The 60,948-nt window shown below is 36.6% G+C and overlaps 2 pseudogenes; both read left to right on the top strand.

Moving 5' to 3' along the window:
* Positions 1 to 20,678: 20,678 nt before the first annotated feature.
* LOC127081771 (squalene epoxidase 1-like) lies at positions 20,679 to 24,133 on the top strand (annotated as a pseudogene).
* Positions 24,134 to 26,009: 1,876 nt separating this feature from the next.
* On the top strand, positions 26,010 to 48,397 carry LOC127081772 (squalene epoxidase 1-like; annotated as a pseudogene).
* Positions 48,398 to 60,948: the final 12,551 nt, after the last annotated feature.

Below are 60,948 nucleotides of genomic sequence, written 5' to 3' on the forward strand. Positions count from 1 at the left end.
TCCCTGATGAGGACATCTCGAGGTGCTCAAATCGAAAGATTGTGAGGAACCGATCCCGGAGGAGGGGCCTGACCCTGAATCCGAACGGATTCTGATGTCTGATGGGGCCATTAACATGAATGAAAGAGGAGTTAGTGTCGCTTTGGTAATGCCGAAAGGATCCCATGTTCCTTTTGTTGCCCGGACAACGTTTGAATGCACCGACGGTGTGATTGAGCATGAAACTGGTATCCTGGGTATCGAACGTCGGTGCGTACATCTACTGGGGCAACGCCTTTCTCGTTGATATATGGAATGGAAGCCGTGTCACCGGTTGGGGTAGATTCCCTCTTTGAGAGTCCTAATGGACGTGAAGTTGCAAGAGGCGGAATGGGTAAGAACCCGGTACGAAGAGTTGAGCCTGATCGGGGAGAAGAGGCTGGCGGCCATTTGTCATGGGCAGTTATACCAGCAGAGGATGAAGCGTGCTTTTGACCGAAAGGTACGACCTCGGGTGTGTCACGTAGGTGATATGGTGCTGAAAAGGATCCTTCCTCCTCAACGATCATAGGGGCAAGTGGACACACAATTATGGATCCCATTCGTGGTCAAGAAGGTTTTCTCTGGTGGAGCCTTGTTGCTAACGACCATGGATGGCGAGGATTTTCCATCCCCTGTGAATGCTGACGCAGTTAAAAAATACTTCGTATAAAGAGACCCGCTGGACGAAAAGAATAAAATAGTCCAGGCAAAAATGGGCATCCCGGCGAACCAGAAGAACAGAAAAGAAAGGTTCGGGCAAAAATTAGGGATAAAATGAAAAAACTGTACACCCGGCAAGTCGAAAACCTGAAAGGGCGGTCCAGGCAAAAGAGGGATTGAAACGAACAACTGCGTCTAGCATGATCGTTTGCTTTGGTTAAAGCATCATGGATAATACCCGGTGGGGATCAATCAGAATCGTCTTGTTCAGAAGGCAGAAAGTACGGAGAGTCTGAAGACATATGGGGTGTAACCGAATTGAAACTCGATGAGATTACGGGTTTCACATTGCCATTAGGATAGATTTTTCCTTTTGTGCGCAATTACCTCTTTTCAGGAATTGTTTCCTTTGTATTGCTCGGTTTTAAGCCACACGCTTTTCAATCAATAAAATGCATATTCAGTCAAATAATTTTGTTTTTGTTTTTCATTACCGTTTTGATTGCAAAAACATCCGATTATTTTTGACAAAGAATCTTGCATTTTAAGACAAACAGGTCCCTTCCAATGCATGCTTATAAGATTGAAGCTTGAAATCTTATTCGGAAGGTTGAGTGACCCAAGTGTTGAAATCTTGACACGCCTGGGGCACGGTTTTATCTAACGGTCTTTTTTACAGGTCCTATTAGATATTTTCACTCACTTGCAGGTTGTGATGCGGAAGCTATTGACAAAACAAATCCCCATGGAGTCCGATCAGGGACGAATGAATAGGAGAGCGGTGAAATGACGGCGATGGACGTACGGCGACCCTTGAAATTAATCAAGAAGACTCTTCAAAGTCGGAAGATTGAAAAGTTTGTATAAATCCCAGGAGTTCGTTCTCCGTCGAGCGTGGAGAATTTGGGAATACAAGATGATGGAGCAGAAAAGGTCCAGACGAGTCTGGGAGTTCTCAAAATTGGAAAGCTGACAGTGGATTTGGATGATGAATACCAATGGGTCGACGAGGTGACGGATGTTCAGTACCAGAATTTCCTCATCTCTCCAGGCAGAGTCGGAAGGACTAATGCCCCAGCAGATTCAAGGTCTGTGGCTTCCCTAGCAGGGTCAGGATGGTTATCCCCAGCAGGTGTTCGATCGATGCTTCCCCAGTCGCCAGGCCTGGAGGTCGCTCTTCCCCAGCAGAGGTATCTGTGAGGGTTTCCCAAGCAGAGTCGGGATTGTTGCATCCCCAGCAAGTCAAAGATTGGTGTATCCCCACAGAGCGTTGGTGATTTCTTATCCCCAGCAATTCCCCAAGTGGATCGGGTGCAAAGGAGGTTTTTCCCAGCCAGGGTTGCCTTTTCCCAGCAGCAGCGCTGTTCCCTAGCAGGGTGGAATCAGAGTATTGGCGAGTTCCTCAGCAGAGTGCCTCGTGCTCCTCAGAAGAGTCCCTTGAGGGGGACACTTTTTATGCATGCATCATTTAGGAGATCATAGCATATTGCATAATAAACTACGTAGCATTTCCATAATTATGGAGCATTACGCTGAAAAATCAATCATGCATCATTATTGCAAGTATAAGCCAGTCTCGAACCGTGGTCATCGTTTGAGAGGTGGTTTTGCCCAAAGGTGAAGATGCTACTCCGAGGAGTTTGGCACTGTATCCACAATGTTCCCCATTAGTGCGATACTGGAGGAAACTTTTCTGTCGGACAGAGATGGAAATGTTACGCGATCAGCGCGATTCAAGCCGTGGTTACCGCTTGAGATTTGGATTCACCGGATGGAGACGATGTTGCTCTGAGGAGTTTAACATCATGATGTCAGATCAGCAATGTTCCCCAGTAGTGCGATACTGGAGGAAACTTTTCCGTCGGACGGAGATGGAAATGTTACGCGATCAGCGCGAGTCAAGCCGTGGTTATCGCTTGAGATTTGGTTTCACCAGATGGTGAAGATGTCACTCTGAGGAGTTTAACATCATGATGTCAGAATAACCATGTTCCCCGGTAGTGCGATACTGGAGGAAATTTTTCCGTCGGACAGAGATGGAAATGTTACGCGATCAGCGTGACTCAAGCCGTGGTTACCGCTTGAGAATTGGTTTCGACAGAAGTTGGAAGATGTTACTCTGAGGAGTTCAGCATCGGGATTTTGGAGCACCAGTATTTCCCAGTTAGTCCCTGGCAAGCGTCTGCCTGGTTTTGACATATGTGGATGTCGTCCCTGCATACAAGTAAGTGTCGTGTCGATCCCTGTCTGGTCGAGTTTTGTTCGATGTCCAGTAAACATCATTGTTCGATGTCCAGTAAACATCATTGTTCGATGTTCAGTAAACATCATTGTTTGATGTCAAGTAAACATCGCGTTCCCTCCCAGTCATCAGTAATGTCTGGTCGAGTTTTCTTTGGTGTCAAGTAAACATCATTGTTCGATGTCCAGTAAACGTCGAGTTTCCTCCCAGTCATCAGTTAATGTCTGGTCGAGCTTTCTTTGGTGTCCAGTAAACATCATTGTTCGATGTCCAGTAAACGTCGAGTTTCCTCCCGGTCATCAGTTAATGTCTGGTCGAGTTTTGTTCGATGTCAAGTAAACATCATTGTTCGATGTCAAGTAAACATCATTGTTCGATGTCAAGTAAACGTCGAGTTTCCTCCCGGTCATCAGTTAATGTCTGGTCGAGTTTTGTTCGATGTCAAGTAAACATCATTATTCGATGTCAAGTAAACATCATCGTTCGATGTTCGGTAAACGTCGAGTTTCCTCCCAGTCATCAGTTAATGTCTGGTCGAGCTTTCTTTGGTGTCAGTAAACATCATCGTTCGATGTCCAGTAAACGTCGAGTTTTTTTCCAGTCATCAGTAAATGTCTGGTCGAGCTTTCTTTGATGTCCTGTAAACATCATTGTTTGGTGTCCAGTAAACATCATTGTTCAATGTCCAGTAAACATCATTGTTCGATGTCCAGTAAACATCATTGTTCGATGTCCAGTAAACATCATTGTTCGATGTCCTGTAAACATCATTGTTCGATGTCCTGTAAACATCATTGTTCGATGTCCAGTAAACATCATTGTTCGATGTCCTGTAAACATCATTGTTTGATGTCCTGTAAACATCATTGTTCGATGTCCAGTAAACATCATTGTTCAATGTCCTGTAAACATCATTGTTCGATGTCCAGTAAACATCATTGTTCGATGTCCTGTAAACATCATTGTTCGGTGTCCAGTAAACATCATTGTTCGATGTCCTGTAAACGTCGAGTTTCCTCCCAGTCATTGGTTAATGTCTGGTCGAGCTTTATTTGGTGTTTGTAAACATCATCGTTCGATGTCCAGTAAACGTCGAGTTTCCTCCCAGTCATCAGTAAGTGTCTGGTCGAGTTTTCTTTGGTGTCTGTCAACATCATTGATTCGATGTCCAGTAAACGTCGAGTTTCTTCCCGGTCATTGGTTAATGTCTGGTCGAAGGTGTACCCTCTGACATGTCGCCATCGGAGTGTTGTTTTGGTGTTATTTCCGACGTTGCCAGCGGAATTATCACAAGAAAATGGAGAGTGGGGTTCAAATGGAGAAAGGGAAATGTTGAGGCATTTTCTGGAGAGCGGGGTTCAAATGGAGAAAAGGAGACACAAGGTGTTTTTTGGAGAACGGGGTTCACAATGGAGATCACAAGTTATCGTCAGGCGACTGGGGTTCAAATGGAGAATGGGGTTCATTATTTTGGCAAACAAGATGTCGGGGTTCAAATGCAGTGATCCAGGATCATTTGCGCGAAAGAAATTTTCGGGGTTCAAGAAAAGCAAAAAAAAAAGTAGTAATAATCCCCAGCGGATGCGGTGTTCAGGCCATGGTTATCCCTGCGTTACCATTCATTTTGGTATCCAAGTCGACGTTTCTGTTTCGGTATTCCGGCCGACTTTCTCCGTACCAGACGGATTTTTCTTCAGGATTGTTTCTTTGCCGATTCTGAAAGGCATTGTTATTTATTATTTCCCATCAGAGTGCAAATTGTTCGTCTATTCTTGGTATTCAATCACTCTTCATCCTGATCATCTGAAAGCCGAGGCTATTCATATCGACAGGTTCACAGTGGATTGAATAGGGGCAGCTGTAACACCTCAAAATTTGCCCTCCTCTCTTGGGACTAGCTTAACATATTGCATTGCATTTTTTAGGTCATTAGGCATTGCATATTTGCATATCATGTGGCTACTTTGTGCAAATCATCCTCCTAGGTCTTGGTCGGAAGATAAGAGGTTGAGATTCAAGCTGAGGTTTTCATTGGATTGATCACTGATCATCTGAGGGTTGGTGATTCAAATTAGGGTTTCTTGATTCCTCAAGGAGGTTGAGCTTGATCTTGGTTGCAATGATACATCATCATCGTCATGGTTTTGTCATCACCAAGAGATGGATCAGATTCCTTGAGATTAGGGTTTTGACCTCTGGTCAACCCTAATCAGTGGTATTGGGCCAATCAGGGCTTGTCAAGGAGATGAGGTATTCAATGGATATGGGGATCATTTTATGATTATAATGAGCTTATGGAAGCTAGGGTTTCATCATTGAGCCATTTCATCAGGAGTTTGAAGCTCAACTTGATCAGTGCATAGCCAGATTCATCTATCAGTCAAAAAAGTCAACTGTGGTCAACTGTGCCTAAAATGATGGATTTGGAGGTGGGAGAGGGTTAGATACGCTTCATTCATGTCTAAACAAGTTTCATTTGACATTTCAAACATCAAGAATGAAGAAAATAAAGTCAGGTGAAAACTTTCCAAAGTAGAAAGTGACTTGTAATTGAAAACTGCCAAAAATGGAAAGTTTTTCTCCTCAAAATTACGTGTCCAAAAATGCTTCAAATGAAATTTTGTCCAACATGAAAGTTGTAGATCTTGCTCTCACCTTTCCAAAAAGTCCAAGAACATAAATTTCTCATGTGTGGTTGGCAAGTTATGGATTGATCATGGTCCAAAAAAGTTGAATTTCAAAGTGGCATAACTTTTGATTCACAAGGCCAAATTGAGTGAGGTTTCTTTGAGCAAACTCCATTTGACCTGTAATATCATGATCCATCATCACATTTCATCAAAACTCATCACATAAAAAGTGCATTTTTCAAGTGGACTTAATTTAAAAAGTGGAGGGAAAAAGTGATTTTGCAAAATATTCATTGTTTTCACATGATTCCTTTTGCACTAGCTCACAAATATCATTTGTAACTTGCTGCAACAAAGAATTTTCACTGTTACATTGGTTTGGCATAAGTGAGGTGAAATTACCAATTGTCCATTTAGCATAAAAGTGCATTTTCACTAATCCATTTCATTAGCACTAATTAGGATTAGAATCATCATTAACATAACATATAAAAGCCTAATCATAACTGTTTTCATCATAACCATAACAGAATTCAACATTCTAGATCTAGATCTCCAAAACCTCTTCACTTTCTCTCTCACTTTTTTTCCAAAAATTTGCATAAACATTGCATTGTTCTTCATCAATTCATCATCCACATGCATTATTGAAGCTAATTGAAGCAAGATTTCATCATTTTCAAGCCAAATTTTGGACTGTTAAAGTGAGGTGCAACAATGGCAATTCAAGATTTCATCAAGATCGTGCGTAATTGAGCAACAAGACTTGTTCCATTCACTTCTACAAGCATCATAGAAGTTCTGTTTTCACATTTCAAGGCCTAAAACGCGCGATTTAGCAACTGTCCTCAAATTAAGGTGAGTTTTTGACTTCAATGATTCTTGAAATTGATTGATGCTTTGGATAGATCTTGTTTAGTAGAGAATTCTGCAATTTGAACCACTAAATTTGATTGAGAAACAAGGAAGTTATGATGATTTGAAGTTTTGTGCACAAACATGTTTGCATTCGAATTTTTTAAATCATGAGGAATTAGGTTTAAATAATTATGGATTCATGATGTACGTTGAAAGACCTTTCCGTTGATATAAAGTTTGTCCAATTTGGTGGAGATTTGTTCTTGGACCTATGAATGTGTGAAGAACACTTGAAAAATTTCAAAAAAAGCCTTGCTAGATCCAAATTTCGCGTTACTGTTCATACTGGAATGTGTTTGGGCGCCACTTTTTCAAATTCGGACCTCGCTTCAATTCTCCGCTAGAGCGCTTTCTCATTTGGCTTTTCCATTTATTTTTCATGTGCTTCATATAACTTCATGCCTTCATTTCACGTTTTTTTATTTTTTCATGACATTAGAAAATTCATATCTCATCCAATGTTTGTCCAAATAATGTGCGATTTTTTGTGGAATGATCCTTGTAGTCTCTACTATTTTTTGGTGATTTTTTTGGAAATTGTGCACGTGTAATTTTTGGAATGGCCTAGGGTTTGTTTGGATGTGTCATTTGTTGCACCTTGCTTGGTATTTTGCTCATGAAATGATGATGTCAAATTAGAAATTCTTGAAATTTTGCATTCTTATTATAGAGACCTTAATGGACATTTTTGTATATGGTTTGTGATTTTTGAGTTCCTGGATTGAGAGATATGACATGATCTTTATATGTGCGACAATTTGTGTCACACCATTTCTTGTCTGACTTCATGAATTTTGTTTCCATGCCATATGAACTTGAAATGAGCTGAAATTTTGCATGTTGAATCTTATAGATGTTAGGTTCACATATGAATTTTTCTGGAATTTGTGGATATGTTTCCAATTTGATTGAGAATTTCCTTTCTGTTTGACCAAATGTGGACCTTTTGTGAGTCATGTTCTTAAATGTTTTGTGAAATTCTGGATATGTATTGGATAGACTTGAAATTTTGTGGAGTGATTATAGACACATTGAAGTGTATCTTGGTTTTGGTTTGGTGCAATTATCATGTTCCTACATTGTTTTATGCTTACTTGAAGTTGATAAATGAAATTGTGCCTTGTTTGGACTTGTTTGAACTTGACTGGACTTGATGAATTTAATTAACTTGCTTCCCATTATCCAATTGACTTCAAATTTAGTGTGATTGATATGTTATGGATGCTGTTTATCCATGAATATTTTGGAGATTTATTGAATTGTTGTGGTTTGGATTTGACTTGATGCATTCTGTTTGGTCCAATGAGCTTCTAAATGACATGTTTTGCACTATTTCTTTCATGAAATGAAATTGATGAATGATATGAGCATGGGACCAATTGTATTTGTTTCTAAATTGATTGAACTTAATTTTTGATAAATTTCATGTTCTGTTTTGAATTTTTGATCCTATTGGACCCTAGGCTTTGTCCTAGGGTTTTGCTTCTCATGTTTGGATTGTGTTTCAGGACAAAAGGCAAATGGAATGGAGTAATTAATGCACTTGGCTTAAGTTGCTCATTTGATTGATGTTGTTTAACATTAATTTTGTTTTGTAGGTGGTTTCTAATTCATTTGTGTTGGGCATTGGCTTATGCTTTGCTTGATGCATTGCTTGTGTACAGTTAACTGTTTAACTTGTCTGACTGTTTAACTTTCTTTTAAGCTGTGTATTGACTGTGTTGGATTGATTTCAGGTACCTTAGTTGCTATAGTTCTTTGAACTTTGCTTGGCTGCTTAACCAAGTAGGTATGATTTCACTAACTCCATGTAGTCTGGAAGACCTGGCCTGTTACTTGGCCAGGCACCTGTCTGAAGTCCTCCTTAAGAGGCAATGATTGTGCTTATTTATCTTTGTCCCCAAGCAGGTAAAGACCTTTGTTAAGGCAATTGGCAGATACAAGAGATGTGCAATCCATCTCCTGCTATTCTTGTTGAGTCATCCCTTTGCTCACACAACTGGTGTTGATGCATTGGGATATTAACCCAAGATCCTTGTACAGGTGTACAGTTGAGTCAGAGTCATAAGTGTAGAAGGGTTCCCACTTTCTGGACCCACACTTCTTTGTCTGAAGCTCTCCCTGGCCTGGGATAAGAGCTGTGAAGTCTTATCTTCACTCACCTTTCATCAGCTTCACCCTGACTCTCAATGTCAGGGTTAAGAGCTAACATCACCTTGATACAGTGGCTTGCTTTTGCAGCCTAACCCTTGATTGAGCCACATCTGTCTGTATATAGTGTGTGCTAACTGTGAATGTTTGCTTTGTTTTGATTATGCTTGCGTGCTTGCTTTGCCTGGTTAGGATAGCTTGCAGCCTGTGCAAGTAGATAGAAAACTCAACCTAGGACAATTGCGGAATACATGATAACTATTAGGCTCGAGTCAGTCTCCCTTTTAGTTGGTCATTTCCCGGTCTCTGGTTAGGAGAGAGTATCTCCCTTGTTAAGGGGAACTACGTTGCCCTGATCCTCATACCAGATGAGGTACGTAAGTAGGAGGTCCTGCGAGATCTCTCCGGGCAAACCCTTTTTGTTTTCAAACCCTTTTTGTTTTCAAACCCTTTATTTTCTTTTTGTGTGTGTTTGCTTGACAGTTGCTAGGCTCGAGTTCCCGACTCCTTAGTAACTTGTTGGTTGTTTCTTCTTGTGTGTGTAGGAGATGGATGTAAGCCCAACCATTGGCATTCCGCATCCACTTGTTGTGTGCTTGGAGTCTGGTATAAGTCCATCAAGTGGCATCTGGTTTCCAGTGTGGGTTTGTTTGGTTCGGAAGCTGATGTAAGTCCAGCTATTGGCGTTCGGGTTCCATGTTTGCCTTTTTGTGCGTGTGTTTGTTTCGGCGTGCGTGAGCCGAACTACGGTCGCTCTGATTCTCGTTCCAGACGAGATACGTAGGCATAAGATGCGATGTCCTAGCGAGCCCTCTTCCCTCTTTTCCCACCTGTGTTGTCTTCAGTGTGTGTGTGATGTTTGTTTTAGCAACCTTTTTCTATCTTTTAGAGCGTGGATCCCGTCGAGTACGACGGACGTGAGGGGTGCTAATACCTTCCCCTTGCGTAACCGACTCCCAATCCCATTCTCTTTGGTCGCGAGACCATGCTTTTTCCAGGTTTACTTCGAGCGTTTCCTTTCCCTCTTTTGGGATAAATAACGCACGGTGGCGGCTCTGTGTTGTTTTGTTTTAGCCCGCCGGTTGTTTTTCGCGGATGCGACAGTGGGGATATGAATACAAAATACAAAACATATTGTCATACCCCAATTTTGTCCGGCCATATTTAAATTTTTGTAAAATCGATTTCATTTTTTATTTGCATCATACGCACAACGTGACATGCATTTCATCATTAATAATACCTAGAATATCAGTCAAGATAAATTTATTGAGAATACAGACAAATCGGTTAATTTGTTCCTCAAGAATTTGCAAAATCAGCGGGTAAAAAAGTTTCAAAAATTAAAATCACGGACGCCAGTATTATTATTCTACGGTTCGTGTAGTTTAAACTGGTGTGCTCGTTGTATTTTTCAAACGACATTTTCAATTGCATTTTGACCCGCCTGAGCCTTTTAACCGGTGCGAATTTATTTCAGAATTTGAAGAAACGCTGTATTTTTTAATAAGTTTGTTTTGTGCTGACAATTTTAGTGTGACCGATTTAATTTTCCGAACTAATTTATACTCAGTTTCTATTTCTAATTGGTCAATATTTTTTTTGGTTAATTATTTGGCTAAAGTGATTAGAATCAAATATTAGTTAGAATTTTCTTTTATGATTTTATTTTCTTAAATCCATAATAATTATTTGAAAAAATAAATATATATTGAATACATTGGATTCCATGGACAGCTGTCTTTCACATTACAAAATGAAAAAAAGAAATAATTTGAATTGGACACTCAACGTCTCTCTCTAACGGCACTCTCTCATGAGCTGGCCACACACCTCACACACCTCCTCACTCTCTCATTACACTCAGACCCACTCATTACTAAAAGAGGGGAATTCCTCACAATCAAAAAAAAGAAAAACACTCTCTCATCGCTCTCTCTCAGACTCGCTCTCCCACACATAGGTCCATCACCAAATCACTCTCAGAAAATTCACTCACACACACCTCACTCCATTTCTCTCATTCACTCATCCTCCTCACTCATTAACTTCCCAACCATCTTCATCTTCTCCTCCATCATTTTCCGACGAGAAATCCGCCGTCTTCCACCACATCACCACTACAATCCAACAAACACTCACCGTTCACCTTCAACCAACGACACCGCTCTCACCGACAAACCCATCACCAACCTCTTCAACTCCAAAACCCATAACCACCGTTAAACAACTACACCTCCGCGGATCTTCACCGTCAACCAACAAAAACAACCATATTTCTCCGTCAAACCCTCATCACCATCACAAAACCCTCGCTTTCCTTCACTACACAACTCCAACAGCCGCAACCTTGCTCCTCCTTCACACTTCGATTCCGATTCACCCTTCAGCTACTCTCACTCAAAACCACCAACTGATATTTGCTCTGCGTTGATCCAACATTTCTAAAATTCATCTGATTCTATTTGTAGATGTTGTTTCTGCAGGTGGTTATGTTTGTTATGGTGTTGGATCCAACATCCATCTTGGTCGTAGGTTTCTTAGTACCGCCGTCGACGTGTTCTTAAACCAACACCAACAACAATCTCCCGATCTCCATTTACTCCTCCTGCACCGGCGACGTCCCTCTCAGACTTCACAACTCATCTACACAGGTTGACCACGACCGTAACGGTTCCGCACTCGGTAGGAATATTGTTGCAATGTTAAACTTTTTTAAATATCTGGATTCTATGTTACATTGAACCATATTTTCTACTTTGATTTCCATTTTGATTTTTGTTTGATTATTTCGCATATTCGTCGCGGCGTATTGGTTATATTGGTTGTGCTGTTTTGATATTTTTGACTTGAATTCATTGTCGCTGAATGTTGATCACGTTGCGATTATTGTTTCGTCATTGTGGCTGAATGTTGATTACGTTGGATTATTGTTTCGTCATTTTGGCTGAATGTTGATTACGTTGCGATTATGACTTGAATTCATAAGCTAGTAAAACTCAATGTCGGACTACATATGTTAATTGAATTGTACAAGGTATGTACATGCTTAATCTTTTTTATCCTGAGTGTGAAAATCGTTTTGCTCTGTACCATTATACATCCTTGAATTTTAATTGAGTAACTTGTATCCTTCATAGATTTCAATTAATGAAATATCTAATGTTTAAATTATTAATGAAATTCTTGTTTGTTTAAATAAAGTTTCAAACGTTTTATCTCACTGTAATATGCATATGCTTGTAGTTTATTTTTTATACTGCCATAAATAAGCTTTTGGCTTATGCTGCTAAAAATGTGCCTTTGCTTATAGTTTATCTTTTATATTGCTATAAATGAGCTTTTGGTTTATACTGGTTATGCTTGTAGTTTATTTTTTAAACTGCTATAAATGTGCCTTTGGTTTATACTGCGGTAAATGTGCCTTTGGCTACATTAAGATGTTTTCGGTCTTTGCAAGCATCATTTATAAGTTACCGAAAAGCATTGTAGTTACTATAAATAAGTTGTCAATTAGTAAAAAATGTTTGAAGGGAACATTTCGCCGCGTTTGGATTTTCGCGAATAACATTAAACGTTGTTATCTCGCATAAACCGGTTTGAGCGCATTACCACCAATTCAATTCAACTTTTTTTAAACCGGCATTGTCACCTACTTCTTTCTCTTTTAATTATAATTAATTAATTAATTAAATTTTGTTTAATTAGTTAATTACGATTAATTAATTTTAATTAACTTGATTATTTGATTCAATTAAATAATTTTGATAATTAATCTTAGTTAACTTTAATTAATCATTTTAATCAAGTTTTAATCAATTAATTTTGTTAATTAAAAATTGACCGACTTATTTCATCATCATTCTCCACTATTGTTTCATAATCATTTCCAAAACCATTTCAATTTCATCAATTCCAAACCACTAAAAATCACACAGTTCTTGATTCCAAGTCGAGTCCATTTTCAAACACTCTTGTAAGCCGATCGCTTTTAAAGCATCGCCATCAACCTCACATAGCTTACTCTTGGGCTTTCTTACAATGAGACCTATTCGGTTATTAATTAATCGAGTAGATGATTGATACACTAAAATAATCCAATTTATTCATAAACACACATCCAAGCCTCGATTTAACATCAAGTATTTTCTATTCAAATCAAATTAAAATACTTAATCACATCTAAACAACACTTCATTTGAAAATGAAAAGGGGGATGGTTTTGAGTTTTCAACTCCTCTCCTCGATTATTTGAATACGAGTTTTCTTACTCGGTTAGTCAAATGGTCGTCATTTCTAATTCATTTAAGCACAAGCAAATCAAATCCTTTTACAACAAGAAACTAAAAGGGAGATAACTTTGAGTCTTCAATTTTTTTCTCCACGACTATTTGAATACAAGTTCTCTTACTTGGTTATTCAAATAATTGTCGTTCCTCTACAAACTTCTAAACCCGATTAAATCAAATTATTTTCATAATAAGTTAAATGAAAAAGGAGATGACTTTGAGTCTTCAACTTCTCTCCTCAATTGTTTGAATACGAGTTCTCTTACTCGGTCAGTCGAACAATTGTCATTTTTTACAAACATACAACTTAATCAAATCATTTTCATAACAAACTATACGAAAAGGGAGATGGTCTTGAGTTTTCAATTCCTCTTCTCAAATGCTTGGATATGAGTTGTCTTACTCAGTCATTCAAGTACTTGTCGTTCATTTTAAAAAATACATCAACCATACCCAAACCTATTTTCATAATCACTCAGATGAAAAAGAAAGTGGTCTAGAGTCTTCTATTCCCTTTCCCAATTATTGGGATACGAGTTGTCTTACTCGATTATCCGAGTATTCGTCATCCGTTTAAAACACCTTAATTATTATCAAATCCTTTCTATAATTAAGGATGAAAAAGAAAGTGGTCTAGAGTCTTCTATTCCCTTTCCCGACTGTTAGGATACGAGTTGTCTTACTCGACTATCCGAGTAATCGTCATCCAACCAAAATATCTCAACACAACCAATCTATCTTTTCTCGCCCTCGTGCGATCGAAACCAGTCAAAACATCTAACATATTAATCCAACTTGTCACCCCCGTGTGACCAAAACTCTGTTAAAAAAGAACACTATTTAATCATTTCTAATGCGCACAACAAACTAATGCTTAAGCCTCCGCCGAGAGTAGACAAGTCAACGTTTAGCCTTTAGGATGTGATCTAAATAGTTGTTCATTAAAAAACACCAACCAACCGTAGTCCCTGAACTACGAATGCTCTGACTTCCTTATTGCACCATAAGGATACGTAGGCAGGAGATTGCTGTATCTTCGCGAGCACACTAATAAAAAACCTCCCATTTCCTTTTCTAAGGTTCTCACCCATTTCTATTTTTAATAATTTTATAACCAAAAGATAACAAACAAACATAAATTAACACACGAAACGCACATTAGAACTAAAAGGTTCCCGTTGAGTACAACGGACGTAAGGGGTGCTAATACCTTCCCCTTACGTAATCCACTCCCGAACCCGAATATGGTTGCGACGACCATTATTCCATTTCCCTAAAGGTTTTATCGATATTTTCCTATCCCTTCGTTGGGATAAATAAAGTTCGGTGGCGACTCTGTTCGAACATTAAATTTTTTTCCGCGACCATCGCGAGGAATCGTATTTTTCGAGATGCGACACATGTATCTCAAAGTAAAATGCCACCAAGGGGCTCAAACATTGCCTCCTATCGAGGTCTTCCAGCTAAGAAAGCGATAAAGTACGAGAAAAGGAAAAAATTACCACACAGTTAAAGATCCGAAGTTACAGCAATTAAAGGATTAGCAACCCTGAGATCTCTCCAGCTAGACCATCAAAGAAAATCAGTCAATACGATTAATCAGGATAAACCTCCGGATGGTATCCCTGCAAGAGTACGTGAGCCCTCACGAAAACTCAACAGAAAGGTTAGACAAACAAGGTGAAATCCAGGGAAAACAATACCATGGCAACACAAAGACAGGTTAGAGAAACAAAATAGGGTAACCAAGAGTTGCCCCTAAATCAAAATGTAACCACATGAATAATTCCATCAAAATTCACAAAAAAGCTCACAAAAAGCAATCAAGGGTAGGAGGCCTAAACCTCTTGTCAAACACATGCATCAAAAGGGTATCAAATTCACCCATAATACCTCATACATTTAGAGCATTCAAATTAAAGGCATAAAGATGATGGATATATGGCAAACCTGATTGGAGAGATTGATTAAGATTGAATGGTACAGCCGGATTTGCAAAGTAATACTAGGGTTTGTGTGAGGCGGAGTGAACTTCTCAGGGCTGCCTGAAGGTCGCTGCAGAGTAGTTCCTAGGTTTCCTTCTCTCAAAATCTTTCTCCAGTGAATCTCCCAGTGTAACTCCCAGTGTAACTCCAAGTGTAACTCCAAGTGTGTTTTCCTCTACTGAAACTTCAGTATTTATAGACTGATTTTCGTGGGTAGTGGGCTCAAATGAGGGAGACCCAAGTCCAAAAAAATTTGTTATATTTTATTTATTTATTTAATTAATTTTATTTATTTATTTATTTTTAACTTTTTTTTTTTCGTTTTTTTTTTTCAGGAAAAATGAAGGGTAAATTTTGGGGTATTACACAATGGAACTTCAATCCATGGCAAAGCTTTGCAAGATCAGAGTGTCGCAAATGGAAGCACTGCCATGACCATGTCTTAACTGTCGCAGTCATGCTAAATGAAGAAAAACCAAGTCGTACTTATATGGCTTGGTACATATCGATTGGTTTTCAGTTCATCGTCGAGGATATGTACCTGTACGACCCACGCCAACAAACTTACACACCTGATACCTCAACATCAAACTCCCAATAACATTGTCAGACCGGATACACACAACCCCTTGTCTGTCAAACGTTCCGTTCAACCAACACACAAACATACAACCAAAACATGTCATACACCCAAACCCAATACCAAAAGCATACCCTATACCACCACCAACAAATTGACCATCAACCTGAGACCCAACATCCCTTCGCACCCACCACATCACCCTACCAAAGCCGCCTTAGCCAGAACACCCAACGATCATTCAACACCAACCGTCCCTCCCCTACCTTAGCTAAGAAGCCCAAACCTCACCAAACCAAAACCTCCAACAACCCTATATATACCAAACACCCCAACAACCTTTCCAACCTTTCCTCGACGCATCATTCACACTCATGTCTCCCTTCAATCGTCCCGGTTGCCCACCAATGAGTCAACTACAACCCAACTACTCTGGCATGAGTCATGAACTCAGCTACGGCGGTACACCTTCGATGCATACTGAAGACTATGCCAACTTATCTGACTACCTAAACAGGCCATCTCTTGTAGTTGATAGTGACGCTCCTGGCCCCTCAGATGCTCAAACACCAGTAGTGAATCATCAACGTGGGTTAGGGCCACGGGTTATGGTAGTTAGGGGATGTGGGACCGGAGGTCGGTTACATGATCCCGGACATCACCATTAGGCTTTTTTGTGTAAACGGAAAATTTTATTAATATCAATTGGTCTTATTTCAAAATTATGTATGACGTAGACCATTTAGCCAAAAAAATTGCATTTTACACTGAGGTGACAATCCAATCGGTGCCTCGTTTGTAAAATTACACATGGGCGTCAATTGGATTGGCTAGGGCATGTGCCCTAGCCAATCCAATTGGTGCCTCCATTCAATATTTAAGAGGTGTCGCCAATTGAATTGGTGCCTCCTCCTAAAAGTGGGGTAGTTTGGGATTTTTTTTGAAACCAGGGGTATCTTGAGAATTTCCTTTAAAAATTGTGTTATTTTTGTAAAAAATCCCTTAAAATTATTAGATATAATTATGATTCATTTAAGTTGAATTTGGAGTTAATTTGAATTTCATTTATTTCTAAATGTGTCTAAAAGTTAAAGCTGAGTTTTCAGTTTGTTAAGTTTTTTTTCGGTGTAATAGAATTTCAGTAACTAGTTAGTTACATTATCTCTTCTCCCTCTTTCATCTTCATCATCTTCATCTTCTTTCTCCTTGTGCACCAACAATTGGTATCTAAATCTCTGATTCAGATCCACAGAAAATACCAAGGGAAACACGAGCGAACGTGAGGCGTGTGTGATTGATTTTGTTTCTTGAATTCGTGTTGAATTTACAATCGAAATCATAACAAAATCATATTTCTTGATTATGAGAGATTTGGAAGCACAAGTGTTTGTTGAGATCTGAGTGAATTCTTGCACAAAATCGAAGATGAACGGTGGAAACGGTAGCTTGAACACAAGACTTCCAGACTTTGATAGAAAGAATTGGAATCGATGGATGATTTAGATGTGTGTGTTGTTTGACGCTCAAGATGTTCTTGATCTCGTAAATGAAGGTTATGCAGTGGTTGCAACAAAAGCAACTGAAGTACAAAGGAACACATATAGAGAGTTTAGGAAGAAAAAGCAGAAAGTTTTGTTCTACATCCATCAGTGTGTGGATGTGAATGTGTTTGAGAAGATCGCTGATTCGATGATGACGAAGGTTATGTGGAATAATACTGGTACATTGCTATGGATATGATGCATCAGTAAAGAAGATGAAGCTTCAGTCTCTGCATAAGCAGTACGAGAATATCAGCATGAAGAACAATGAGAAGATACCATATTACATCTCCAAAGTGATTCAAATCACAAATGAGATGAAGTCTTGTGGAGAGACTCTTTCTGAACAAGTCATCATTGAGAAGGTATTGAGATCACTTACTCCTTAGTTTTATTACATTATTATAGCAATTGAACATTCTAAGGATCTCAGCACCATGAGAATTGAAGAGATGCAAAGTAGTCTAGAGGCACAAGAGTTGCGTCTGACTGAGAGAACCTTTGAAAGAGAGGTAAAGCAAGATTTGAAAGCATATTTTGGTAAGAAGAATCAGAAGCAGTCTTGGTCATAGGCCAAGAAGAGACATGGTTGTGGTTATCACAAGTCAGAAACCTCCAATTTTGATAAGAAGAAACATCATAAGGAAAAGGAGGGGTTTGACATGAAGAAGGTTCAATTAAATGTTGTAAGAAGTTTGGCCACTTTATTGTTGACAATTAGTCAAATAAGGAAAGGAAATAAGAAGAAGAAAACATAACCAGAGAAGAATATGATGATGAACATGTGATATTGATGGCTTATGAATCTGATGGTGGATATTTGGTAGAATGGTGGTATATGGACATTGGTTGCTCAAATCACCTAAGTGAAAACAAACAATGGCTGGTTAATTTTGACTCTAGAAAGAAGACAAAAATTAGATGTGTTGATGATAAGTATTTGAATGCTGAAGGAATGGTAAATGTCAAGGTCAGAGTGAAGAATGGAAAAATTGTTCTAATCAAGGATGTTTCTTATGTTCCTGACATGAAAAGTAATTTGATAAGTGTAGGTCAACTAATTGAGGAAGATTTCTCAGTTACAATGAAGGACAATCCCTTGAAGTTGTATGATTTTGATCATAAGTTGATTATGTAGTTTGAATAGGGAAGTAACATAACATTCAAGGTGAATATGGAAACAACTGAAAGTAAATGCCTTAGTGTTAAAGGTGCTAAAGGTGATTGTGAGTAGTGACACGAGAGATTAGGGCATTTGAACTTCGAAAGCTTAAGGAATTTGAGTTCTAAGAAGCTGGTACATGGCATTCCTAAGATTGTGAAGCCTAAGAAGTCATATGATATATTCATCACAGGTAAGCAACCTAGATATTCATTTGCATCAGAAGTGGCTCCAAGAGCAAAACATGCTTTCGGAGTAGTGCATTCTGATGTATGTGGGCCGTTTGAAGTACCTTCACTTGGAGGAAATAAGTACTTTGTGTCATTTTTGGATTAGTTTACAAGAATGACATAGGAAACACTCTTCAAGTTTAAGCATAAGGTGTTTACTGAGTTTCAAAACTTCAAAGTGAAGGCTAAAAAACGGAGTGGTCAGAAGCTGAAAATTCTCAGAACTGATGGTGCGGGTTAGTACAACTCTATAGAGTTCAAAAGGTTTTGTGAGGAGAATGAAATTGAGCATGAGGTTACTGTTCCATACACTCCTCAACACAATGGTCTTGCTGAAAGAAGAAACCGAACTTTGCTTGATATCATAAGAAGCATGATGAAGGAGAAAAAACTCCCTCAAACCTTGTGGGGAGAAACTTTTTCCACTGCATCATATGTACTCAACAGGTGTCTAACTAAGAAACTGAAGGAAATTTTTCCTTTTGAGAAGTGGATTGGAGATAAGAAAAATGTGATTCATCTGAAGGTGTTTGGTTATGTTTGTTATAAACATGTTCCAGATGCTAAAAGAAGAAAATTGGATGACAAAAGAAGAGTCGTGTTGCTGGTAGGGTACCACAGTACATGTGCTTATAAGTTATATTGCCATGTCACCAACAAAGTTGAATTCAACAGAGATGTCATTGTGAAAGAATCAGAAGCATGGAACTGGAACAAGTCTCAATCCAACTCTGGTACAATGTTGACATCTGAGTTAACTTCTGAAGATATTTTTGACTCTGAAGGAGATTTTGAGTCTGAAGATGTGTCAGAGTCTGAAGGAGACTGTGATGTTGAAGAAGAGTCTGAAGGTGAATCTGATTCTGATCTAGATTCGGATAATCATCTAGACATTGGTGGTAATCATGCCTCTGAAGGTGGTCATGACTCTGAAGGTAGTCAAACATCTAATATTATTCCAGCATCTGAAGAAGATTTTGAATAAGTTTAGAGATCGCAAAGAATCAGATAAATTTCAAGAAGATTTGTAAAGTTTGACTGGTCTGAGATACTAAGATAGACTATGAAGGGGAAGTTATTTAGTTTGCCATGTTGGTAGACTATGAACCAGTAAGTGTTGAAGAAGCTCTCAAGAAGAAAGTGTGGCTAAAGGTCATGAAAGAAGAACTTAAGGCTATAGAAAGAAACAAGAGTTAGGAGTTGACTGAGCTTCCAAAGAACAAGAAATCCATCAGTGTCAAATGGGTGTACAAGATGAAACTAAAGCCAGATGGATCAATTACACAAAACAAGGTTAGTAGCTAGAGGATTTCTACAAAAATCTGGACTATATTACTTTGAAGTGTTTGCTCTTATAGCTAGACATGAAACAATCAGACTGGTGATTGTTATAGTTGCTAACAAGAATTGGCCTATGATGCATTTAGATCTATAATATGCATTTCTGAATGGTCCTTTACAAGAGGAAGTTTATGTGTTACAACCTCCTAGAATTGTGAAAAAGAATCAGGAAGGGATGGTATAAAAGTTGCATAAAACCTTGTATGGACTGAAACAAACTCTTAGATCCTGGAATCTAAAAATTGATTCATTTTTCAAGCTTCAAGGATTCAGAAAATGTGAGATGGAGTATGGTGTTTATGTTAAGCATACATCAGATAGAAATATGATTTGAGTGTGTCTCTGTGTTGATGGCATATTGCTAACAGAGAGTTGTTCAGATGAGATAGTTAAGTTCAAGAAGGTGTTGATGAATGAGTTTAATATGACTGGTCTAGGAAATATGACATCTTTTTTAAGGATGGAGATTATGTACTCTAAGAAGGTATAATCTTGCATCAAGTAAAGTATGAACGTGAGCTTCTAAAGAGACTTGAGATGATGAATTACAAGTCTACAATCACACCTGCTGAAATAAATCACAAGTTGGGTTATGATGTATATGCTATAACTTTTAAACAGTTTATAGGCTCATTGAAATATCTCTATAATACCAGACCTGATATTTGTTATGCAGTTGGAATGGTGAGTAGGTTTATGAACAAACCAAAGTGGACACATTACCAAGTTGTTGTCGAGATATTGAGGTTATTTAAGGGAACTATGAAGTATGGAGTTTTGTTTCCTTATGGTGTTGAAACTGAGTCAGAGTTAATGTGACATCCAGACTTCGATTGATGTGGAGACAGAGTTGACAAAAAGAAATACTTCTAGATATTTCTTCAAATATCTGGGAAATCCCATTTCTTGGTACTCCAAGAATAAACTAATGGTTGCATTGTCAATCTGTGAAGCTGAGTACATTTTAGATGTTTTGACTGCTTGTCAATCTGTATGGATTCTAAACTTGCTGCAAGATCTGAAGATCAATGTAAGCAAACATGTGAAGTTGATGATTGACAATAAATCGTCTATAAGGCTTGCAAAGAATCCAGTGCTGCATGAAAGGAGTAAGCACATTAACACTAATTTTCATTTTCTGGGAAATCAGATTCAGAATGGGGTGCTTGAAGTTGACAGATGTTTTGACTAAAGCAATCAAGACTGGACACTTTATCCAGTTGAGGGATGAAATTAATATTGTTGATTTTGATTAGCTGAATATGAATTAAGGGATTGTAGTAGATATAATTCAAATTCACTTAAGTGATTTCAGAATTAATTTGAATTTCATTTAATTATGGACATGTGTATAAGTAGAAGCTGAGTTTTCAGTTTATTAAAGTTTTTTTTCTTCATTGTAACAGAATTTCATTAACAAGTTAGTTACATTCTCTCTTCTCTCTCTTCTCTCTCTTCCATCTTCATCATCTTCATCTTCTTCCTCCTTGTACACCAACAAATATTCCTTCTTCTAAAATACGAGTTTCTACATTTTATCATGGAAATGTTTGTTAAAAAAATATAATCTCATGCCCTGAAATATGAACATGTGTATTATTTAGTAAAATTTTGGTTACAAATATTTTCTTAGTATATCATAAATTTGATTTTAGTAGAAAAAAAGTTGGAACATTTAAATTTTGTTTGAGATCTTCTGTTTCTCTGCTGGTTATTAATATCTGGGTTGAGAAATATGACTTACAATTCTGTTTTTGGTGGTAACGTCTGTGTTGTTGTTGCTTAGACGTTTAAATGTGGTTTCTGTTTTGATCTTGATAAGAATAATCTTTACTTGTTGTTTTGGAATTAATGTGCTATTATTTAATATTATTTTCTATAATAATTAAATCTTATATTATGCATTGATTCAGACTTTAATGTAATTTTATATTTATTTTATAAATATTTTTTTTGCATGTAAGTATGTTAACACCTTCATTTAAAAGAAGGAATATAGTTAAACTTTATATTTGAGTTTTAAAGATGAATCTTTCCAAAGAAAAAGTAGAAGGTTCAAATAGAAGTTATTTTCTTTAATTTGAAATTAAATTATGACATTTTAATTTCTTACACAAAATTCAAATTTCAAGATTAAATTGACTTGTGAATATAACAATTTTCTTTGAAATTAAATTGGTTAATGATCCTTTTTTTGTTGATCCTTATTAATATTATCACAATTTTCACTCTTCTTTATTAAAAAAATTAATATTAGTGAATGATTTTCAAATTTAATCTCCAATTACTCTAATAAGTTAATTGGATGATTTATTTCATAAAATAATATCTTATTTTAAGAATATGTTTTAAGAAAGATAGTTTAGGTTTAGGTCCAAAATCAATTTGTACCTTAATTTGGTGATTAAAATGTAAAAAAAAAAATCATTTTAAATTGATGCTGTATATATTTTATACAATGAGATGGTAATTAATTATAAAATTAGATATTTGTATAAAGTTTGAAATAAGAAACCATAATTTTACTAGTACTGTATAGATAGATAGAAACATATGAGTCTAGATTTGTAATACCATTTTGATGGTAATTTGATTTTAAATAGAGATTGTGGAACTAAGTAAGTGATGAATAGTGGTAGTAGTTTGGATTTGTTTAAGTAGATTAACGGAGGAACCTCTAGTAAAATATAGGTGATGTCTTATTTAAAGGAAATTGGTGTTAATATAAGTGAAGTTGGATTGGATTTTAAATAACTCTAGAAATTGTTATTGAATATGTAGGGAGGATGATAATCAGGCTCTTATCCTAGGGAAGATATTGTCACTTATTGTGAGTCTTTTAGAATGTAAATAAAGTGTTTCATTATTTATTTATTTATTTGGTACTACAAATTTGATAAAATATGGAGTCCTAAATTAGTATAAGAGAAAACACAATTTTAAAATTTCTCTAAAATGGATACTGTCACACCCCGATTTTGACCCTGATATTCATATCGTTTTTCTTATTTCATTATTTGCTCCTCATGAGTTCGTTCCTCTAATATGGCATCCCTTTTCCATGAGCATCAAATGGTCTCCTTTTCTGTTATTGTTGCACCCTTTTGTGTTTTGTGCATTCAATGCGACGTGCTACTGTCAACATATTTGGATACATAGGCGCATTCCGCGTCGGCGGTAATCAAAGAATCCAAAGATTATTTTGCTTGGATTAGAGTATGCGGTCAAAAAGAATTTTGTCACGAAAAAGCTTTGATGAACATTATTTGCTTCAAGGGGATTTTAGTGTCTTGCCATGCCTTAAGGAATAGTCATTATCATGTGGTTTGTTCAAGAGGGACCAAGCACGAAAACCGGTTTGCACTATATGTTTCACCAACTTTCAACAGAAGCCAATAAACTTGAAGATAAAATCAAATGGTTTCGCTGAAAAGAAGAAGGTGCTGGTGTTGCTGGTGCTGCTCTTGCTTATACACTTTGAAAGGATGGACGACGAGTGCATGTGATTGAAAGAGACTTGAGTAAACCTGATAGGATTGTGGGTGAATTGCTACAACCTGGTGGATATCTAAAGTTACTTAAGTTGGGTCTTGAAAATTGTGTGGATGAAATTGATGCACAAAGAATCTTTGGCTATGCTCTTTATAAGGATGGGAAAAACACCAAGTTGTCTTATCCCTTAGAAATTTTTTTGACTCTGATGTATCTGGAAGAAGCTTTCACAATGGTCGTTTCATACAACAAATGCGAGAAAAGGCTTCATCTCTTTCAAATGTAAAATCAGAACAAAGAACCGTCACGTCTTTACTCGAAGAAAATAAAACCATCAAAGGGGTAAACTATAAAAACAAGAGTGGACAAGAGTTTACAACAAAGGCTTCTCTCACCATAGTATGTGATGGTTGTTTTTCTAACTTGAGACATTCTCTTTGTAATCCTAAGGTTGAAGTTCCTTCTCATTTTGTTGGATTGATATTGGAGAATTGTAACCTTCCATATGAAAATCATGGACATGTTATCTTGGGTGATACTTCGCCAATTTTGTTTTATCCTATAAGTAGTACCGAGATTCGATGTTTGGTCGATGTGCCTGGCCAAAAACTACCTTTTGTTGGTAATGGTGAAATGGCTAATTATTTGAAAACTGTGGTAGCACCTCAGGTGCCAAAATAAGAAACATTCTACCACATTTGATGTCAAATTTGTGTCACGACTCGTTCATTTACGCTTATAAGCCTCTTCTACTAATTGAGAGAATTACATGTTCAGGTTCCTTCGGAGTTGTATACTTTTTTTTATATAGCAGCAGTTGATAAAGGAAACATCAGAAGCATGCTGTTAGCAGCCTTTATCAGGATGCTAGAATCAATGAAGCTACTGTGATCCTAGACAAGATGGTGGATTTCGATATTCTTATGGTTCATAATAAATGTACTGATAATTCGGTAAAAACAAAAACAATACAACTTTAGTAGCTCAGAAAATTGTTGATTCGCTTGATAAAAATGCTATACATAATTCTCTTCCAAATAATATTGTGTACAACATAGCTATAGATGGACTTTGCAAGTCAGGAAAAATTAATGAAGCAAGAAGCGTTCTGTCAGTTTTGATATCTAGAGGTTTTCTTCTAGATAATTTCACATATTGTGCATTAATTCATGCCTTTTCAGCTTCTGGCAATATGGACAAAGCTTTCAAGGAAACATTGATCGAGCACAGAGACTTTTCCATAAACTTCATCAAAAGGGGCTGGTTCCTAACGCTGCCACCTGCAATATTAATCAGTTGTTACTGTAGAATTGGTGATCTTGATAAAGCCTCTAAATTGAAAGAGAAGATATCTCAAGCAACTTTGGCATCGAAAATTGAGGTTCAACATCAAAGTTCACAACCATCATTTGATAGTCTCAAGGCACTTACAGGCTCCATCATAGAGCATGGCAAGAATTTAGAAAAAAGCTTCAAGAGAACAAACCTCCTGCACGATATTAACCACAACAATATCAGTAGCAAGGACAACAGATAAGACCCTTACGCGCCAGTACTACCTGCTACTGCATCTGGATGTGTTTCCATATCTCATCAAGTGGAACCATTGTAACCCTGTGAATATCAAACCAGAACCAGCCTTTACCTGAGTGAGGAGTTGATAATGAATAGCAGATGCCAGTTGCAGATTCAAGTGCAACAACCTTTTTCATTGACCGCCATCATATAAATGGAGTCACAGCAGCGGGTAACATAAGGACTTTATGCTATCGCCAACTCAATCTTTTGGGACAACATTTCATTCTTCATTTGATGCTAAATGCAGATAAGGAATTTCTTGCCCAAAAGAGTGCTCCTCATCGAGACTTCTACAGTGTTATGAAGGTTAATACTCATGTTCACCACCCTACAAAGCATAACCAGAAATTCAAAACCATGTTCAAGAATAAATTACATGTTGAATGAAATCATGCTTTAAGTAGTTATGCAAGACAAACCTGGAAGCTTCCATCACCAAAGCAAGCAATCACTCGCTTCTCGGGTACCGCTTGTGCATAGCCAAGAGTTGCACCAACAGACCATCCAATTGAGCCATATTGCATTTGGAACTCATACCTGTCACCAAAATTTTATCAGCACTACAAACATAATGAAGAAAAGTTTTGGAAAATACAACAAATTACACTCTTTCAACACTTACCCTAATCCCTTTTCCACCGTTGTTGTTGGGTTTGTGCCATGTAGAAACGCTACTTCATGTGCAAGATAGGTAAACATCCATGTTGCAAGCCATTATCCAACAATCTATCCCATGTGCGCATGACTTACAAAGGACTAGCCAGAGGCATTGCAGCCTATCATACAGTCAAACAAGGCATTAAACATCATTCATATGTTAACTAGGTCATACAAAAACAATGCATCAAACCTATGTAAAGAACCATACAAAGCCGATAGGAACATGGTCCAACCATAGGAATTTCAGGCCGTCGAGGCAAACCAAGTTCAGGCCAAATCCCAGCTGCTGCACTCAGAACACACAACCTGCAATAATAGCACAGTTCACGCATCAAATCTTCCATTGCCAAACCTATCAAATAAATCGAAGAAACAGAATGTAGGAATCATTTTCAAAAGCCTTGCTTTATCACATTCAGATCGACTAATTTGGAGAGTGTGTTAAAAATACACGAAGAGCCTAAGCTATTGCAGAGGAACTATGTGTTTAAACTGAGAAGAAAATGGAATGATCACCTGTTGCATTGAGATGGGATGGCTTGAGTCTGCTCATGACATTTTGAATGATGTAGAGACTGCAGGGTCGGAAATTGTATCATTTTATAGACGAATACAAGTTGCAGCAAGTGAGAATAACTTACCGTTGATAGAAGCAAGATAACAAAACTTCGGTACGGCTTGATCTCGAGCTTGTGCAGAAGTGGAGTTGATGCAATTGTGCAGAATACAACAACAATACAAAATCAGTATGAATTTCGAAAAAAAAAGAAGAAACAAGTCCTATTTTCGTCTAAGTGGGTTCACAGTGGTGAAACTTTTCTCACCGGCGGTAAAATTCCACAAGCAACCCAAAAAAAGAATCAAGATGAATTCAAAGTAAGAAAGTATATGGATCGTATTACCTGTTCCAGATCAAATACCAAATGAGACAAACAAACTGTGAGCACCCTAAAGGGATACCCTTTTGATCTCCATAGCCAAATCAGAAACCCTAACACGATGAGTATAAAAGGAGGGGGGCGGATACTATTGGGGAGGGAGAAAAAAGGTTAGATAGCGGAGAAGGAGAAAAACCCTAAGAAATTGGACGGCTACTGTAGCGAAAAAACCCTAGTAATTTTCCACCGAAAAAGCCGCCTCCTCCTCCACCAGCGATTGACGAAGCGTAAGAGTTCGTGGGAGCAGGAGATTTGTATCGAAGCGGAGACGTCTGAAGAGCAAGCGAGCAAGGTGAGCATTCTTGTTGATTTCTTTGAAGCCATGGGTTTGTTTGCATTTTGAGAGAGAGGTCGAGAGGATGGGCGAGGTCGAGAGATTGGGTTTGTCTTCGTGAGGAAGATGAACAAATCTTTTGTGATTTGTTACACTTTCCTTCAGTTCTTTTTATTTTATTTTATTTTAAAGCATTTAAAACCTATTTAAAACTTAATGACCGTTTGGCCTTTCCTTGCAACCTTTCATTAACATACTGTCTGCTGGCATTGATGATGATTAAATTTTGTTATCCCCACCCAACAGCCAGGCGGCTAGGGTTGCTCTTTGGGATTCTCTCACCATTTTTGTGGGCTTTAGTAGCCCATTAGCTTAAACAGCCCATCTCATTTTAGTTAGTTTTTATTTTAATTTATCTTGATCTATTTTTGTTTATATATTTAAGTTGTTGTTAAGGAAACAAATGACCATAAGTGGCTGAGTGGAGAGAGAGCAATTTCATCCTCTTTAGTGGGATGGGTTCGATACTTGGGAATAACATATCTTCATATTTTCATTTTTGTGCTTGCTATTTTATTTAATTCTTTTATAACTTCTTACTATTTACTTTACCATTTGTCTACCTTGCTATCTAGTCTTTTTTTTACGCTTGTTGATTTTATTCTTTCCGATTTAATTTTTTAATGTGTTGTAAATAATTTGTTTATTTATTTATTTATTTCGTCCGGCTTACTTTTGGACATATTCTCCACAAACTCATGCGCCATATCAATTTAATTGACCAACACCTCAAACACTCACATTAATCCTTCTATTCAAATGTATCTTTTTTTATTAAAATTTGAAGAAAAAGATTATCTTGGATGGAATATCCAGTCGTAATCCCGAATATTAGGCTCAAGCTGTAAGAGCTTGTAAGCCATAAATATTCTTCTCCTCTCCAAAACACCTGTAAATATCTCAAACCATCTTCTTAATAAAATTTGAAGAAAAAGATTATCCTGGACGGAATATCCAGTTATAGTCCCGAATATTAGGCTCAAGCTGTAAGAGCTTGCAAGCCATAAATATTCGTCTTCCCTCCAAAACATTCATAAATATTCGAACCATTTTCTTAGCAATATTGGAAAGAAACAGGCTGCCTGGGTGGAATGTCCAGACGTAGTCCCGAGTATTAGACTCAAGCTGTAAGAGCTTGCAAGTCACAAGTACTCGTCTTTCAAACTTCAAAACACTTAATTCCTATCTTAACCTCTTTCAATAAAGATGGAAATGGAACATGGTGTATATCGTGCACTCCTGAGATTAAGATTCGAGGTGGATGCCTCGCCTATCTTAGCTCTCGCCATCGTTTAAAATTGTCAATGCGGTTTCTTCAAATCCTTTCTCAATTAAACCTCAAAATACTTAATCTTTATTAAATACTTTTTCCAGTAAGATGGAAATGGAACGTGGTGGATACTACGCACTCCTGAGTCTAGGATTCGAGATGGATATCTCACTCATCCAAGTTCTCGCCATTACTCAAAATACATCCAACCTATCAAACTCGTTTCTTCGCCGCAATGCGGTCTTTAAAACCTTTTCATAAACGAAAGACATGTTGACTTAAGGTGACGCAAAACAATGTTTCGGCCACAATTGTTGAGTCAAGATAAGTGACGTTTTTCTGAATGTTGATTTGTAAATCCATTCGATGTGTGGTATACGTCCGCTCCTCATCTGTTTTGGGTAAAACAATGTTTCCGTCGATTAATACAATATAGCTTTCCCTAAAATCGACCAACACACAAACATTTTTCTACCCATAACTACGTAAGCCTTGATTTCTCTATTGAGATACGTAGGAGCAGGATTTGTAAATCTTGTCAGGCCCACTAATAAAAAATTTAGGTTTAGTCCTTCGTCAAAAATCCAAAAAAAACATTCTCCTCTCTTCTATTCTTTCTTTCCCATCTAATAACTTAAAGCCTAACATTTCAACTAACACTAACGCACACAACTAACCTAATGGTTCCCGTTGAGTACAACGGACGTGAGGGGTGCTAATACCTTCCCCTTGCGTAATCGACTCCCGAACCCTGATTTGGTTGCGACGACCATAATCATTGTCGTTCTTTTTTGGGTTTTATCGATATTTCCCCTTTCCTTTTTAGGAATAAATAAAGTTCGGTGGAGACTCTGTTCAGTCCATCATTGCGAGCGTGCGATTGCGCTTCGCTAAGTTGTGTTCTCATTTTTCGAGGTGCGACAGATGGTGACTCTGCTAGAGATACCAATTCCCTAAGTGAGTCAAGCCTAGTTAGGACGTTTGTGTGACTTTGTTTGTTTACCTATGTGGCTTTTTCTTTATTGTTTTGCTATATTTATTGTCCTATTGATATAAATCTGTTGTATTGAAAACCTGAAAGGGCGACTTAGGCAAAAAGGAGCGTCCCGGTGGATTGAAAACCCGAAAGGGCGATCCAGGCAAAAGTTAGGGGCACAAGGCATAAACTGTATCAGTTGTTACTGATTAACACCGAAGAATCTGAGGCGGAAGATCAATCCAGTTACTCCCCTTAGAAGCAAGGTTTTGGGGGATCATATCTATTGGGGATGTTAGTGGCCACTGAATTCAACGTAAACCTTTCCTTATTGCCATTTTCCAAAATTATAACATTCTGTGGAGCTACGCCATTTATGTGCTACCATTCTTGAATAAAATACAAGTTTTGCCTGCTAATCATTGTTAATTGTGTTCTTCTATGCTTTTCTTTGTTATGCAAAGTGTCATTTATTTATTAATAATGAAATTTTGAAACTTGAAAAAGAATTTGAAATTTAGTGAAAGGAACAAAATTACTTTGATATATGTGAAAATCAAGAGAAAATCATTTGTTTTCCCGAAAGTCTCAAGGTTGCATAAATATTCCTGGATCACCAACCAAAATCTCCATGGAATACAACTTATTAATCTTCTGGAAGGATGGACCTTTGGTTATTTATAACTGTCAATCTTGACAGATTCTCCTCTGGATACGCCTGTCACTCATAAGGATTTGAGTTATTGGTGTTGAGGAATCAGAGTCCCTGTAAACAGTCCATGCAAACTCCCAATCTGCCTATTATCAGCATTGCATATCATGATCATTCATATATAATGCATAAAACAAAAATTAAGTCATGCATGGTTTAAAGTGTACTCTGTACCCATGTGAGTTGACCCCTTCGTGTAAGAACAAAAATTGTTCTACAACAGATTCCTTGATTTTGATGATAACAAAGGATGAAACCAAAAATGGCACCCTAACAAAAAGTTTCTAAGTGTGCAGGATTCTAAAGAAAGAAGGAAGAAATCTGATGATGTCATCAGATACAGAACCAGATCAGATACAAATTATCAAATGATCATAAGCATCTGAAGTGGAAACACGATCAAGAAAGTCTAACTCTGAGCAAAACAGCAAAGTATCAGAAGCATCTGAACAAGAAGTAAGCTCTAGATGTTCTGACTCTGAACAACGCTATCTCTAAACTCCAGAACTTATCAGCGCTATCTGAAGAATCCATCAGAATCCAAAAGAGATCAACATCAGATGCAAGACTCCAAGATTCTCAGATACACGAAGACTCTGATCATGGAATTGCTAATCATGAAAGAGTAACGTTAAAGTCAAGTAAAGATTTGCAAATGGATTTCCTAAAACAGAAAGAGACGTTAATCTCCAATTTCAATAAAGAAGATACTATATGTGGTAAGTAGTCATTTCAAGGAGAGAAAGTTATCCTGCAGAAGCTATTTAAGTGATGGCGTAAATTCATTTTATTACTCATCAGTTTCAACTACTACCTCACTGATCTATATAAAGGACTGCAAATCAACATTCAGTATACAATATATACAAGGAAAAATCATACTGAAATATCAAACACTCAAGAAAACACTCTTGCTCTCTAAATCTTCACGAAGCTGTTGCTTATAACGTGAATCACTTTGTTCTTACTATTGTAATATTTGCTTTCTTAGAAGCACTCTAGATTACATAAATCTTTTATCTATTGTTTGTTTATTTCCTCAAGTGACTCTGTGTAGTCTGTATACTTGAGAGGACTAAGAGATCTTTCTCTTAGACGTTGTTTGTAATCTTTCAAGATTAGTGGATTAAGTCCTTGTTGAAGGCGAAATCACCTTGGCCGGGTGGACTGGAGTAGCTTTGTGTTATAAGCGAACCAGTATAAAATCATTGTGTGGTTTTCATTTTTGAAAAAAGCACTTATTTTCCAAACAATTCAAACCCCCCCCCCCTTTCTTGTTTTTCTCACCTTCAATTGGTATCAGAGCTCCGGCTCTGTTATTGATTTTCTAATCAAACACTTAACAGTGTAGAGAGATCCAGTACGAGAAAAACTATGGCCCACTCAAATGAAAAAGATAGTTACAATGCTAAGCCTCCTGTTTTTGATGGAGAGAAGTTTGACTACTGGAAAGATAGAATTGAAAGTTTCTTTCTGGGTTATGATGCTGAACTCTGGGACATTGTCACAGATGGATACAAACCTCCTGTCACAGAGGATGGAGCTGAAGTTCCCAGAAGTAAGATGTCAGATGATCAGAAACGAGTTTTCAAGAATCATCACAAGGCCAGAACCATACTCCTAAATGCTATATCTTACAACGAGTATGAAAAGATCACCAACAGAGAAACAGCCAAAGACATACTTGACTCTCTGAGGATGACTCATGAAGGAAACTCTCAAGTCAAAGAGACAAAGGCTCTGGCGCTTATCCAGAAATATGAAGCTTTCAAAATGGAGGATGATGAAGCCATAGAGGCAATGTTCTCTAGATTCCAAACTCTGATTGCAGGTCTCAAGGTTCTAGACAAAGGATACACAACTGCAGACCATGTCAAAAAGATAGTCAGAAGTCTGCCAAAGAAATGGAGACCTATGGTTACTGCTCTGAAGCTGTCAAAGGATCTGAACAATATTAGCCTTGAAGAACTTGTCAGTTCTCTCAGAAGCCATGAGATAGAACTAGGGAAAGATGAGCCTCAGAAAAGGAACAAGTCTGTAGCATTAAAGTCCAGACCTGAAAGACGCAAACTTGACAGAACCAAAGCTCTCCAGGCAGAAACTGAAGATACTGATGACTCTGAACTAGAAGATTCTGATGATGAAGAAGAATTATCCCTCCTAACCAGAAGAGTTAACAACTCTGGAAAAAGAGGAACAACAACTTCAGAAGACCAAGACCCAGAGGGGATCGATCAGAATCAACCTCAAAAGGTAAAACTAACAAAGATATTACTTGTTATGAATGTAAAGAAACAGGTCACTACAGGAATGAATGCCCCAAGCTAAAGAAAGACAATCCTAGAAAAGAAAGTTTCAAGAAAAATACCTTCAGGACAAAGAAAGGATTAATGGCTACCTGGGATGATAGTGAATCTGGGTCATCAGAATCTGACTCTGATGAAAAGGCCAACGTGGCACTTATGGCTACCTCATCCAGGAGCAGCTCAGATGAAGAATCTGAAGAGGTATTCTCTGAACTCTCTCGATCTGATCTAGAATCTTGTTTGTCAGAAACTCTTAGCTCATATCAGAAATTAAAACAAAAGTTTAAAAACATTAAAGGCTGTCTTAAAGTAAAATTTGAAGAATGTAGTGAACTTGAGATGACAATTCTAGCACGAGAAGATACGATTAGATCTTTAACATTAGAAAGAGATGGAGCAAAGAGAAAAAGCTTAGAATTAGAAGAAGCGTTGTCTCAAGCACCACAAACTTCAAATAAAATAATTTATAAATACGAAGAAGCCTTTCAAGAATTTCTGAAAAATGGGATAGATAGGAGTATTATGGCATCCATGATTTATGGAGTAAGTCAGAACAATAAAAAGGGAATTGGGTATGATCCTAAGGAAGATAAAAATTCTACCAGTGACCAACTTAAATCTCCCTTTTCATATCATTACACACACACAAGAAAGAAAATTTAAAAATGCTAGAAAACCCAAAGTTATAAGAAACTCTAGGAAAACTAATCTGAAAGGACCCAAGAGATTCTGGGTACCAAAAGATAAGATTGTGTATGTTGCAGATATCCTATGCAGCAAAGTTCAGACACCAGTCATGGTACCTGGACTCTGGATGCTTGCGACACATGACGGGAAGAAAGTCTATGTTCCAAAGTCTGGAACTTAAAGACGCTGGATTTGTAGGTTTCGGAGGAGATCAGAAAGGAAGGATCAGAGGCTCCGGAACTATTGGTAATGGTACTCTTCCCTCTATATCTGATGTTCTTTATGTAGAAGGATTAATGCACAACTTGTTATCCATAAGTCAATTAAGTGATAACAGTTATGATGTAATCTTTAATCAAAAAACATGTAAAGCCATTAATCAGAACAATGGCTCTGTCCTTTTCACAGGCAAGAGGAAAAACAACATTTATAAAATTAATCTTTCTGATTTAAAAGAACAAAATGTTAAATGTCTGTTCACAAAGAGCAATGGATATGGCATAGACGCTTGGGCCACATTAGCATGAGGAAACTTTCTCAGCTAAATAAACTCGAGTTAGTCAGAGGCCTACCTAAACTGAATTTTTCTTCAGATGCTCTGTGTGAAGCATGTCAGAAAGGAAAATTTTCAAAAACATCCTTTAAAAAGAAAAATGTTGTTTCTACCTCTAAGCCTCTGGAACTTCTCCACATTGACTTATTTGGTCCTGTGAAAACAGCATCAGTCAATGGAAAGAAGTATGGACTAGTCATTGTTGATGATTACAGTCGCTGGACATGGGTGAAATTCCTAAAGCACAAGAGTGAGTCTCACTCTGTGTTCACTAGTTTCTGCTCCAAAGTGCAAAAAGAATTTGATGCTAAAATCGTTAGAGTCAGAAGTGATCATGGTGGAGAATTTGAAAACAAAGATTTTGAAGAATTATTTGACTCTAATGGAATATCCCATGATTTCTCCTGCCCTAGAACTCCACAACAAAATGGAGTTGTAGAGAGGAAGAATAAGACACTCCAAGAGATGGCCAGAACCATGATCAATGAAACTAATGTGGCAAAGCATTTTTGGGCAGAAGCTGTAAATACAGCGTGTTACATTCAGAATAGAATCTCTATAAGACATATTCTGGAAAAGACTCCCTATGAACTGTGTAAAGGAAGAAAACCAAACATTTCATATTTTCATCCTTTTGGATGCTCTTGCTTTATCTTAAACACTAAAGAACATCTGAACAAGTTTGATTCCAAAGCACAAAAGGTATTATGTTAGGATACTCAGAACGCTCTAAAGGCTACAGAGTATACAACACAGAAACCAAAATTGTGGAAGAATCAATTCATGTCAGATTTGATGATAAGCTTGACCCTGAAAAGTCAAAGCTAGTTGAAAATTTTGCAGATTTAGAAATCACTCTTGCAGGTTCTGATAAAGCTCTAGAAGCAACTGTCACTCAGAACTCTGAAGAAATTAAAACCCCAGAAATCCCAAAGAAAGTTAAAAGTCGTATCAACGTATCTGAAGATTTGATTCTGGGAAACAAGGACAAACCTGTCAGAACCAGATCTACCTTCAGAACCTCTGAAGATACTCCTCTGGGACTAGTGTCTCTGATTGAACCTATGTCCTGTGATGAAGCACTTCAAGATAACGACTGGGTTTCAGCCATGCAAGAAGAATTAGATCAATTCACAAAGAATGATGTCTGGGATCTTGTTCCAAACCCAGAGGCACTCACGTTATTGGAACCAGATGGGTATTCAGAAACAAGCTGAATGAGAAAGGAGAAGTCGTCAGAAACAAAGCTCGACTGGTAGCTCAAGGGTATAGTCAACAAGAAGGTATTGATTATAATGAAACTTTTGCTCCAGTCGCAAGGTTAGAATCTATTCGTCTTCTTGTATCTTTTGCTATTAATCATTCTATTAAATTATATCAAATGGATGTCAAGAGCGTATTTCTTAATGGTTATATTTCAGAAGAAGTGTATGTCAACCAACCTCCAGGTTTTGAAAATCCAAACTTTCCAGAACATGTTTTTAAACTTAAAAAATCTTTATATGGACTTAAACAAGCTCCCAGAGCTTGGTATGAACGTTTAAGCAATTTTCTTCTGGAACACAATTTTATCAGAGGGAAAGTTGACTCCACACTTTTCTGTAAAAACCTTAACAATGATCTCATGATATGCCAGATATACGTTGATGACATTATTTTTGGTTCAGTTAATGCCTCTGTTTGTCAAGAATTCTCTAAGTTAATGCAGGCAGAATTTGAAATGAGTCTAATGCAAGAACTAAAGTTCTTTCTGGGAATTCAAATTAACCAAACTTCAGAAGTTACATATGTTCATCAAAGCAAATATATTAAAGATGTTCTGAAGAAATTTGACATGGCTGACTGCAACTCTGCAAAAACTCCAATGCATCCAACATGCATTCTTGAAAAAGAAGAAGTAAGCTCAAAGGTTTGTCAGAAGCTCTATCGAGGTATGATAGGCTCTCTTCTCTATCTGACTGCTACTCGTCCTGATATTCTCTTTAGTGTCTGTCTCTGTGCCAGATTCCAATCAGATCCTAGAGAATCTCATTTAACAGCAGTTAAGAGAATTCTTAAGTATCTGAAAGGAACTCCTAACCTGGGTCTGATGTATAAGAAAACATCAGAGTATAGACTTTCTGGTTACTGTGATGCAGATTATGCAGGAGATAGACTAGAACGAAAAAGCACATCTGGAAATTTCCAGCTTCTGGGAAACAATCTGATATCCTGGGCTAGCAAAAGACAGTCAACTATCGCTCTATCAACTGCAGAAGCAGAATATATCTCAGCATCACTGTGCACAACTCAGATGCTCTGGATGAAGCATCAGTTAGAAGATCTGCAAATTTTTGAGAGTAACATTCCTATCTTCTGTGATAATACTGCTGCCATTTGTCTAAGTAAGAATCCCATTCTACATTCCAGAGCTAAACACATTGAAATAAAACATCATTTTATCAGAGACTATGTTCAGAAAGGGATAGTAACATTGAAGTTCATTGATACAGATCATCAATGGGCAGATATCTTTACTAAGCCTCTAGCTGAAGATAGATTTCTTTTTATCCTAGAAAATCTGAACATTCAAAATTGCCCAGAATGAAGTGTGGCTCTGAAAATGTAAAATGAGACTCTGACATAAACAAATGTTCTTCTGCCTCTGACTCTGATACTTCTACAAGTTAAGAAGATATCTGAGTTTGAAATCTCCAGGAACCAATCCTTTGGTATTCCTGAAGATCAGATACATCAACACGTGGAGCATTTAGCGTCTAACTTTAGAACTTCTAGACAGCTGTCCAGAAGAAAATCAAAGGTCAGACGTTTGAAGATCTCCTCGAGCAGTGTGCATACTGTTGGGATTAGACATTCATTAATTAGCTTTAATCATTTCTCCCCCAAGCGTGCTTACTTGAGCTCTGTGCTAACGCAATATTGTGTGTCGTTTTGCATGTGTTTTAACTTAGGGTATTTAAACACTTTTCTCACTTTTCACACACTTATCACTCTCACTCACTCTAAAACCCTAAACCTCTCTGAAGCATTCTCTGAAAACTCCTCATCTTCATCAATCTTCATCTTCTTATTCACCATGGACGCTCAACAACAAGAAGTTTTTAACTTCTCTCAACAAATGGAATCAAGCTCAACTGCTCAAACTTCAAGCATTCCAACTCCAACTGTTACAGGAGTCTCCATCACCCCAGTTTACAAAGAACCCCATATCCTTGATCGTTTACCTCATATCAACCTATCAACTCCCTTTGAGGGATTGGATGTGTTATGTGAAACACTGGTGGACTTTGACAACTTGAGAAGAAATGGAGTTGATCTTACTGAAGAACTTCATCAACAAGGTTGGGGAAACTACTTCCAAAGGCTCTATGGCCCTGTTTACCCACTTCTCATCAAGGAGTTCTGGAGATTTGCAGATGCTGATGACCATTTCATCGTCTCCTATGTTTTGGGGGTAAAGATAATAATTACTGAAGAGTCAATTGCTTCCTTGTTGAACATGGAGAAAGATGGAGGAAAAAGGATTTACAGCATCAACCCAAGATCAAGGCGCGTTGCTGAAGTAATCAATCTAACAATCTTCAAACCCAACACTGAAGGAAATCCTACAAAGAACAAAGAGCTGCATCAGAACCTCAGAGTGTGGCTCAAGATCATTCTGGGAACTATTCACCACCGCCCAGCATCTAACTCCTCTGATTACATCAATGCAGATCAGAAGTGCATTCTGTACTGCATTCACAAGGGTGTGAAGATCTGCCTCCCTGCACTTCTTTTCAGATACCTCAGAGATTCTGTCAGGGAGACCAGAAACAACATGAAGCCCAGATCCTACATCCCTCTGGGAAGATTGTTATCCGATGTCTTCATCGAGAATGGGCTGGTAGATAATCGGGAGAAGGCCAAGCTGATGCAAGATCTGGCAATAGACACTAGGAAGCCTCTGAACGCCAGAAATCTCAAGAGTATGGGAATAATAAAAAAGATTCAAGTCAGACCCACGCTGGACACATCCTGGGATTCCTTGAAAGATCAGAGGAAGCTGTCTTATGGTCTTGCTAGGTTCTACAAGAATGAACCCAGAGATGCGGTTGCTATCTATCTTAATCGTCTGCTGGATGAAGGTGTTGACATATCTGATTTCAGCCTCGACAATTGTCTAGATTCAGAAGAAGACTTCGTCAGATACAAGAGAGGTCTCTCTGAGAAGAAGATAACATCACAGGCGAAGAAGGCAAGACTTGGAGAATCTTCTGGAAGCAGATCTCCAGCTCCTCTGCAAATTTCTACTGGTACGTCTGTTCCTCCTATTTCCTCTGAACCTCTGATGGTTTCCTCTACTCCTTCCTCTAATCCTCTCCCAACACCACCCATTTATACAACCTCTGAAATCCCACCTTCAACCACCAGAACCTCACAACCTTCACCAATTTTAAATATCACCCGTACATTCATACCTCCTTCTGAACCTGAACAAATGAACCAAAGCACTTCCTCTTCATCATCCTCAGAACCAGAATCACCACCATACCTTGAACTCTCCTATGACCAAGAATACTCTGACCCTGACTCCCCAACCTTAGCCCAAATTCACGCTCAAAACCTTGCTTCACAACAACAAACACAAACACAATCTGAAGCAACTTCACCTCCACCAAAACAAACAACCAACATTACTTCTGAAGACCAACCCTCTGAAACTCAACCCTCTGACCTCCACACCTCTGATATCACCCCTCCAAACATCTCTGCTGAACTTGAAGCTGAAACTGAACCTTTAGACTTAAACCCTCTTTACGCTTCACCCCAAAGATCTGAACCTCAACCTGAATCAGAAACTGAACCAGAACCTCTAACTCTAAATCTCAGCCCTCAAACATCTCCACCTCATACCTCTGAACCTGACCTTTCTATACCTACCCTTGAGGAAGCCATCATGCTGGTTGCAGAGGCTTCAGTACAAAAGGTCAAGTCTCTGACCACTAACTCTGAAGTCAGTGATGATCCTGACTCTGTAAGGACACACTGGAACAGAGTCATTGGCTGGATGACCTCTGAGGCTTTTAGACTGAAGAACATCTCTGAACAAGTCAGAAATGGCTACATCAGAGATGCTGAGGCAAGACTCCAGGAAAGACTTGCACGCGAAGCTGAAGCCAGAAGGCTAGAGGAAGAGAGATTAGCAAGAGAAGCTGAAGAAGAGGCTAGAAGGCTGGAAGAAGAAAGAGCAAGGGAAGCTGAAATCCTAAGGTTAAAGGAAGCTGAAGCTAAGGCTCTGGCGGATGCAGAAGCACAAGCTGCTGCTGAAGCTGAAGCGCAGGCTGCTGCTGAAGCACAGCAGGCTCTGACTCTGGGGGAGTCCTCTTCTGTTATCCCTATGGTTCTTCAGACTTTGAAAGAACTTAAGCAAGATCAGAATGAACTCCGTGCCAGAATGGATAAGCAAGATACTGTCAACAACAACATTCAGAACATGCTGGCTATGTTGCTTCAGAGAATGCCTCCACCTCCGAACCCTTAGGCACTTATGATATATTTTTTGCTTGCCTGTTGTTTTGTTTTGCTTTCTCTGAATCTGATGTTTTCTTGTTCCTTTTGCCTTTGTGCTTTTATCTGAATACAATGTTTTTCTCTTCAATTATTTATTTTTTTTGCTATGTCTTTTTGATTCTGACAAAAAGGGGGAGAAGTCATTAATAGCTCTGATGAAAATATTGTCTAAATACCTTAAGCATTCTGCAACATATTTTTCTTAAAAATAAACTTATCTAACCTGGACTTAAGAAATTGCAGAAGGTATCAAGAAACCTCTTTACTTAGAAGCTCTGGTAAGAACTTCTGAACTCCCTAGCACTATCTCAGGGGGAGCTTTTGTCTATCTGATCTAATATTATTCTTGTTTCATCTGCTAATTAAGTTTGTTTTGTCATCATCAAAAAGGGGGAGATTGTAAGAACTAAAATTGTTCTACAACAGATTCCTTGATTTTGATGATAACAAAGGATGAAACCAAAAATGGCACCCTAACAAAAAGTTTCTAAGTGTGCAGGATTCTAAAGAAAGAAGGAAGAAATCTGATGATGTCATCAGATACAGAACCAGATCAGATACAAATTATCAAATGATCATAAGCATCTGAAGTGGAAACACGATCAAGAAAGTCTAACTCTGAGCAAAACAGCAAAGTATCAGAAGCATCTGAACAAGAAGTAAGCTCTAGATGTTCTGACTCTGAACAATGCTATCTCTAAACTCCAGAACTTATCAGCGCTATCTGAAGAATCCATCAGAATCCAAAAGAGATCAACATCAGATGCAAGACTCCAAGATTCTCAGATACACGAAGACTCTGATCATGGAATTGCTAATCATGAAAGAGTAACGTTAAAGTCAAGTAAAGATTTGCAAATGGATTTCCTAAAACAGAAAGAGACGTTAATCTCCAATTTCAATAAAGAAGATACTATATGTGGTAAGTAGTCATTTCAAGGAGAGAAAGTTATCCTGCAGAAGCTATTTAAGTGATGGCGTAAATTCATTTTATTACTCATCAGTTTCAACTACTACCTCACTGATCTATATAAAGGACTGCAAATCAACATTCAGTATACAATATATACAAGGAAAAATCATACTGAAATATCAAACACTCAAGAAAACACTCTTGCTCTCTAAATCTTCACGAAGCTGTTGCTTATAACGTGAATCACTTTGTTCTTACTATTGTAATATTTGCTTTCTTAGAAGCACTCTAGATTACATAAATCTTTTATCTATTGTTTGTTTATTTCCTCAAGTGACTCTGTGTAGTCTGTATACTTGAGAGGACTAAGAGATCTTTCTCTTAGACGTTGTTTGTAATCTTTCAAGATTAGTGGATTAAGTCCTTGTTGAAGGCGAAATCACCTTGGCCGGGTGGACTGGAGTAGCTTTGTGTTATAAGAGAACCAGTATAAAATCATTGTGTGGTTTTCATTTTTGAAAAAAGCACTTATTTTCCAAACAATTCAAACCCCCCCCCCCCTTTTCTTGTTTTTCTCACCTTCAATTGGTATCAGAGCTCCGGCTCTGTTATTGATTTTCTAATCAAACACTTAACAGTGTAGAGAGATCCAGTACGAGAAAAACTATGACCCACTCAAATGAAAAAGATAGTTACAATGCTAAGCCTCCTGTTTTTGATGGAGAGAAGTTTGACTACTGGAAAGATAGAATTGAAAGTTTCTTTCTGGGTTATGATGCTGAACTCTGGGACATTGTCACAGATGGATACAAACCTCCTGTCACAGAGGATGGAGCTGAAGTTCCCAGAAGTAAGATGTCAGATGATCAGAAACGAGTTTTCAAGAATCATCACAAGGCCAGAACCATACTCCTAAATGCTATATCTTACAACGAGTATGAAAAGATCACCAACAGAGAAACAGCCAAAGACATACTTGACTCTCTGAGGATGACTCATGAAGGAAACTCTCAAGTCAAAGAGACAAAGGCTCTGGCGCTTATCCAGAAATATGAAGCTTTCAAAATGGAGGATGATGAAGCCATAGAGGCAATGTTCTCTAGATTCCAAACTCTGATTGCAGGTCTCAAGGTTCTAGACAAAGGATACACAACTGCAGACCATGTCAAAAAGATAGTCAGAAGTCTGCCAAAGAAATGGAGACCTATGGTTACTGCTCTGAAGCTGTCAAAGGATCTGAACAATATTAGCCTTGAAGAACTTGTCAGTTCTCTCAGAAGCCATGAGATAGAACTAGGGAAAGATGAGCCTCAGAAAAGGAACAAGTCTGTAGCATTAAAGTCCAGACCTGAAAGACGCAAACTTGACAGAACCAAAGCTCTCCAGGCAGAAACTGAAGATACTGATGACTCTGAACTAGAAGATTCTGATGATGAAGAAGAATTATCCCTCCTAACCAGAAGAGTTAAACAACTCTGGAAAAAGAGGAACAACAACTTCAGAAGACCAAGACCCAGAGGGGATCGATCAGAATCAACCTCAAAAGGTAAAACTAACAAAGATATTACTTGTTATGAATGTAAAGAAACAGGTCACTACAGGAATGAATTCCCCAAGCTAAAGAAAGACAATCCTAGAAAAGAAAGTTTCAAGAAAAATACCTTCAGGACAAAGAAAGGATTAATGGCTACCTGGGATGATAGTGAATCTGGGTCATCAGAATCTGACTCTGATGAAAAGGCCAACGTGGCACTTATGGCTACCTCATCCAGGAGCAGCTCAGATGAAGAATCTGAAGAGGTATTTTCTGAACTCTCTCGATCTGATCTAGAATCTTGTTTGTCAGAAACTCTTAGCTCATATCAGAAATTAAAACAAAAGTTTATAAACATTAAAGGCTGTCTTAAAGTAAAATTTGAAGAATGTAGTGAACTTGAGATGACAATTCTAGCACGAGAAGATACGATTAGATCTTTAACATTAGAAAGAGATGGAGCAAAGAGAAAAAGCTTAGAATTAGAAGAAGCGTTGTCTCAAGCACCACAAACATCAAATAAAATAATTTATAAATACGAAGAAGCCTTTCAAGAATTTCTGAAAAATGGGATAGATAGGAGTATTATGGCATCCATGATTTATGGAGTAAGTCAGAACAATAAAAAGGGAATTGGGTATGATCCTAAGGAAGATAAAACTTCTACCAGTGACCAACTTAAATCTCCCTTTTCATATCATTACACACACACACAAGAACGAAAATTTAAAAATGCTAGAAAACCCAAAGTTATAAGAAACTCTGGGAAAACTAATCTGAAAGGACCCAAGAGATTCTGGGTACCAAAAGATAAGATTGTGTATGTTGCAGATATCCTATGCAGCAAAGTTCAGACACCAGTCATGGTACCTGGACTCTGGATGCTCGCGACACATGACGGGAAGAAAGTCTATGTTCCAAAGTCTGGAACTTAAAGACGCTGGATTTGTAGGTTTCGGTGGAGATCAGAAAGGAAGGATCAAAGGCTCCAGAACTATTGGTAATGGTACTCTTCCCTCTATATCTGATGTTCTTTATGTAGAAGGATTAATGCATAACTTGTTATCCATAAGTCAATTAAGTGATAACGGTTATGATGTAATCTTTAATCAAAAAACATGTAAAGCCATTAATCAGAACAATGGCTCTGTCCTTTTCACAGGCAAGAGGAAAAACAACATTTATAAAATTAATCTTTCTGATTTAAAAGAACAAAATGTTAAATGTCTGATGTCTGTTCACAAAGAGCAATGGATATGGCATAGACGCTTGGGCCACATTAGCATGAGGAAACTTTCTCAGCTAAATAAACTCGAGTTAGTCAGAGGCCTACCTAAACTGAATTTTTCTTCAAATGCTCTGTGTGAAGCATGTCAGAAAGGAAAATTTTCAAAAACATCCTTTAAAAAGAAAAATGTTGTTTCTACCTCTAAGCCTCTGGAACTTCTCCACATTGACTTATTTGGTCCTGTGAAAACAGCATCAGTCAATGGAAAGAAGTATGGACTAGTCATTGTTGATGATTACAGTCGCTGGACATGGGTGAAATTCCTAAAGCACAAGAGTGAGTCTCACTCTGTGTTCACTAGTTTCTGCTCCAAAGTGCAAAAAGAATTTGATGCTAAAATCGTTAGAGTCAGAAGTGATCATGGTGGAGAATTTGAAAACAAAGATTTTGAAGAATTATTTGACTCTAATGGAATATCCCATGATTTCTCCTGCCCTAGAACTCCACAACAAAATGGAGTTGTAGAGAGGAAGAATAAGACACTCCAAGAGATGGCCAGAACCATGATCAATGAAACTAATGTGGCAAAGCATTTTTGGGCAGAAGCTGTAAATACAGCGTGTTACATTCAGAATAGAATCTCTATAAGACATATTCTGGAAAAGACTCCCTATGAACTGTGTAAAGGAAGAAAACCAAACATTTCATATTTTCATCCTTTTGGATGCTCTTGCTTTATCTTAAACACTAAAGAACATCTGAACAAGTTTGATTCCAAAGCACAAAAAGGTATTATGTTAGGATACTCAGAACGCTCTAAAGGCTACAGAGTATACAACACAGAAACCAAAATTGTGGAAGAATCAATTCATGTCAGATTTGATGATAAGCTTGACCCTGAAAAGTCAAAGCTAGTTGAAAATTTTGCAGATTTAGAAATCACTCTTGCAGGTTCTGATAAAGCTCTAGAAGCAACTGTCACTCAGAACTCTGAAGAAATTAAAACCCCAGAAATCCCAAAGAAAGTTAAAAGTCGTATCAACGTATCTGAAGATTTGATTCTGGGAAACAAGGACAAACCTGTCAGAACCAGATCTACCTTCAGAACCTCTGAAGATACTCCTCTGGGACTAGTGTCTCTGATTGAACCTATGTCCTGTGATGAAGCACTTCAAGATAACGACTGGGTTTCAGCCATGCAAGAAGAATTAGATCAATTCACAAAGAATGATGTCTGGGATCTTGTTCCAAAACCCAGAGGCACTCACGTTATTGGAACCAGATGGGTATTCAGAAACAAGCTGAATGAGAAAGGAGAAGTCGTCAGAAACAAAGCTCGACTGGTAGCTCAAGGGTATAGTCAACAAGAAGGTATTGATTATAATGAAACTTTTGCTCCAGTCGCAAGGTTAGAATCTATTCGTCTTCTTGTATCTTTTGCTATTAATCATTCTATTAAATTATATCAAATGGATGTCAAGAGCGTATTTCTTAATGGTTATATTTCAGAAGAAGTGTATGTCAACCAACCTCCAGGTTTTGAAAATCCAAACTTTCCAGAACATGTTTTTAAACTTAAAAAATCTTTATATGGACTTAAACAAGCTCCCAGAGCTTGGTATGAACGTTTAAGCAATTTTCTTCTGGAACACAATTTTATCAGAGGGAAAGTTGACTCCACACTTTTCTGTAAAAACCTTAACAATGATCTCATGATATGCCAGATATACGTTGATGACATTATTTTTGGTTCAGTTAATGCCTCTGTTTGTCAAGAATTCTCTAAGTTAATGCAGGCAGAATTTGAAATGAGTCTAATGCAAGAACTAAAGTTCTTTCTGGGAATTCAAATTAACCAAACTTCAGAAGTTACATATGTTCATCAAAGCAAATATATTAAAGATGTTCTGAAGAAATTTGACATGGCTGACTGCAACTCTGCAAAAACTCCAATGCATCCAACATGCATTCTTGAAAAAGAAGAAGTAAGCTCAAAGGTTTGTCAGAAGCTCTATCGAGGTATGATAGGCTCTCTTCTCTATCTGACTGCTACTCGTCCTGATATTCTCTTTAGTGTCTGTCTCTGTGCCAGATTCCAATCAGATCCTAGAGAATCTCATTTAACAGCAGTTAAGAGAATTCTTAAGTATCTGAAAGGAACTCCTAACCTGGGCCTGATGTATAAGAAAACATCAGAGTATAGACTTTCTGGTTACTGTGATGCAGATTATGCAGGAGATAGACTAGAACGAAAAAGCACATCTGGAAATTGCCAGCTTCTGGGAAACAATCTGATATCCTGGGCTAGCAAAAGACAGTCAACTATCGCTCTATCAACTGCAGAAGCAGAATATATCTCAGCATCACTGTGCACAACTCAGATGCTCTGGATGAAGCATCAGTTAGAAGATCTGCAAATTTTTGAGAGTAACATTCCTATCTTCTGTGATAATACTGCTGCCATTTGTCTAAGTAAGAATCCCATTCTACATTCCAGAGCTAAACACATTGAAATAAAACATCATTTTATCAGAGACTATGTTCAGAAAGGGATAGTAACATTGAAGTTCATTGATACAGATCATCAATGGGCAGATATCTTTACTAAGCCTCTAGCTGAAGATAGATTTCTTTTTATCCTAGAAAATCTGAACATTCAAAATTGCCCAGAATGAAGTGTGGCTCTGAAAATGTAAAATGAGACTCTGAGATAAACAAATGTTCTTCTGCCTCTGACTCTGATACTTCTACAAGTTAAGAAGATATCTGAGTTTGAAATCTCCAGGAACCAATCCTTTGGTATTCCTGAAGATCAGATACATCAACACGTGGAGCATTTAGCGTCTAACTTTAGAACTTCTAGACAGCTGTCCAGAAGAAAATCAAAGGTCAGACGTTTGAAGATCTCCTCGAGCAGTGTGCATACTGTTGGGATTAGACATTCATTAATTAGCTTTAATCATTTCTCCCCCAAGCGTGCTTACTTGAGCTCTGTGCTAACGCAATATTGTGTGTCGTTTTGCATGTGTTTTAACTTAGGGTATTTAAACACTTTTCTCACTTTTCACACACTTATCCGTTAAAAGTTGGTTGTAATCCATTACCTACGGTTAAAAGTCCAACCGTTGTTTGGCACGTATAGAGAGTTTAATTACCCTATCTTTCCTGATGGTTCCGTGAAAGTCATGTATGACTCATCATCTTGAGGAATTCCCAGAAGCTTGGAGGTTTTCGTGTTAGAAAACTCCAATGATGTTGGTTTTGTTTGATTTCTTTGTAAAGAATCATCATAGCCTTTTGCACGGATGATCTACTTATAAGAAGACTCCTGCTTATTTTTGTTTTGCATAAATTCCCTATCAGGAATCTCCAAAATCTTTGATTTGAAGAATTTCATGTGAGAAATCTCCAGAATTGTCAGAAGTATTCTAAAGTGTCAGGTCAGGTATGAACCTATTGATGAAACTTGACATGTATGTTTGTCAGTATTTTCAGGTCATGTATGAACCTATGGTTGAAGTTTTCTTTGTGTTTTCTAGTTTGTCAGGTCAAGTCTGAACCTGTTATTAAATTCTTTGACTTTCTCCAGAATAGTCAGGTCATGTCTGAACCTGTGAGTGAAACTTTATTTGAATATCCAAATGTTGAGGTCACATATGAACCTGTTGATTAAAAATTCTTTGGTTTTCTAATATTCTTAGGTCATGTTTGAGCCTATTGTTGAAACGCTTTGAATTTTCCAATGCTATTAGGTCATGTATGAGCCTATTGATGGAACTTTCTTTGTACGTTTTCCAGTATCGTCAGGTCATGTTTGAATTTGTTTCTGGAACCTTTTTGATATCCCCCAACATTGTTATGTCGTGTTTGAACTTGCTGTCAGAACCGTTCTTGGTATTCCCCAACATTGTCAGGTCATGTATGAACCTGCTGTTGAGCTTTCATTCCAGTATTACCAGGTCATGTATGAACCTGTTTTGAAGAATCTTTTTCTTTGATTATTCCAGTGTTATCAGGTCATGTATGAACCTGTTGTTGAACCTTTTGTTCCAATGTTGTCAAGTCATGTATGAGCTTGTTGTGGAAATTTTCTCAAAATGTTCGAGTTGTTAGTAAGTCATGTGTGAACTTACTGTCAAAATCTCTTGTATTCTAATTGTCGTTCATCGATTTTCGCCTTGAGTACTCCCCTGTTGTGTGTCTGACTCTCCAGTAGGATTGTTATCCCCGACGGTTTTGTTTTACCCTATTCTGTCTGTTTCTCTGTGGGCCATTAGAGTTCCCCACAGGTTGGTCTGTCCGGTAACATCTCCTGTTAAGGATTCACCGTGTCCCTAACAGATAAATTCATAAATAAAGAGTCTTTCACCCATGCATATCACATCATAGCATTTTCATTTCAGGATCAAATTCGGGTATTCTTAGTATTTAATTATCTTCCGCTACGATCACATGAAGAATGTCATACTTCATGTTCCCTGGTTGAAGATACTTAAATAGGGGCATCTGTCACATCCCGATTTTGACCCTGATATTCATATCATTTTTCTTATTTCATTATTTGCACCTCATGAGTTCGTTCCTCTAATATGTCATCCCGTTTCCATGAGCATCAAATGGTCTCCATTTTTGTTATTGTTGCACCCTTTTGTGTTTTGTGCATTCAAGGCGATGTTCTACTGTCAACATATTTAGATACATAGGCGCATTCCGCGTCGGCGGTAATCAAAGAATCCAAAGATTATTTTGCTTGTATTAGAGTATACGGTCAAAAAGAATTTTGTCATGAAAAAGCTTTGATGAACATTATTTGCTTCAAGGGGATTTTAGTGTCTTGCCATGCCTTAAGGAAGAGTCATTATCATGTGGTTTGTTCAAGAGGGACCAAGCACGAAAACCGGTTTGCACCATATGTTTCACCAACTTTCAACAGAAGCCAATAAACTTGAAGATAAAATCAAATGGTTTCGCTGAAAAGAAGAAGGTGCTGGTGTTGCTCTTGCTTATACACTTGGAAAGGATGGACGGAGAGTGCATGTGATTGAAAGAGACTTGAGTGAACCGGATAGGATTGTGGGTGAATTGCTACAACCTGGTGGATATCTAAAGTTACTTGAGTTGGGTCTTGAAAATTGTGTGGATGAAATTGATACACAAAGAATCTTTGGCTATGCTCTTTATAAGGATGGGAAAAACACCAAGTTGTCTTATCCCTTAGAATTTTTTTGACTCTGATGTATCTGGAAGAAGCTTTCACAATGGTCGTTTCATACAACAAATGCGAGAAAAGGCTTCATATCTTCCAAATGTAAAATTAGAACAAAAACCGTCACGTCTTTACTCGAAGAAAATGGAACCATCAAAGGGGTAAACTATAAAAACAAGAGTGGACAAGAGTTTACAACAAAGGCTCCTCTCACCATAGTATGTGATGGTTGTTTTTCTAACTTGAGACGCTCTCTTTGTAATCCTAAGGTTGAAGTTCCTTCTCATTTTGTTGGATTGATATTGGAGAATTGTAACCTTCCATATGAAAATCATGGACATGTTATCTTGGGTGATACTTCGCCAATTTTGTTTTATCCTATAAGTAGTACCGAGATTCGATGTTTGGTCGATGTGCCTGGCCAAAAACTACCTTTTGTTGGTAATGGTGAAATGGCTAATTATTTGAAAACTGTGGTAGCACCTCAGGTGCCAAAATAAGAAACATTCTACCACATTTGATGTCAAATTTGTGTCACGACTCGTTCATTTACGCTTATAAGCCTCTTCTACTAATTGAGAGAATTACATGTTCAGGTTCCTTCGGAGTTGTATACTTTTTTTTATATAGCAGCAGTTGATAAAGGAAACATCAGAATCATGTTGTTAGCAACCTTTATCAGGATGCTAGAATCAATGAAGCTACTGTGATCCTAGACAAGATGGTGGATTTCGATATTCTTACGGTTCATAATAAATGTACTGATAATTCGGTCAAAAAAAAACAATACAACTTTAGTAGCTCAAAAATTGTTGATTCGCTTGATAAAAATGCTATACATAATTCTCTTCCAAATAATATTGTGTACAACATAGCTATAGATGGACTTTACAAGTTAGGAAAAATTAATGAAGCAAGAAGCGTTCTGTCAGTTTTGATATCTAGAGGTTTTCTTCCAGATAATTTCACATATTGTGCATTAATTCATGATTGTTCAGCTTCTGGAAATATGGACGAAGCTTTCAAGGAAACATTGATCGAGCACAGAGACTTTTCCATAAACTTCATCAAAAGGGGCTGGTTCCTAACGCTGCCACCTGCAATATTAATCAGTTGTTTCTGTAGAATTGGTGATCTTGATAAATCCTCTAAATTGAAAGAGAAGATATCTCAAGCAACTTTGGCATTGAAAATTGAGGTTCAACATCGAACTTCACAACCATCATTTGATAGTCTCAAGGCACTTACAGGCTCCATTATAGAGCATGGCAAGAATTTAGAAAAAAGCTTCAAGAGAACAAACCTCCTGCACGATATTAACCACAACAATATCAGTAGCAAGGACAACAGATAAGACCCTTACGCACCAGTACTACCTACTACTGCATCTGGATGTGTTTCCATATCTCATCAAGTGGAACCATTGCAACCCTGTGAATATCAAACCAGAACCAGCCTTTACCTGAGTCCGGAGTTGCTAATAAGAGCAGATGCCAGTTGCATATTCAAGTGCAACAACCTTTTTCATTTACCGCCATCATATAAATCGAGTCACAACAGCGGGTAACATAAGGACTTTATGCTATCGCCGGCTCAATCTTCTGGGACAACATTTCATTCTTCATTTGATGCTAAATGCGGATAAGGAATTTCTTGCCCAAAAAAGTGCTCCTCATCGAGACTTCTACAGTGTTAGGAAGGTTAATACTCATGTCCACCACCCTGCAAAGCATAACCAGAAATTCAAAACCATGTTCAAGAATAAATTACATGTTGAATGAAATCATGCTTTAAGTAGTTATGCAAGACAAACCTGGAAGCTTCCATCACCAAAGAAAGCAATCACTCGCTTCTCGGGTACCGCTTGTGCATAGCCAAGAGTTGCACCAACAGACCATCCAATTGAGCCATATTGCATTTGGAACTCATACCTGTCACCAAAATTTTATCAGCACTACAAACATAATGAAGAAAAGTTTTGGAAAATACAACAAATTACACTCTTTCAACACTTACCCTAATCCCTTTTCCACCGTTGTTATTGGGTTTGTGCCATGTAGCAACGCTACTTCATGTGCAAGATAGGTAAACATCCATGTTGCAAGCCATTATCCAACAATCTATCCCATGTGCGCATGACTTATAAAGGACTAGCCAGAGGCATTGCAGCCTATCATACAGTCAAACAAGGCATTAAACATCATTCATATGTTAACTAGGTCATACAAAAACAATGCATCGAACCTATGTAAAGAACCATACAAAGCCGATAGGAACATGGTCCAACCATAGGCATTTCAGGCCGTCGAGGAAAACCAAGTTCAGGCCAAATCCCAGCTGCTGCACTCAGAACACACAACCTGCAATAATAACACAGTTCACGCATCAAATCTTCCATTGCCAAACCTGTCAAATAAATCAAAGAAACATAATGTAGGAATCATTTACAAAAGCCTTGCTTTATCACATTCAGATCGACTAATTTGGAGAGTGTGTTAAAAATACACGAAGAGCCTAAGCTATTGCAGAGGAACTATGTGTTTAAACTGAGAAGAAAATGGAATGATCACCCGTTGCATTGAGATGGGATGGCTTGAGTGTGCTCATGACATTTTGAATGACGAAGAGACTGCAGGGTTAGAAATTGTATCAGTTCATAGACGAATACAAGTTGCAGCAAGTGAGAATAACTTACCGTTGATAGAAGCAAGATAACAAAACTTCGGTACGGCTTGATGCAGTTGTGCAAAATACAACAACAACACAAAATCAATATGAATTTCGAAAAAAAAGAAGAAACAACTCGTATTTTCGTCTAAGTGGGTTCACAGTGGTGAAACTTTTCTCACCGGCGGTAAAATTCCACAAGCAACCCAAACTGTGAGCACCCTAAAGGACTTCCAAAGAGCTACCCTTTTGATCTCTATAGCCAAATCAGAAACCCTAACATGGTGAGTATAAAAGGAGGGGGCGGATACTGTTGGGGAGGGAGAAAAAGGTGAGATAGCGGCGAAGGAGAAAAACCCTAAGAAATTGGACGGCTACTGTAGCGAAAAAACCCTAGTAATTTTCCACCGAAAAAGCCGCCTCCTCCTCCACCAGCGATTGACGAAGCGTAAGAGTTCGTGGGAGCAGGAGATTTGTATCGAAGCGGAGACGTCTGAAGAGCAAGCGAGCAAGGTGAGCATTCTTGTTGATTTCTTTGTAGCCACGGGTTTGTTTGCATTTTGAGAGAGAGGTCGAGAGGATGGGTGAGGTCGAGAGATTGGGTCTGTCTTCGTGAGGAAGATGAACGAATCTTTTGTGATTTGTTACACTTTCCTTTAGTTCTTTTTCTTTTATTTTATTTTAAAGCATTTAAAACCTATTTAAAACTTAATGACAGTTTGTCCTTTCCTTGCAACCTTTCATTAACATACTGTCTGCTGGCATTGATGATGATTAAATTTTGTTATCCCCACCCAACAGCCAGGCGGCTAGGGTTGCTCTTTGGGATTCTCTATCCATTTTTGTGGCCTTTAGTAGCCCATTAGCTTAAACAGCCCATCTCATTTTAGTTAGTTTTTATTTTAATTTATCTTGATCTATTTTTGTTTATATATTTAAGTTGTTGTTAAGGAAACAAATGACCATAAGTGGCTGAGTGGAGAGAGAGCAATTTCATCCTCTTTAGTGGGATGGGTTCGATACTTCGGAATAGCATATCTTCATATTTTCATTTTTGTGCTTGCTATTTTATTTAATTCTTTTATAACTTCTTACTATTTACTTTACCATTTTTGTACCTTGCTATCTAGTCTTTTTTTACGCTTGTTGATTTTATTCTTTCCGACTTAATTTTTTAATGTGTTGTAAATAATTTGTTTATTTATTTATTTATTTCGTCCGGCTTACTTTTGGACATATTATCCACGAACTCATGCGCCATATCAATTTAATTGACCAACACCTCAAACACTCACATTAATCCTTCTATTCAAATGTATCTTTTTTTATTAAAATTTGAAGAAAAAGATTATCTTGGATGGAATATCCAGTTGTAATCCCGAATATTAGGCTCAAGTTGTAAGAGCTTGTAAGCCATAAATATTCTTCTCCTCTCCAAAACACCTGTAAATATCTCAAACCATCTTCTTAATAAAATTTGAAGAAAAAGATTATCCTGGATGGAATATCAAATTATAATCCCGAATATTAGGCTCAAGCTGTAAGAGCTTGCAAGCCATAAATATTCGTCTTCTCTCCAAAACATTCATAAATATTTGAACCATTTTCTTAGCAATATTGGAAAGAAACAGGCTGCCTGGGTGGAATGTCCAGACGTAGTCCTGAGTATTAGACTCAAGTTGTAAGAGCTTGCAAGTCACACGTACTCGTCTTTCAAACTTCAAAACACTTAATTCCTATCTTAACCTCTTTCAATAAAGATGGAAATGGAACATGGTGTATATCGTGCACTCCTGAGATTAAGATTCGAGGTGGATGCCTCGCCTATCTTAGCTCTCGCCATCGTTTAAATTTGTCAATGCGGTTTCTTTAAATCCTTTCTCAATTAAACCTCAAAATACTTAATCTTTATTAAATACTTTTTCCAGTAAGATGGAAATGGAACGTGGTGGATACCACGCATTCCTGAGTCTAGGATTCGAGATGGATATCTCGCTCATCCAAGTTCTCGCCATTACTCAAAATACATCCAACCAATCAAACTCTTTTCTTCGCCGCAATGCGGTCTTTAAAACCTTTTCATAAACGAAAGACATGTTGTCTTAAGGTGACGCAAAACAATGTTTCGGCCACGATTGTTGAGTCAAGATAAGTGACGTTTTTCCGAATGTTGATATGTAAATCCATTCGATGTGTGGTATACGTCCGCTCCTCATCTGTTTTGGGTAATACAATGTTTCCGTCGATTAATACAATATAGCTTTCGTTAAAATCGACCAACACACAAACATTTTTCTACCCAAAACTACGTAAGCCTTGATTTCTCTGTTGAGATACGTAGGAGCAGGATTTGTAAATCTTGTCAGGCCCACTAATAAAAAACTTAGGTTTTGTCCTTCGTCAAAAATCCAAAAAAACATTCTCCTCTCTTCTATTCTTTCTTTCCCATCTAATAACTTAAAGCCTAACATTTCAACTAACACTAACGCACACAACTAACCTAATGGTTCCCGTTGAGTACAACGGACGTGAGGGGTGCTAATACCTTCCCCTTGCGTAATCGACTCCCGAACCCTGATTTGCTTGCGACGACCATAATCATTGTCGTTCTTTCTTGGGTTTTATCGATATTTCTCCTTTCCTTTTTAGGAATAAATAAACTTCGGTGGCGACTCTGTTCAGTCCATCATTGCGAGCGTGCGATCGCTTCGCTAAGTCGTGTTCTCATTTTTCGAGGTGCGACAGATACTAACTAACAAATTTTATTTCTATTTGCTAACCATGAAAATATAATATTAAATGGATCTAAGAATTCATAAATATTAGATATTTTTTATTCTATACATAAATAATGCATGTATTTAAATAATAAAAAAATTAAAAAGTAAAGTGAATCTTGACATTAAAAGTATTTAAGTGCACATATTTATATTGACATTAATAAGCATGGAAATATACTTACATGCACCATTACTGCGGTATAGACATGTCTAGCCAATCATTTCAAAACACAAAATCCTTTATATTCTTAGGTTCAATATAAAAAATTTCTATATTTGGATCATGTTGTAATGGAACAATGTTGTCTTTTTAAATATCTATGAACAAACTTACCAATTTTCTTAACAAATCCTCAGAAAGAACAACCGTCTCATTTTGGGTATGGGCAGTTGAACAACTTTCTCTTGTTATCTCACCACCTAAACAACTATTTTAGGCAATTGATCAACTACATTTGTACTCGGTTTGACTATTACACGCATTGATGCCAATTTTTGCATCAAAAAATTAACAACAACACACAACACATATGTCATGTTATCATATCACAAAACAGATACAACACACAAAACAAAATTTGTACATACCACATAGAGCTCGTCAGACTCTTTCTTGCGCAATTCTAGCTCTTGTGCTAATATTTATTCCAACTTCTTATCGCTGAGCCCGTCCAGGAACTGTTGCAAAATAAACTAGAAGAGAAGAATCGTTGCTTTGAAGAACTTATGGCATTAAACCAAACTTTGTATGTTAAAGAGTGAGATATGAATTACAAGATACATGCAACTAGGAAAACATTGGTTGATCTAAGTAGGTTTTCAAGTATAATTTCATTTTCAGATTATCATTTTATAAATCAATTTAAATGAATGCATATGTTCAGTGAGGGGTTAGTGAAACAAGCAATCTACATACAATATAATAAACTCAGCCAGAATTAGACCGAGCTAAATCACATATAGCTGCACAAAACAAGTTTGTTTTTAGGACATACAAAAACATGACGATATAAAATGTTTCACAAACGTACCTTTTATTGAAAAGATTCGTGGAGAATGAAGACAAATAAATTATCTATATGTCTCTGAATGGAATTCATAACGAAAGGAGGATGAAGCTGAAGTGGGAGCTACAAACTTGTGTTGAATGTGAATGGACGTCATTATGGATCTTTTACACAAGTTTGCAACTTTCACTTCCGCTTCATCCTCATTGTATTTTTTCTTGATAGCAACATAAACAAATTGTGAACAACACCCATAGTATGCGCTTTCTTGAGTTAATTTTTTTCATTCACCTTCCCTACAAGTCAAAATGTATTAGTATGATATGATAATCCAACAAACAACATGTTAACCAAATTTAATAACATAAACTAGCATGACATTGTAATCCGACAAAAAGCATGTTAACTAGATTTGCTAACATAAACTATCATGACACTATAATCCTACAAACAACATGTTAACCAGATTTGGAAACATAAACTAGCCTTACATTGTAATCCTACAAATAGAATGTTAACATCAACAAAAACATAAACAACATTTGGAAAGTTTTAAAAAAAACTTAAGAAGAACATAGTCATACTTGGAACATATATGGTAACTACTTTTCCATTTATATTGTCTTTTGATTTGTTAAATACAAATTGACCATTTCAGAAACAGAGATCCAAGTAGAGACAATCTAAAAAACAGGAAAAACATGTGAAACATGTGAAACTGAAATGGAAGAAAGCATATGGAGGAATGACGTGCCTTGAAAGTTCTTAAAAAGTATCAATATTAGAACCTATTCAAAGAAAAATGAAACAAAACGTATGAATAACATGATTATCTTTTAGAAGAAGAAGAAAAATAAAGATAAAGAAGAAACATTATTCAACTTGATTACCTTTTAGTATGAAGAAGAAGAAAGATAAGATATGTGGAAGAAGAAGAGAGACGAGCTCGTTGGATGTGGATGAGAGAGATGCTAGAGTTTTGTGTTTTGAGCTATACGACTATTCTTTGTTGAAGCATGATAATTTCCCTTATATATATGTAAAACTTATCACCACGATGAGTAATAAAAACAGTGATAAAATATTAGTACTATTCACAACAGTTTCTGGTACTAACCGTGGTGATATGTATTTTAATTTTAATATACTTATAAGAGTACATGGACAAACCCTTTTTGTAATGAAAAAATATTTTAAAAATTATTGGTGTTGAGATTTGAAGTGTGTAACATTTTATCTATCACAACGGATGTTATTATAAACCGTGATGAAATGTCTTTAAATAAAATAAAAATAATTTTAGGTGCGTTAAGATGAGTTATTACTACGGTTGCTTAAACGACCATAGTAATACACTGTTACCAAAGATATACTTTGTAGTAGTTGTTTTAAATTATTAACAATTAATAATCTTGAGTGTATTCCAAAATGACAAGAAAATATGCAAGTGAAGGTTAAGTTTTTAAATTTAGAAACAGACAACACTTGTGAAATGTTACAGTAGGCGGTTTGTATTTTGAATTCAGAAATAGGAAACACTTCGTGAAGTATTGCAGAATGCACAACAATACATCATTTGAAAACTGTTGTTGTTGGCGAAACAATGCAACATTTGGTAAGAGTACTGATATAGACGAAACAATGCAACATTGGTAAAAGTACTATTATAGGTGAAACAATACAACATTTATTAAAGTGTTGTTGTAGGTGAAACAATGCAACATTTGGTAAAAGTGTTGTTGAAAGTGTGTGTTTCATCAAGGGTCGCAACCTTGTGAAACAACACTACTTTGGCCTATAAATTGAGCATTCTCGATTCAGAAAAATACAAAAAAAAAACTATTCTCTTCACTTAAAATTCTAGATTTCATCTTCTCTATATTCGAGTTTCATCGGTCTTTTACAAACTCGAGTATAGGTTGAATTGTCCTAGGTATTCCTGCGTTCCAACTCTAAGATATTTGAGAGTGCTTAAAAATCTTATAAGAAAAGTGATTTCATTCATGATTCTAGCATCGATCCATTTGATTTACAATCAATTTTTTAACAATCTTATAAGTAGTTCATAGAAACTAAGGTTTATGTTTCAAGCATTACAGTTATGAATCAAGACAAGATCTTCTTCCTCCTAATTGTCATGAAGATCTTTTATTTGTGATTATTATTAAAGTTGGTACTTTAAAAAAATTTTATGGCAATTTTCTATCATAGTGAAAGGTACACAATTAATTCATATAGTATTTAAAATTTTATAAAATTCTAATTTATGATTTTTTGTGATTAATTTGTAGACCCAATTTTTAGGGAGAAATAAATATCCATGTTTGTTTATTCATAATCATAGTGAAAAGTACATATCTAACATGTGATATTAGATTACTCTTTCATGCAAATAACTTTTGTTCGTTATTAGTTATTTTCTATGCAAGTTGATATTGATATTAAATATATTGAGATGTTGTTAATATGTTTAATGTATTAAAAAAACGAACAAAGACAAGTGGACGATAAATGAATCATATATTCATTAAAAAGAGATTTGCATGTACCATTAAAATAAATTAATCATTTGACTTTAATTGTTATTTTGATATTTGTTTGTGTCCCCTTTTATAAGAAAATTATATTGACTTATAATTAACACTTAAAATGTCATAATATGAATAATGCATTTATTTATGGATAAATTAGTTTTAAAAAAAATTATTATGAATGTGAAGTTAGGGTACATGTATTGGAAATATAAAATGGTATAATAATAATAATAATAATAATAATAATAATAATAATAATAATAATAATAATAATAATAATAATAATAATTTGAAGGACATGTTTCAATTGTACTGTTATTTATGCGATAATTTAATAAATTTAAAATTACTTATCTCATATTATATGTGCATGCTAATATGAAAAAGTTACTTCCTGATCATATTGATATTAAAAGTAATTTGTACATTTTATTTATTATTGATAGTTGACAAATGTTTATGAAATTTTTTATAGAAAATATTAATGATTTTGGTTCATTGTTTATTTTATAATGCGATTCTTATATGGATATAACACATAACATTGTTAAACACGAAGTTAAGAAATATAATTCATTATGCATATGTTAGTTATGCAATAAAATATTTATTTTAAGAGAATATAAATAAATGAGTGTTAGTTAATATGGTGTATATGACTTTTATGCTTTAAATCTCTTTATAAAATAAAAGTTATGATCGGGGTTGTTGATTGTTATAAATATTCAATGCATTGATTATATTTTAGATAGAATCAACTAGAAGTGTAATGTCAAAGTAAAACGATTATTATTAAATATTTTATTGACAATGGAAATATGACCTAAAATTTGTTGTATCACAAAGTCCTTATGTCATATAATGAATATAATTCTTTTAAAGAAAAATGATATTTCTCCATATGAGGTATGGAAAGGCAGAGCGTAAAATATCAATTATTTTATAGTGTGGGGTTGTGTAGCTTATTATAAGAACATGGACCCTAAAAGGAACAAGTTGGGTCATTGTGGGTCAAATATGTTTTTTGTAAGCTATATACCTAACATTAAAGCATATAGACTTTTGAATTTGGAGTCTAATGTAATTATTGAATCCTAGATGTTTAATTTTGATAACCTTATCACGGAGGATAAGGAATTTGAGATTCCCACAAATTAAGAACCTCACGAGGAATATTTCCCACGAATTGTTGATTATTGACACATATGCACTAATAGGCAGCACAACAAAATTAGAGGTTCGTTTGCATTAGCTTCATTGCATAATCTTATAGTTCATAAAATGAATGTCAAAACAATATTCCTAAATAGATACCTCGGTGCGGAGATTTAAATGGAGTAACTGGAAGGTTATGTACTTCTTGGTAATGAACAAAAGTGTGTAAACCCTTCAAATTCTTGTATGAATTAAAACAAGCATCGAAACAATGACATCAAAAGTTTGACTTTGTCATTGTAAGATTCACCGATTAAGGGTAGACACACAAGAGTTTTTCATCATTAAAAGGGAGAGATTGTGAATAATACATCTTATATCTAGTTCAATTTTTATGAAGACAAAGATTAATTATCAAAGAATGAAGGGATCAAAAGTGTCATGCACATCAATGATGAAGTTGATCAAAAAGGTTGAACATAGAAATTCAAGTGAATATTTGAGACAAGTGAACATAACTAATTTTCTTATTGAAATTCATACTATATTACTTTAAATTGCTCAGAATTTCATCTCTCACTTCATCTAAAAACCTTCTTACATCATCATGCATGATTATCTAAAAACCTTCTTCATCTAATCCTTGTGACAAGTGTTTGTACACGAAGTTGTGTGAGAATATTGTGATATTCCTTTGTCTCTACGTTGATTACATACTGATTATTACCAATAAGATGAATGAAATTTTAAAACAAAGAGGTTTCTTAACTTCCACATCAATGATCTTGAACTAGTTGACACACTTTTGGGGATCAAAGTAAAGTGAAATTGTGGGGATTATGAACTTAGTCAACATATTATGTTGAGAAAGTACTTGACAAGTTCAAACACTTACATTTCAATAAGTGAGTACTTCATTTGATCCTAGTGTCAAACTTTAAAAAAATGATGGAAGAGTTGTGATTCAATTTGAATATGTAAGTGCATGCAATGTACTAGACTAGACATAACATTTGCAATTAGTAAAATGAGTAAATTTTATTAGCAATCCAAATGGTGAGCACTGAAAGGCCATCATTAGGAATTTCAGATATCTTATGAAAACCAAAAATCTTGATCTCCAATATGGTAGATTTCTTGCCTTATTATAAGGATATACCGATGTGAGTTTGATATCAAGTGTTGAATATCATAAATCTACATTTGCATGGATATTTACACTAGCTAGAGGTGCAATTTCTTATAAGAGAAAGATAGAAATATGGATCACTCTCTCAACCATAGAATCATAGTTTGAGGCTAAAGATAATGTATCAAAGGTGTTGATACACTGTGATAGTTAAGCCACTTTAACTAGAGCATACAAAAAGTGTATAATAGAAAGCTTAAGCAAGTAGGACTTAGACATTCTTTCATGAGAAAATTGATTAAGGATGTAATTATTTCATACACATATATACGATCGAGCTATGATTTGCTTGATCCATTTACTAAATCACTGTCCAAAGATTAGTAAAGACTACCTCGAGAGGTATGATATTGAAACTCCTTGAATAAGGGTTCCGACAACGGTAGAAACGCAATCTGAAGCTAACAAACTTTAACCTAAGATTCAATGGGTAAAAACAAGTCGTTGATTTGGATGTTTGTGCAATATTTTGTGACAATGTTGATTATTACATATTGAGGGTTGATTTTTTTTAAAACTATTAATGAAGTTCTATATCGAGGATATGTATCTCAAGAAATAGATACAAAATAAACTTCACCTATATGAATTTCGAGATGGTGCAGTCTCAAAGTGAGAGTTTGGGTTTCTCTCATGAAAAAATCACAAAAATAGGAAAAGCACATGACCACAAATAGTGTTAGGCGAAAGATGTAGGTGAAGAACCACTAAAGAGTGTGCGTAAGATAACACCGGTATAATCACAAGGGACAATGGTTCAAAGCATCTCTACGTAACATTCTGATTAAAATTTGTGTTATCCTAACTAATGATAAGTTCAAATCGAAAGATACTTAACTGTATTAAGATTCTTTTTCTATCTTTTTTCTGGAATTTGTCTTGTCATTATTAGAACAAGTGGAGGATTATTGTATATTATTAACAGTTAATAATCTTGAGTGTGTTCAAAAATGACAAGAAAATATGCAAGTGAAGATTATTTTTTTTTAATATAGAAATATGCAATACTTGTGAAGTGTTGCATCAGACAATTTGTATTTTGAATTCATAAATATGCAACACTTTGTAAAGTGTTGCAGAATGCAAAAAAGTACAACATTTGAAAACTGTTGTTGTAGGCGAAACAATGCAATATTTGGTAAAAGTGTTGCAATAGACAAAACAATGTAATATTTGGTAAAAGTGATGTTGTAGGCGAAACAATGCAATATTTGATAAAAGTATTGTTGCAGACGAAACAATGCAATATTTGGTAAAAGTGTTGCTCAAAGTGTGCGTTTTATCAAGGGTTGCAACCTTGTGAAACAACACTACTTTGACCTATAAATTGAGCATTCCGGATTCAGAAAAATATTATAAAAAAAGTCTATCCTCTTCACACATAATTCCAGACTTCATTTATCCTACATTCAAATTTTCATAGGTCTTGTGCAAACCGAGTATAGGCTGAATTTTATATATATATATATATATATATATATATATATATATATATATATATATATATATATATATATATATATATATATATATATATATATATAGCTTAAAAACATGAATCTTAAATTAAATGGAAATTCATGGAATATTTTACATAAATATATTACTTTTATTTTATGATATTTCAAGAAATAACTCTTCCTTAGAGCAATAGTGTTTGTTACATATCTTTAACAAATCTACATAGTTTGTCAATGCACCTATAATAGTAAGTATTCATGTTAAGGTGAACAACCTTTGTTTGTGGACAATCTTCATCAATTTTACATGGAATAATCGCGGCTGTGAAAAAAAAAATGTTAGTAAAACAAGATAAAAAATTGTGTAAGAACTTCAACAAAAAAAAAAAACAGAAATATTTAAGTGTGCGAATAAATTTACCGCTAGCCTTATTTGAAAGAAGAAGCAGGGAGAGAAACAAAATTATAG

The sequence above is a fragment of the Lathyrus oleraceus genome, chromosome 5 (assembly GCF_024323335.1).
Source record: "Lathyrus oleraceus cultivar Zhongwan6 chromosome 5, CAAS_Psat_ZW6_1.0, whole genome shotgun sequence".
NCBI classification, from domain to species: domain Eukaryota; kingdom Viridiplantae; phylum Streptophyta; class Magnoliopsida; order Fabales; family Fabaceae; genus Lathyrus; species Lathyrus oleraceus.